We start from the raw sequence: 50,828 nt of genomic DNA, 5'->3' as shown, positions 1-50,828 counted from the left end.
CATAAGTACCTTTAGAAGCATTGTGATGTATTTTTGGTATCTATGGAAATAAATTGGTGAGAGAGAAGTTATCTATAATCTATAACAACAGTAAAATTGATATACACTTTATATATATATTTTTTGTTTTCAAGTTTACGCCTTTAATTTTAATAAGATTATATTGCTTTTACTTTGGATTCTACAATTTTACGTACTTATTTTGTTTTTAATTTTACTCTTTAATTACTACATTTGTAACTAAGTAACTTTTGACTCTCACCTTAAAAAAAAAAAAAGTGGGTTATTTTATATATAATAAATAAAAACTTTATTACAAATTCAATTTCAAAAAATATAAAATATAGACAAATTCGGTTACCTATCTTTTCACCGGTATTTCATAATGGTCACAAACCTCGTTGTATAGGTCAGTGCAAAATAGTCTTTCCTTTTCAAATTACATATTGGGTTATTTTAATAGACACCAATACCAGTCTAAATTTTTTTTCCCCAAACATCCAACTAACATTTACCGGATCAAAACTTCATTTGTTAATTCATCTCTGTTGGAATTCAAGTGTGAAGCGAAGTCCCACATTGGTTAGAGTTAGACATGTTGAGTAATATATAAGCGAGAAAGACCCACCTACCTAATGCCTTAAGGTTTTAGGTTATGTTGTGGTGTCAAGCTCACTTGTGTGACTTACTCACTACCCATTGTGTGGAATGTTCCCCAGTGTTCTAAACTCCCCAACATTGGTATCAGAGCCGATGGTTTGACCAAGTGACTGGTGATGGCTCAGACGAGTATTGGTTGGATCTAAGAGTGGGATCCTAAATGGATTTGGCAAGAGATCCAAGAGTAGGATCATCCCTTATACTGAAAGTCTCCCTAGAGGTGTGGAGGACGTGTGTCGTTGAAGTGCAACGATAGTGCAAGTAAGGCCACCATTGAATACTCGTGGACGAAAGAAAAAAGCTTCCACTTGAGGAGGAGCGTGACCATGTGGAAGGGATTCACACTTGAGGGGGAGTGTTGGAATTCAAGTGTGAAGCGAAGTCCCACATTGGTTAGAGTTGGGCATGTTGAGTAATATATAAGTGAGAAAGACCCACCTACCTAATGCCTTAAGGTTTTAGGTTATGTTGTGGTGTCAAGCTCACTTGTGTGACTTACTCACTACCCATTGTGTGGAATGTTCCCCAGTGTTCTAAACTCCCCAACACAATCTTAAAGAGTAATTTGCTAATTTTTGAACTAAAAATATAGAAACATGGTTATCAAAGTTTATTTGATTCTGACCAACCAATCGAATCATTCTAACCAATAAATAATTATATAAGTAGTTTGAGCTGATTGTTGAATAAGAAATATCATAGAATCAAATAGCATGACCTAAACAATTTTCACAGTAAACTGATAACCTAGCCAAACAAACCAAAAAGTGAACCAATTAATGGGGTTTGAATAGATTGTTGTATTGTGACTTTTTTCAAAAAAATTTAAGATGTGGTATTTTTTTTAATTTGTTGTGTAAAACTTTTAGTCTATGAATTTTGCAATTCAACTAATTACCCTTGACTAACTTAATTAAGTAAATAATGAATTACAATAACATTTAATTCAAGTTTCATTCTAGCAATACATAAATGGTTGGGTAAGTTACTATTTAAAGTTATTAATACAAGTAATTTAATATTTATATACTTCAATTAAGGATTGGACTTCCTTTGAACATAAAATTTTAAATGAAGTATCAATTTATCCCAAAAAAAAAAAAAAGGTTAGTCAACTATAAATATTTACTAATATATATATATATATATATATCAATTCCTAATAATATTCACTAAAAAGTTAATAATAATATTCACTAAAAAGTTAATATCAACCATGAGTAGATTCAACTAATAAGACTACCAATATTCAATAAATAAGTCGAGTATTCAATTTTATCTCGAGGTAATAAAATTAATGTTATAGTAAAAATAAAAGCTTTTGACTTATTAATGGACAGTTTGAGTGATATGCATAAAGTCATAAATTTTAACTCTATTGTTTATATATATATATATATATATAAAATTTCATTTAAAAGATTTTGCACTGATATAAATAATTTTATTTTAAATTATTATTTTTATTATTAAAACAATAATTTATTATTGTGCGTTATATTTTTTACTTTCCCTTTTAAAATATTACCTTTTCTATTATTTTAGATTAGACTATAATAATATTTGACTGCAATAACGTTTTTTTTCTTATGATTCAAGTATTAATTTTCTATTATATTTTAATATTTTAATATTTTATTTGTATTGTTTATATTCGCTATTGGGATTATTTTTATTTAATTTGCATTTGCTTGTAGATTAATGTGTATATATATATATATATATAAATATTCAATTATAGATAATTTGAATTTTAATATTTTTTTAATTTTAATTAATCTCAATTTGAATTTAATTTTTGAAAATTTATTTTTCACAAAGTAAACAATTAATGTATTTTTATTTAAACATTTTTTTTTTATATTTTTCTCATCAATATATTTTTTTTATATATTTCTAAGCAATATTTTAAAATTTTAATTTTATAATATTATTTTATTGTTGAACTATTTTTTATTATTACAATAAAATTATGTGTATTTTTTATTATGTTTATTTTCCTTCATATAATGTTAGTTTTCTACTATTTTTACATTTTAGACACATATAATATCGTCATAGTAACTTTCTTTTCTTCTTATGATTATAGTATTAGTCGACTCTTTTTATGTTTTCTTTTTATATTTTCTTTCTTTATATTCGTTATTAGTATATACTTTACATTCTTTTAAGATTACAATTATTGATAGATATTTTTTAAAATATTAATTATCATTTTATTATTATTTGAAAATAATATTATTATAACATTGTTTATTATTATTATTATTAAGAGATAATTATGTTAAATAGTTATTATAATTTTAGTTATATATATAGTACAATTTTACACTGTAGACCGATTTATAGATACGCTCCAAAAGAGTACCGATTTTAATATACTATAAACTATCGATATGCTAGTTAAAGTAGTACACAAAAGGCAAGCAAATATTCTATAACATTTATAACGATATTTAAAAAGAATACACTTTTTAGTAACTATTTTTTGGTTTTTATTCTTCCAAGACAGTTTTATTTCTAATTTATTTTGCTTTTTTTTTTTGGCATAGATCTATTTTTTTTTCCTTGGTTTACTCTGTAACTGTTAATATATAATAATTACTTTTTTTTTCCTACTAATATTAAATAATGAACAACACATATGCAACATAGCTTCTCTGTATAGCATGAACATACAAGTCGGAGCACTTTTTTTTTCCTAAAATTAAATTTAACAAAGAAGGACCTTCAACTTACATAGATAATTTTGGCAGATTGCGATCGGATTTGGCTATTCCCATCCCCATTCACATTAAGATAGAGTTTGAAAATAGGAAAGAAATTAAATAAATAAAAAAAAGAAGGTAAAAATAGAGTGAAATAAAAGTGAGACTAGTTTAGAAGCAGATACACAAAATTAATATTCAACTCCATCCCCTCCAGGTCCAAAGTTGCTTGTTATTATTTTTAAATGATTATTTACTTGCACACAATTTCAAATAAATCATATATTAACTTATCAATTACATTTTAGTGCATAATTTGGATGAAATTTTTTTTAAAAAAATGAATCATAAGCATAAAAGTTTTAAGAATTAAACTATAATTTTAAAAAATTGTTTGTTTATATTTTAAATTATAACAACGAATAGTTTATTTTTAATAGTTATAGAAAATACCAAAAAAAAAACTCTAATATCTACATATTGTGCTGGGCTAGTTAAAGGGCAGAAAAGCAATTCCCCAAGCCCGCTTCAACTGTATTATGAAAATTGAAAACCCAAATCTAGCCTCATTCCTGCTTACATGATTTTACATGGCGACGTCCAATTCAATCTTAATATTTATCTTCGATTGAAAACAAAATACAAAATAAGGAAAGATTTCTCAGTTCAAGCAATGGCTTAAGTGCATTTTTTACGTAGCATAGACTTAAAAAACTTAGCTTCTCAAATTTCTTTCTAAGGCCTCTTAAATACTTATATTTTAAAATTTTAACAAATTTAACCCTTCCGCTTTCTTACCTAAAATTTATAAATTCTTATTTTTCTATTCACAAATCGTAAATATTAAATCATGTATTACCTCTTAATACTAAGCTCAAATTTTACAATAAATAAAAAATCACATTGATTTCCACCCAATATTCATCGACCAAAACTTCAAATTTATATTACATTCAAACACTCACATTCACATCTTAAAAAACCTTCAAAATTTCGTTAAATTTGGATTTTTTTTTTAATTTTTTTAATTTTTTTTTTCCATATCTCGATTCACTAAACTATATGCATAAGGAATAATAATTTCAATTTGATAGTTTTATGTAAAAAAATTATCATCAAGAGAACCGAATTTGCATGATTTTAAAAATAGACTTAACAATCTAAAAAAAACTTGGTTTGGAAGTCTAAAATCTCACAATCCAAACTTAGCTAAATTAAGCCATTATAATATTTAAAGTCTATCGGGAGATTTAACTACTAACCGCATTGCAACAATAGCAAGAACCAAGGGCGCATTTTACCGAAGGAAATTATTATTCCTTCAGTTACAAGAAAAATCCAATACAAATGGGCAATTAAATTATCACTGAAACAATAAATTGTCGATCAAAATTTGTATTGAAGAATTTTCAGCAATTACAGGTAAATAATCTCCGCCACCTCACTCCCCAAGCCCCAAAGGCAGGCTAAGGGTTCTGAAGGTAATAAGGTAATAAACAATCTGCGACTCTGAAAATAAGATGTACCCAGGCCTCCTATTGACTTGATTTTTTCCTTCTATTAGACCAGATTTTTATATATAACTGTAGTCACTCCCTTTACTATTAGTGACAACAGTATACAACCTAACCTTACAACGTGCACTAAAAAATCAATACAATATTTACACCAGAAATCTTGTAAGAGAAGGAAGTAAGCGCACCCGGAAAGAAAAAAACTTTCTGCCACCCGAAATAACCATGAATATAACCAATCGAATGGCCCGGAGGAAAACAAGTCACAGATACAGAGAATTCGAAAACATAATACCTCGTCGAAGGCTTTCACTTGCTGCTGCAAATTTCTGCTCCAAGGCAGCCTCTCCAACTGCATTAGCAGCAGCACGCAACTGCAAAGAAGTAAGGCAATCAGAACTCTATGAAATTCATCATATAACTGTATTCCTTTAATTTCCAAATATTGAAATCGACCAAAAATGTGTCAGGATAACTTGGAGAATGATCAAGTATACGGAATGCTAATTTTATAAGCCCCTAAAGGCAAAATTTGAATATTTTGCAACATTTAAATAACTGAGTTGAGGCACAAAGCGCAATGACTTTCTTTTGTCCCAATAAGTAGCAGTATAATTTATGACAACACGAGTTATCTACAGTGAAGGAATTTAAAGAATTGCTAATGTTTAAAACGTAATTGGAAAGATTTTCCAACTAAATAAAAAATACAGGTAAACCACTTACTTTTGACTCTAGCAAATTACAGTTTCACTTTTGGCAATTAAACACTTCAAACTTCAAGTATATATCAGATATTCCATCCGTAATTAAGTTATAAAACAACTGACAATGCAAGGGTCCAGATTAGCACACTTTTTGAGTCGTGCTGTCAAACCCCCAACTTCAGATTTACTTGCTCTTTTCCAATTCTTGAATAGAAGGGCCCATTTGCAAGATGCAAGTTTTAAGCTAGATCATAGTCAAAAATGAAACCAAGTGGTTATTTTATAAAGAGTGGACATTTGTATACCTGATTCAAAAACTCGTCAAGCCTTCTAGCACTCCGAATGATACTTCCCTCAAAGATGTCAGTCATTTGTATAACGTCAGCAAAATTTGCTCCCTGGAGAAAATTTTAAAAGGAAAGGCGAGAGAAATTAATATACATACTTAAAAAGAGTATATTTTCCTTCTTTTTTTTTTCTCCCACTCTTATGAGAATGCATACCCATCATTAGTTTCACTGCAGCTAAGATGACTACATACATGTCTTGGGTTGCAACATAAAATGAATTTTTGGGCCACAATGAACGCACGAGTCCATGCTAAAGAAACTATATGTTACTTGGTAATGAATTAAGACTAGTAGACCATGGAGCTTGTCACTAACCCATAAAGTAGGTCATGCTTAGAGAATAAGTTAAAATTTATAAAAACCAACACACTGGTCAGGACACCTAAAATAAAACATTGTTGCTTTGTTCTGGTCCCTATTAAAAAACTCAACAATTAGCATTCAGCACAGACCAATTTCTAGTTATTTTTCAATGTTAAGGTAAATATGAAATGTCATGAAACAAAAAATAGTGTCAAGGGGCAATTTTTATTTGAACCAAATAATAATAAACTTATCCAGTAATACGAACTGTCATGAACCATCAATCCAAAGTCTTAAGCTATCAGTGAAGACACACGAATGGATTTTATATTATATTTCATAGATGCTCCATAATACAAAGAGACATTTGGTATTGAAGCATGGACAATGCACAAGCCCACCAACTTGGTGTTGAAACTAAACTATTTTTTATTAGAGGAATGGGGCAGCAAGGATCAAAAACTCTAGACCACTTGGTCATATAGAGGCTTTGATGCCAAGTAAATGACTTAAAAGTAGACAAGGCTTCAAACCAAAAATATGGCGTAACTAACCTTCGACCATGAGTAGATCACATCCATCAAGTATGGCCTCACTGTTGATTCCACATACTCATTTACATTTATATCCAATTTGCATTCATGTTGTATCTGTGACAAAAGGGTGATGATCCCATTTATATTTAAATACAGAAACTCCCAAAAAAATTCAGGTTAAGTGATAAAACATCTACCTCCGCTATCCTTCTGGCACTATCTTGAAGCTGCTGCAGAGGCCTTGCAAGCTCTGTTCTCAGTTGTATCTGCTCAGTTGATTTATCTCCTGGTATGAAACAACTCGCAAGGGCAGCAACTTGATGATGGTCAAGGTCATTAAAAGTACCTAATGGAGGAGGGAAAATGAAGAAAAAAACAGGTTACAAAATATATTGAACTGCAAACTATACAGAAAGCACAATGAGGAAACAAATATTGATTCACCATTAAACATTAATTCGGTAACAAGGAGTTCATCGCCCGTGTCAATCAAGCAGGCTGCCCGTCCCTTCAACTGAACTACACCATCAGCATCAATATGACCAAGCTTCTTTAAGACTCGTGAGCGATTCTTTAGTTCTTCACGAAATTTTTGTAGCTGAAAAGAGTTTAAGTAATTAAATAGTAATGCATTCAAAATTTGTCATGAATAAAATCACCATATTAACAATCTATCAACTGTTAAGTCGTTAATTTGCATAGTCACATGGAGATTGAAAACATACAATTCAACGCAGACACTATCTAGACTCCCATCAAGTTCCAACCTTATGTGATCTGACTTAATATGTAAATCTAGCAAAGAAAGACAGATTAGCAAAGTCATACCTGGGAATCCCGCATTTTTGTCTTCAGTTGCTGAATTTCATGATTCACTTCTGCCTTCCTCTCAAAGCATTTAATTTGATCCACATCTTGATGCTAAATTGCAACAAAATATTAAGGTAACACTCAGACCAAAGGAAAAGCAACATCACATTTACAAACATAAAAATAGGGGAAATAGTTTCATTTTTAACAAACCTTATGCATAGGATGGGCAAACAATTTTTTCTCAAGTTCTTCTATTTGATTGACTAGTTCAACTATCTCTGCGTCCTGTACATCCATGTCCTGGAAATATTATTTTAGAGAATACAAAACATAATTATTGTTCTGATTCTGTTAAAATCAGTCAAGCTCTATTGTCTTCCAATTTGTTCTCTAAAATAATCAGAAAATAGTGTACCTAGTAAAATCTGTGACTAGAGTTTACCAAAAAAAAAAATATTGTACTTTATTTTAATAGAAATCATGTGATTTAAGAACCTTATCCATTTAAAAGCAGGAGAATGAAACAGAGAAGTTACAAGGTAAATGAAATGAAGGATAAAATATGACACAGAAAGGCAATTCACAGTTTTGGCTATGCAATGTAAATACCGGAACAAACCTTATAATGAGAAGATAGAATGTCAGAAAACAATCAATTAACTAAATCTTTTGTTGTTATGTAGTTTAAGTAATAAAAAGCATGCATCTATTAGCAGGTGAATCACTAAAGGATCTAGTGCAGTCAAGCCCTACTTTTGAGGTCAAATGTTGACAACTTTTATTTATCTAGCTCTATGTTTATAAGATAGAGAACAATAACATACCAGCAACTTGTGACATGTGTGAGGAAAAAAATTACCTTTAAAGGGTTAAGCTTTGGAAGCCCTTGGGGAAAACGATTGCCCAGCTCCTGTACAGCAAGCAGTATACTTTGCCTGGCTTCCAAGGGTCGGAGATCAGAAGGTATAGATACCCTCAGTTTACCAAGGGCAGAGATTAATGGTAATTGAACAGGGACCTAATACAGAAGGAAGCAGACAAGAGAAAGCAACGTAAGTTTTTCTGATATAGTTAGAGTTACAACAAAAAGCCATGAATAAAATCACGTAAAATCTTGAAATGTCAACTCACCACATGCATTTCACCTTTCTCTCCAGGGCGGGGTGGACATGGTTTTGGCCGTGAACTGTTTTCATTTGAACCAGGTGAACAATGAAGTAAAGTATCAACAATATAACCACCACCAGAAGGTTTCTTAACAACATTGACTACAACACCCCAGCCCCAATCAGTTCCACCTTCTCTTACTTTGATCTGAAATGTTAAAAGGTCCATCTAACTCAGTAAAATACATCAAGGAAAAAGAGCAGAAGACACAGTAAACAATAAAAAAAAAGTAAAATATAAAAATTTGTAGGCAGACATTAAAGGGGAAAAAATGAATCAAACAAATGTGTAATTTCTACTAATTTACTAATTAATATATATCAACATGACATTGATGTATGTCATAAACTCATACATACTGTTGGTAAAAAAATAAAAAAAAATTCGAGAGGCAAAACATAATTCAAAATCATTTCCATGCTGATGCATACTGTCACTTACCAACCGACCAGGGACAAGAAAATAAAGAATTATTTCAGGCCTGATTATTTTTGACATCATCTTCTTCTCCAGCTGTGCTATTTCCAGTTTTAGCTTATGATATTCAGATACTTCAGCCTACATAAATTATACGTTATAATAAATCAAATGTAAATATATTAATAGAATATCAAACATATAGTTAGGAAAAGTAAACTGGGTGCTCAGGAACAAACATTACCTCCCCTGAAGCATCAAGCAATGCTACTTCCTGCTCCAGCAGTGACACCTTTTTCCCCATATCTGGTAAGGCCTGAGAAAGAGTAAGGCAATGCAAATAAGATATACATCTTAGTGCAACAAATGCTAACAAGACTTTAAGGAAATAGTTCGGTAGAAACCTTTTCATATTGAAATTGATGAAATGAATTTCGTATTACGTGTTCGGCAGTAAATTGGCCTTCTGCTCGGCTCATCAAATTTAAAATTGAGTAGTAGCTAAGCCTGAATGTACTAACTAAAGGAGCAGGTTTACCCAAAACCATGTCTTTGAGGTTATTCATTTCCATCTGCATAAAAAAATCAGATAAACAGTAAGCCAATGAATGTAAAACTAATTAGTTTTCAAATAGGTGACTGTTATATACTAAACAAATAAGAAGACAAACAGAACACTATACAGAACAAGTTTGACAACTGGAATACCCACCTGTTCATCAATCATTATGATACAAATTCCACGCTCATCTTTGCCACGACGTCCAGCCCTTCCACTCATCTAAAGGTAGCAAATCATTAATAGAAATGAGGGCACTAGAATGAATAAATTAACAACCACCACCTAAAAAACTAAATCAAACCTCACCTGTATATATTCACCAGATCCAATATAACGGTGACTATCACCATCCCACTTCTTTACAGCAGTGAATACAACAGTTTTTGCTGGCATATTTAAACCCATTGCAAACTGAAGAAAAGTGCATCTGAGATTCATTCCAAAAAGTAACAGGGAAAAAATAAAAATAAAACAATGAAATCAGAAGGTGGATAAAATCTTACTGTTTCAGTAGCAAAGAGGGCTTTTACAAGACCTTCCTGGAAAAGAAGCTCAACCAATTCTTTTATAACAGGAAGAAGTCCAGAATGATGAACAGCAATCCCTCGCTGAAGAAGTGGCAACATCAACTCAATAGCAGGTAAGCTCCTGTCTTCTTCATTCAAGCAGAGAACTGCATTTTGGAAAACATGTTCCACTGTTTCCTTTTCCTCTTGGGTGTTGAAGTCAAGCTTGGACATAGACATGGCATGTTGTTCACACTCTCTTCTACTAAAGCTAAAGATGATAACAGGCTGGAATTTCCGTTCCATGATCATCTGAAAACCAAGAAACCCTCTAGCTCAAATAAAGACTAAGAAGTTGTTTTTTATGTAGTGGAGGTTCATTGAGAAATAGGGGGAAAATATTTGAGGGAAATGAGGATAATAAATCCTACTTAAAAAAAGCAAAATTAAAAAGTATACATCTGGGAACAATATACACCATGATAGTAAAGCTACCATCTATCAACATATCTGTAAAGGACACTCCTTTGAAATGGCCATATGCTTTGCACCATACGGAAGGAAGCCAAACACCTAAATTACACCATATGGGTTAGCTTATTTCAAAGTCAAAAATTCTTTTTTTTTTTTTTGTTATAGCATCCTTGGAGAGATTTGAAAAAAGAAATAATTATATCAGCCAAAAAAGACTTTCCCAAAAAATGCAAGTGACCTTGGAAGGAGCTTTAGATTTAAAAAAATAATAATAAAAATAATAAGGTGGAATTATTTTCCAAACAACAAATGAGTTGAGAATAAAAAAAAATTAAATTGTAAGCAAACACCCCAAAGGAATCAAGAGACTCAGAAGGACTGTCAGTTCATTCATGACTAAAGTAAAAACAATTAGATTCCCAACTCAGTATGGTTTTGATGTTTAACGTGTGTAACAACACCTCCTTTGTTAAGAAGGAAAGACCCCCCCCCCCCCAATGTGCTTTTCCCTTCTCATTGTATTTATTTATTTATCAAAAAAGTAATAATTATAAATAAACAACTCCAAATTAACAATATTAGGTCTGTATACTAATAGACATTATTAAAAATATTTAATCCATGGTAGTTGAGTTGGGAATCAAATTGTGAATCAGAAAATCTATTTTTCGAATTGTGCATTGAACCTTATTGTGAATCGTAAGATTCATGATCAATAATAAAACATACAATATACAACAAAGACATAAAGGACAAATTCATGACCAATAATTAAAAAATAAAATTCTAGGAGCATTATAACACAAACATACCAAAAATCAAAACATATATATGAATATGTGTGTGTTTGTGTATAAGCATTTTGGAACTAAAATAGCTAACTAAGTGACACATAAGTTTCAAGACAAAAGAAGTCCAAATCATAACAGCCACAAGGCCAAAAAGACAGTGGCTTCTGCTAAAGAAGCTGCACACAACAAGAATACACATAACAAGGCTGCGAATCACCAACCAGCAGCAGAAAAACACACTCACCCACAGGAAAGGGACCACCAAGCTTGCTCGTGTAATGGCAGAATGAGCAAAGGCAACACAATAAAATACAAAGAAAAGAAGAAGAGGATAGTGGGTCACTTTCTTGAACAAACAAATGAAGAAATGAAAGGTGACAACAATGAGTGAAAACATGAAAAGAGACAGTGGGCCACCCTGGGTCAGATTGGAGGGGTAAAATCAGTCTAAACCCCTCTGAATTACTAAATTTTTTCAAAAAAATAGAAGAGGAATTTTAGGGTTATTTTAGAATTGGAAAGCACATGGCAACAATCTCATGATTCATGTGTGGGATGTGATTCAAGTGACTAATGTGCGATTTGAACGATTCATCTACTCAAGCAATAAAATGATTCAACGCATGAATCGTACTGCCAAAGCCATGTATTATATCACATGTATTACATCTTGAATCGTATCACAACAGTGATTGAATCTACTGCTTATTAACTTGTCCAAGGCAAAACTTTTTTTTACATGACTTGTACATGCAAAGATTTTGTCTTGAAGAAAAAATTTCAAAGAATTGGTGGCAGTTCTTACACATATTTGTCTGCTCCAAACAGAAAAGTGAGAAGTTCTCTGAATTAACCCATTTGAGTGTTATTTTGCATTTTAGGCACCATTTCTGACTTTTAATTTAACATCTTTAGAATCTGCCGATATGTCACAAACAGAAGCCATGTAGCTCTAGCCAACAGAACACCAAGTCAACTCATTTCCAGTGACAATTACGATACAGAATAAGCTCCTTAACAATTTAAGGATGTGTCTAGGTAAACAGCTTAATTAAACACTTATTGATCAAGTGATTATCATTTAAGCTTTTATGTATAAGTTGTTACTATAATCAAAAAAGAAAATGTTGTTTTTATTTATGTTGCAAGTTAATTCATAAGCTATCCTAAAGAGCATATTCTTGAAAACAACTCATGGACATAATAAAATAAGTTATTTTCATAAACTATCTAAGTTCAATTGTCATAAGCCAATAAGTTCTTTCAAATGCATCCCCTTAAGTCAGTAACTGAAAGAAGAAAAAAAATATTGAAGACATAACAGAGGATATCCAGACTTCACATATAGATATAGGCCCTGTTTGGAAAAAGTTTCCAACAAACACTTATTGGATAAAAAATAAGAAAGTAAAATGAATTATACTTCTATATGTTAAAATCAACTTATGCACTTCAACTTCTATAAGAACTCCCATCAGCTGATTTTAACTTATCTATGAGTTAATTTTAACTTAAATAAAAGTTTAATTCATTTTACCTTCTTATTTTCTTTTTCTACAAGTAGTTATTCAAAAGTGTATCTAACAGAATCATAGTCGTTTGTGGTTGGTACTATTGACACGCTGAACAACTTCTCATTTGATTACTAATAATAATAACACAGAAGTGCTGAGCTGACCTTAACAATTTTGTATACGTCATAAAATAAGTAAATTATATGTAAACAAGTTCTTCCGAATTCACCCTAACCCCCATGTTTGTTTGGGTAGAAATAGAGCAAAAGAAAATAGGAAGAAGGGAAAGAAAATAGAAATTATTCACTGTTTAATTGAAAGGAGGAATAGGAAGGAGAAAAGTTATCTCTGAGGAATCCAACAGAACACACTTTTTTCTCAAATTGACATGAAAAAGGATGGAAATGATCTCTCTCTCTCTCTCTCAATTTTGTATTAATTTTTAAAAATAAATATCTCTTAATAATTAAAAAAAAATGTTATAGATAAAAATAATGAAGTAAAAAATTATATTGTGTTAATACGTATATAAATATTTTTGATCTGATTTGTGTATTTATTTCCATTCTTTTTTCCACCCATACAAGCAAGTGGAGAGAAATTTCTCCCTTTCTTTCCTCCCTTCTCTCATCCAAACACATCATTTCTAGCATATTCCATTTCTATCTCTATCCTTCACATTCTCTCTATATATATATTTCACTCCTAATCCAAACACACCCTATACAATTAGGCAGAATATGCTCCTCAACAACACAGTTCAATAACAGAGAAAAAGAAATAAAAAACTATCGAAAACACAACAGAGAATATCCATACTTAACATAAAGAATAGACATAACCATTCACTTATTCGTGCTTTGAGCAATTGACAAGCTAAACAACATCTCATTCGATTACTAACAACAAAAACACACAAAAGCACTGAGCTAACCTTAACAATCTTGTAAATATCAGAACCACCAGAAGCATTGCCACCTTTCCCACCTCTTCCACCGCCTTTACCACCCCTCTTCACATCCCCAACGTTCTGCTTCGCGAAAGTATCCTGCAGCTTCAGAAAGTTATCCTCCCTGAACTGTTCATTCTCGTCCACAACCAAATACAACCCACTCCCTCCCATGGGGAACACGTAGTGCTGCAATGGCGTAGGTCTGAAATCAGTATAAACCACGTGACAAGGCTGCTTGTGAATATTGCAAATCCACTCCGCGAATTCCGTCGCATTGGACATAGTAGCGGAGAGGAAAACCATCTTAATCGCCGGCGGGAGGAAGATTATACTCTCTTCCCAAACAACGCCTCGTTCGCGATCCTTCATGTAGTGAATCTCGTCGAATATAACCCACGCGACTTCTTTTAAGACCTCAGAGCCTCGGTAGAGCATTCCGCGGAGAATCTCGGTGGTCATGACGAGACACGTGGCGTTCGGTGAGAGCGTGACGTCGCCGGTCATGAGGCCGACGTCTTGGAACTCCTGGCTGAGCTCGCGGTACTTCTGGTTGCTGAGCGCCTTGAGCGGGGAGGTGTAGATGACGCGCTGCTTGTCGCGGAAGGACATGGCGATGGCGTACTCGGCCACGGCGGTTTTGCCGGCGGAGGTGTGGGCGGAGACGAGGATGGACTCGTTGCGCTCGAGACAGGCGATGGAGACCTGCTGGAAGGGGTCGAGTGCGAAGGGATAGGACTTGGCCGTGGGACCGGTGTGGAGAGGGTTCGAGAGGGTTCCGTGGAGGGTCTCGTCCTTGCTCGAGACGTAGCCGACAGGCACGGCGACCTCATGCACGCACGTGCGCTCCATGCTGCGCGGTTTCTTCGGCTTTGAACTCGTGTCTGTGGCTTCTGGCTCCCTTCGCTTTCCCAGTGTCGGAGGTTCCTTCTCCTTCTCCATCTTCTCCTGCGAGACTCAGCTGCTGCTGCTGCTGCCACTCGCAGAGTTTGAAACTGAAACTAACGGTGAACGCGCAGAGGGAAAGCGCAATTATGTTGAGTTTGATTTTCAGGCCAAAACCCTAGTTTCTGGGTGGTTTTAGTGTCTGTTTGTTTACCTTCCAGCTAGCTCCGTTCTGGGCCTGGAGAACAGTCACAGGCCCAAGGTAGAGTTTTCGGCTCTTAGACAGAACTTTTAAATATTTTTACAGCAAATGTCATACACCACTCCCCTATTGAATAGATTAGTTTCTCATCTATATTTTCTCAAAAATTTCTTTTCAGGAAAAAAAAAAATGAATAAGAAAAGTGTATTAGTAATGAATAGAGATGTACTTAACAAAAAAGTCTCTTTATAAGGTTCAATTTTTTGGGCCAGTTACAAATCTAATTCTCGGCCCAAAATTTAGACACGCTTAAAATTTCTCGCTCTTCTTCCTAAGTTCAGCTGGAAACACCATAATGGAGAAGAATTCAGCCGCTCATTTTCTTAAGTTTAGCTGGAAACATCGTATATAATAAAATCTATCTTGCTCAATTAGTTAAACAAAGTGTATGAATGCTGAATATTCCTTATATCAAATTCAATTCCCATAAATCTAAAAAAAAAAAAAAAAAAAACAGTATAAACACCATACATTCACTCCAAAGAGAATTGTAATAAAATAATTTAACTGACATTTTTATCGTTGGTTCTCGTTTGTTTTCATTCGCCCTTTATTTGGCATAACGACGGCATTCTAAATCAGGAATTCGAATGAGAACCCTTCACATGATGAATAATCAATTGATGAAGAACATGATTTGTTCGGGTACATATATGATTTTGATATAAATAATAAAATGAAAATGCAAAATTTAGTGAATTATTTTTTACAGCAATATAATGCATCCATTGTTTTTCTGTATTGGATGCTTCAATATCTATTTGGCCATAAATACATGATACAATACATACAACATTACTTTTAAGTTTACAACACTAGTACTTACTACATTAGGATTAGTGGAAATTTGCTCAATAGCTGCCGAGTGTTTCTAAAAGGGTCAACTAAAAAGCCACCTTTCAATTCAAACGCCAATAACTCCTCATAGACCGCACAAAGCCTACTTTCAGACGCTACTGAACTATGCCGTTATATTTGAGCCTTTCTTTCTACAATACGCTGAATTAAATAGATATTTCAAACACTGCCAAGAGAACTCTGGCTCAACTTTACAACATGGCTTAACATATCTGTTAGGGTGTGCCTGTGGACCAAATATTTGATTCATTACCAGGTTAACAACCTTAATGGAAGCGATAGATTGAGTGCAGCACGTTTTTCCACCTTTTCTTCTACTGGCTCTTCAAATTCAGCTGTACAGAGCAGTGACAAAATTTATCCTTTTAACTTGCAACATTACCCTGGCTGCAACACCACGAAAAAATCGTCCACAGAAATGCCCCACTACCTTTTGGACAACGGCAATGAATGTCTCCGAAATACAAATTAAGCTACTAACACAGAAATTCCTGGACGCCATTTAAGTATTCCCACCATCAGAGCTGCTACCTGCTGGATATGGAAGGCCGCCATGGCCAAAATCTCCATCCATGCTCATTTGTTGAACTTCTTGAGGAGAAAGTATTTTAATGCAGCGAACACAGTCAACAAACTCCCTGAAATATCAATAACAAGCAATTAAGATATCAAATTACAATAATAGCAACAACAATAATAGGGTTTAGGAATTAATCTAATTTCATCATCGGATACAACCACATGCATAGGCACATTTTTCAAATTCAGGAATCACAACTTGTACATGATGCACATTATCCAATTATTTTGGGGCTTGATATTTTTCATCATACAAAGTTCCAAACAAATTGTTTTTACTTCTAATTTTCATGATCTTGATACTCGTAAAATACAAGAAAAAGGGAAGTAGGAAAGTGTTCGGTGTGCCAGTAGGTATGCTAGTAAGATATTATTTACTAGATTATCATTTTATCCATGCAATCAACCCAGTGGGAAAAGGTTTCTATTGTGGTTGTTTGTAGGCTAGTAAGGAGAAAAAATGACTTCTGAATTTAGAAAAAGGGAGTAGCATCCATGTGGAAAAAAGCAAATCTGACGAAAAAAGAAACAATAGGACTTACTTCCATGGGTCATCTCCCACAAGCAGAACATCATTCTCATGATCTACATATACAAGTTTCCATCCAATCCTTTGTTGCTCTTCCAGTCGTCCCTCAATACCAAACATAAGTGCCAGATCCTGTTTAAGCTCCTCGTAACCTGAATATCGTGCTATGTCTATGGACCTTCCCACAGCTCCACGTTTGTAGACCTATAAGAACAAAATACTAACTTAGAAGTTAGAGCAACATAATGGCTATAAACAAACATTCTAATCAAGAAACATACATCTACCATCGAGACATGTTTATTAATAAAACAATACTAAACCTTGGTGTATGTTCTCCTCCGCTGAAACTGATGTTGTGGTGGAGGTGGAGGTGGAGGTGGCAGAGCCCATGCATCCTTGTTCAAGAAGCTACTACCATTTATCGTAGAATCAATTGAATTGAAGCTCATATCAGGGACGTCAAATGTCTGTGAAACCATTGAAGATGAAAGTTCTGGCTGAACAACTCTGTTATTTTCATAGTCTCCAAGCAAGCCTCCTGAAGAAAAATTATTTGACAAATCATTCCCCAGCCCCACTGTGCCTAGATTTGGTGGCAACTCCATTTGGCCATTCAGGTTATTGAAATATGGAACATTGCTCCTATCATCAGCCTGAACTTCTGCATTTTGACTATTGTCTCTAAAATACATTGATTGGGGATTGTAAGAAAATTGGTTATTATTCTGATGTATACGAGTATCACTCTGAAAATGGAAAAGTGAAGTTGTAGAAGATGTTGAATCCAAATAGTCTGTCTGGACAACACCATTCAAGTATGTCTCAGGGGCAACATTCCCTTGATTCAGACTTTTGGAAATGTTTAAAGAAGGCTTTACTTCATACTTCGGCTGTACATCTTTTAACTTGTTTGCAGATGACATGGTTTCTAAGGCACTTGGACTCAAGATTGTGACAGAAGATTGAGCCATGTCATCCCCTATTGTTGTACTCTTATGGATCTGGGAACTTATCACTGGAGGAAGTGTACTGGCACAATTATTTGTGGAAGGTGAAGTGGAACAAGATGGGACATCATCAGTAATTATTGATTGCCCTGCTCCAGTCAGTACACTTCCACCAGAAGCAGAAAGTGGATTGGATTTAACTGTAGGGGGAAGTCCAACATGGCCAGACGTTTCAAACAGCAAGGCAGGTTGCTGAGATAGATGAGAGAATTGAATATTTTTCTGGCTACTGGGCATTGTTATCCGATGGGTGATAGTATTAGCCTCAGGGAGAGAGTTTTGAAGTGTAGGAAGATTTTCCGGTACTTGACCAGGAGTTCGGACACTAGAGTTGTGTGCTACATCTAAAATCTGTCTCCACTGATCTTGGCTTTGAATTTGAGCAGGCTGCTGCAATGCAGACTGTTGTGCCAAGAGAGTTTGTTGTTGCCGTTGAAGCTTCTGTAACAACTGAAGCCGAACCTGATTATCAGACATCTGTAATTGTTGATTAAAATGATCCGGCATAGAGGGTTGAAATGAATTTTTCCGTTGATTCTGACCCATAGTAGATTGTTGATGTTGCTGTGGTGGGTTCTGAGACACACTTGTCAGCAGTTGGTGGTTTTGAATGGATGATTGTTGCTGTTGAAGAATATTATCAGTTTGGACAAGACTCTGGGGATTCAGAAGTTGGGTGTGAACTTGATTCTGTGATAAAGTTTGATTTGTCAAGTTCCTTTGTTGTTGGGTAATATCACCCAATTGCTGCGGCGGCTGCGTCACCATTCCTAATGCACTAGGTGTGGACGGTAGCTTTTGAATGTGATCAAGTTGCCAGGAAGTCTGAAGTATATTCTGAGCATTGACGGATACATTGTTTGATTGAGATATTTGTGGAGTAGAAAACCCTTGCTGATTTGCAATATCTGCACCAGCAAGATTTTGCTGAAGGAATCCAGGCATGGAAGGCACATAATTTGGCTGCAATGAGCTAGCCAGAGCAGGATTTTGCTGTATATTCGTCCATTGAATTAAGTTCAAGCCAGGAAGAGCTTGAAGATCCTTCATGCATGTATCATCACCGAGCCAAGGCACTGTTCTCTTCAAACCGTTATTGAAATCAGGCTCATCATCTGCAATAAGTTTAAAAAATAAATTACAAAAATACATCAGTGTAAACAAATTTCCGATGTTCATATTGAATACAAGTTTGTCTTCATTGAGAAATTTGATAGGTTCTTGCTAAGTCAGGGGCACAGGGAGGGGGTTGACCACAGTGGCAGGTCACTCCCAAGTATTTCAGGTGTAATTGGTAAATAAGTGCTAATCATTTTTTCTAATTTTTTGCCACTACTCAATATGTTTATGTCTGGTTGCACACTGCACTCGTTGGTCAGTAGTCCTTCTCTACTCATGTATAAGCAAAAAAGTACCTAAAACTTTTTGACTTAAATATAAACAAATTATAACTAACTTGATCATATTTAATGCTACCATTCCAAAAAATATAACTTTAAATTAAATGTAATTACTATTTCCAGTGAAATTTATTAAGGGTAATTTAGGAAGTAAAGTTTAGTTTTTACATGAAATCAATAAAATTAAATGAAATTAATTAATTTCCTTAATATATGTGAATTTAGGGAATTTTGTTTATATATGAGTTTAGAGAGAGTGGCTATTATACATTTATACTCAATCTAGATATATGTTTTGCCCAGCTGACCATGATTCAAAAGCAAGTATTGCATGATTTTTGTGTGGTGAACACAGCAAATGCTCTCATTTTTTATTAAATACTTCCTTCATCTCTTAATAAGTGTTGCATTAGAACAAAAAATAAGTTTCTAAATAAGTGTCATGATAGTTTTTTAATGTAGTATCAATTACTTTTTTTTCATTTATCTCAATAATATTATATAAAAAGTGGTTTTTGTGTTGCTGTTGCACCATTTATAGTAAAAAAAAAATTAATCAAAAGGTTAATTTTGTAAAATCACTATTTTCTTTCATTTACTATTTATTAGCTTTTTTTTAGTCCATATAAAATAACCTAAAATGACACTTATTATGAGACGAAGGAAGTATTTTCTACTTTTGTTTTCTTAACCAAAGCCCTAATTGCCCTAATGATTACCTCAAGGACAGTGGTTAAAAAGCATTCAATACATTTTATTAAATGCTTCAAATTTCTTAAAAATGCAAGTACTAAATGATTTGTGTTCTCAATATAATAAATGTTTTTATTCTCAATAAACATTTTCTACTTTTATAGTTTTATTTCCTTAACTAGCACCCTAAGGGCACACTCATTAGCATGTTCCAATTTTATAAACAAAAAGTTTTGGTGGAAAAAAGTAAGAAGGTTAAGAATGAAAGAATCTAGCAGAGGTTGTTTGAGAAAAATCCAGCATAAATCATTTTTGCACCTAAAAGGTGTGTGCCGAAAAAATTATTCACCTGGCATTCCTGGTAGTCTAGGTCTCTTGGATCTATACAAAGGAGGGGGGCAGATGAAATATGGAGCCGTCACAGGTTCAATTTCCCATACTGAGACCCTACTTTGCCTTTCCTCAGCAATTGATTCATCCCAGCCAACCTGAACATATATGCATAACTCGTATATGGCTTTTATAAAGCTAAAAACGGGTAGAGGCATTTAAAATAAAAGTACAAGCAATCCAAGGTTCATCTACTTGTGGATGGTAAATTTTATCACATTGAATTGCTAAAAGATGACATAAATTGTACCTGCAAATTCCGCCATAGCGAATTTTTCCATCTCACAGAATCTAGATCACTGACACCTATTATTGTACCCATATGTCTGCAATACAATTGAATGTAATATTCCTTATAAAAATTATTTCCAAGATAACCTCAACTTCCAGAAAATCATCTCAACAATACTATATCAACATGTCCATTCTAAGTAAATTTAATGAAGAAATCAAGTATTGTTTCAGACAGAAACAAACTTGCAAGCTAAACTATTTCCGTCTTCCATTTATAACATTCAACCACCCAGTTTTCTTCATCAATACATTATTTTCAACTTAGCATCTACAGTGCACAAATATGGTACATGGTCTCAAATTGAGTACCTTCTTGTTCCCGAGTCTTCAGTTTCAAACATCATTCGGAAGCGCATACCAGATGATATATGGTGGCTATACACTGCCTTGTAGTACTTGGCTAAAGGAATAACAAATTCTGAGGGACTAGCCCTGTATGCAAAGGAATGGATTTGAGTATAAAAAAAATTAGAACTGAGCATTCAGGTTCATATGCTATTGCAATCTCATTTGACAGACAGGAAAGAAAACTGATAGTCAAATAAATTACTCATAAGTACTGCTATAATAAAGTAATCAAAGATATTGACCTCGGATTATAGAACACGGTGAAGGGACTATGGTTTGCAACAGCATGAGCAGCTGCAGCCAGAACTCCAATGTGCATACTATCACTTGATAGTACTGAAGATGATAAATTGGAGGGTTGCCTGTTAGCTCGTCTGATACCCAAAAGAAGCTGCTGCTTTTCATCTCTGACCAGAAACATCAGAAATCAGGAAATCTAGTAAATGGTGAAGTTTGATTTCAGTACATCAACATAATGTAATATAACTTCGTAAACCATGAACTCCGACACCTATAAAAGGTAAGCATAACAAGTCTTACCTTACAAACAAAACAGAGTCTCCAGCCAAAAGCCTTTTTCGACTGATAAATAGACTCCATCCAGTAGTAAGCAAGTGACGTTTTGGTTGTCCTAGTAGGCAAAAGATTTTGAGAAGAAGGCTTGACAATGGGTCAACAAATTACAGCCAGAATAAGCACATAACAGTACAACAGTTTCAACTAACAAATTGATTTATGTAAACATACCACGAAATATATGGCGAAATCTCCAAGTATTATCATGCAAATCCCTGGCCACGAGGTCTTGAGCAGGAGGTTGTACAGAGTAATCCTATATATAGAAGAAAAAAAAAAAGAAAAAAAAAAGGAACTAGATCAAACTCTCACTCCGTACATGAAGAACTAAAATAGGAAACATCGCCTACAAGAGGGGGAAAAATCTTCTCAGCAGCACGGCGGGGTACAGAGAAACCTCCATGAGTACTCGTATCACTTGCCGTCAGTTGTTTACAGAAAAACTCAGGTTGTGACTTACTGGACCGGAGAGAAATATCTGATCTTAACAACGCATCGGTGTCGAACTACAAACATAACATCAACAAATTAGATGAAATTGGAAACATTGTGTAGGGACATGCAGAAGTATGTTCTCCAAATTTCTAGCAAAAGTTAAAAAGATTTTTTCCAACATCGAATCTTTTCGCAATTAGGATACAATAGAGCTATACTTGTACACCACATTGCAATTCAATGTCTTGCATGTAGTACTGTACAGTTTTAAATAGTGTTATAAAACACTCCACTCCAAAAGTACTTACAGAAGTTACAGGCTGAAGTGTCATCTGAGCATATACTTCATCTGTGTCTTGATCTGCCTGGGAAAAGAAAGACGAAAAAATGCAAAAAATTAGAAAGAAAAATGGTGTGAAGCAAACATTTATAGGCAGAAATTTCCGCATACATGCAATTTGACATTGTGCAGAAGACACGGTATCTTGGAGGGGAGATTGGTGTAGTTCGGGACTTGAGCATCCACGTTTTTCTTCAAAGACGCTGCCACCTGAAACAAGGAGTCAAAATGAATGGTTATAGTTCGCAACGACAACAAAAAAAAACTTAAAATAGAAGGTGAATGAGAAGTAAACGACGTGAATTGAGGTGAAGTAAAGGACCTGTTCACTGTGGCCTTGAGGGAAGTAAACGACGTGAGTTCCAGGCGAAGGCAGGCTGAGAAGCGGTCCGGCACAAGCATGCCATAGCTCCGAGTTTATGCTTCTCTCTCCTCCTAAACAAACTCATAATTCATTTTAAGAAGAGAACAAAAACAAAGTTATAAACGAAAAGATAGAGAGAGAGAAAGGTAACCTTCGCCAACGCTGGATGCGGCGGCGACGGCGGCACCGTCTGGAGGCGTATTCATTGCTGCGGTCAGCACGGAATTAGTTGGCGCGGTTGTTTATCTTACCGGCGGGGACGATTGTCATCGGAATTTGCGAGAATAAGGAATGAATAAAAAGTGAAAAAGCAAAGGAAGTAAAATATTAGAAAGGGTAGGGAATCGGAATGGATAGTGAAGTCAAATCAAGGAATTGAGGGTTCGGACATTTTGGTTACTCTGCTACGAGTCAAGGGTGATGCTGTTTCAACTTTCAACTCTTTCTTCTTGTTGTTCGAGAGAGGAAGACGGTTGACAACTGTTCTTTTTTTTTTTTTTTTTAAAGTATGGTTTCGAGGACTATCCCTGTCGTTAATTATTAATAATATTCCCTACATCATCTCCCAACCAACTCCATCTCAGAATGAATTAAGGTTTTCAACCATGGGGATGAGGTCCAATTTATGGTAACGTGCACATTACGGGAAAGGATCCTCTCCGTGAACTTTAGATTGAATTGTAATAAATGACTTCAAGGCCCGGATTTAAGTCACCACATGTAAACACTGCCACGGTTTTTTTGTATACTTAGTTAATTTACACTTACACTGCAGGGTGATTTTTTTTTTTTTTAATTAGAAAAATTATAAAGATGATTATAATGAAGATTGAACTTAAGTCTTCATGTTTCTAGCTATCCTAACCCTTCCCCGTCTAAGGCTAATCGTAGTAGTCAGTGTATGAATAATTAACTCAATTTACACATTTCATTATTTTTTTATTTCTTTCTCTTTTTATTACATCATGTTATTTATACCGCATTTACATTTTTCTTTCTTCTATCTATTTGTCTCTCTAAGGCTTTGTTTGGATTTGAAGATGGAAAAGGGAGAGTGGAAAATTAAAGATTTGAAGGGAAAGTGAATGGAAAGTGAGGTTGTTTGGATTAAGGGAAAGTGAGTGGAAAGTGTAGAGAAAGTTTGTGAGTGAATTGATTGATGTGATAGATAAAAATAAATTTTTTAATTGATAATTGTGTAAGATTACTATTTTACCCTTAAGTTAAAAAAATTTATAATTATTATAATTAAAAAATAAATATATAAATTTTAATTAAAAAATTAAAAAATATTAAAAATAATTTAATTTAAATATTTACTTTAAATTTAATGATAGATCAAAATTAAAATTTAATAAATATATATATGATATATACTTTTACCCTTAAATTAAAAATGAGTATAATATTATTTATTATAAATAATAATAATTACAATAAAATTATATTAATAAGTATAATTTTTAAAAAAATAATAAATAATGATAAGAATAAAAATAAATATTAAAAAAATAATAAGAATCATAATAAATAATAATGATACTAATTATAATAAATAATATTAATATTAATAAAAATAAAAAATATTATTATTTTAATTTTATAAACAGGTATTATTTTTTTATATTTTCACTTTTTGATATTAATATTTAAATAATAGGATTTTTTTAATATAAAAAAATTGTATAATATAAATAAACAAACTTTAATATATATAAAAGTGAAAAAATAAAAATATTAATATTTAATTTATATATATAAATTAAATATTAAATATTAAATATATATATATATATTAAATATTTAAAATATATATATAAATTAAATATTAAATATTAAATATATATATATATATATATATAATAAATATTTAAAATATATATATAAATTAAATATTAATATTAAATAATTATATTAATTTAAAATATTATATATTAAATATTAATATTTTATATATATATATATATATATATATATATATATATATATATATATATATATATATACACGATTATGTTATATGTATAACATATAACATAATCAATTATGTTGATTATGCTGTATATATATACACAGCATAATCGATTATGCTGTGTATATATATACAGCATAATCGATTATGCTGTATATATATACAAAGCATAATCGATTATGCTTTGTATATATATACAACATAATCGATTATGCTGTATATATATACAGCATAATCGATTATGCTTCGTTCTTCTGCTGCATGGCACATGCATGGGAGGGGTATTTTTAGATTTTCAAATCTTACGTGTCTTTCACCTCCTTTCTTCCCTTTTGTGCGAGGAGAGCAACAGTGCTTTCCCTCTCCTTTCTTCACCTTTCTTTCGTTCCAAATCAGGAAAAACAAACGATACTTTCCACGCCTTTCTTTGCTCGTATACAGTACTCTCCCGGAAACAAACACTACCTAAATCTACACTTCTATGTTACTCTCGCCAATTAAATTACTTTTAGACTTTTAGTTCATTATATCAAATATCATCCAATTCCACAATGTTATCTATTATTAATATAAATCCATACTTCTATATTACTCTTCTATTTACCCGTGAAAAAAAAAAAATACATTGTGTGTCTTTGTTAAAAAAAGAGAGAAAATAACATATTTATCCTAATAAATTGTATAATTATTAAAAGTAAAATAAAGAAGATAAGAGCAAATACCAAAAAAGATAATCTATTTATTACTAATAAGATTATATATTTTCTATTATCAGTCACATTATATATTTCAAAAAATAAATTTTAACATGTTTTTAAATTTGGTTTGAATCATTAAGATATGTTGTCTTAAGAGTTGAGGTTCATACAATATGTTTAGATACACGTTATAAGAGTTTTATAGAACTTTTTCTATTGAAAACTAGAAGAGTCGTGCCTCAAATAATTATACATAGACAAGTATTATAAGTTATAAAATATATAAGGAAAAAATATTACATTAAGGATATAAAGATCCACTAAAAAGTAGAAAGCAAAATGGTGATTACTAAAATGTATATCCTTTATTATAGGTATAGATAAAGAGCTTTTTTAATAGAAAAGTTTTTAAAATGTTTCTAAACTTATATTCAAACTGACTAATACTATATAAAGTCTTAAACTCAAATTTTATTATTATTATTGATAAAAAAAATATTTTCAAATGACTTGAAATTAATGTTGATATGTCCCTTTAATTTTATAATTCTCATTAATTAAAAAAATATTTTAATCAGATTGGAATTAATCTTACTATATCTTTTATCTTTTTCCATTTTAACAATACAAAAAATTCACCTGTGTTTGAATGAAAATTCAAAAAATTTGAAATTATTAAAATTTTAAATTACTTTGATTTCAAATTTTATAATTTTTTTAATTGTTTTTGTTGATAAATCAATGCAAACTTTTTAAATTTAAATTTTGATAACATAATTTTATTTTTATTATAAATAAAATTGATTTTAAACAAATATATATTAATTTTGTTAGATTTAATCTTACAAAACTAAATATTAGCCATTTTAAAATGTTAAATAATTTTTAAAAATAATATTGAGTAATATTTAGTAATTATAAAATAATTTAAATATTCAATGATTAAAAAAATATTGATATTTTTTATATCAATTTTGAAAGAGAAAATGAAGGTGAGAAAAAATAAATAAATTTTTTATAAATTTTTCATCCAAACAAAATATTTTATATTAAAATGTTTAAAAATTTTCAAAAAAAATATAATAATTACTCCATTAAAATACTCATAATATATATTTTTTTGGATTTAATTTGGGAGCAAGAAGCATAACACATGCTTGTTAAGTGATATGCATGCGATGATGCTAGTATTTTACCATGCATAATAAACATGTGGCTCGAAGCCTCCACTCCACAACTCCATCAAAACTCAAGGTACTTGTCTGGAGGACAATTGAACCAGTGGTCCAACATCATATTGTCTGGCCATAATATCGTCAGAGTTAATTTTATCATGCTGTAATTCTTCCCATATAAACGTCTAAATAAAGGTAATTTCTTTAAGAAATTGGGTAATATTATACAAGATTTGGGATAAAAAATCCTAAATTAGTCAGTACAATGCACAAAACATTGTTGCTAAATGATGCGTCAGATAATCTCCATTCATTAATACTCTCCTCGATTCGATTCTAAATATAAGTAAAAAAATAATAATCTTATATTTATTAGTCAAATATTTGAATAATTTTATCTATTTTTTATATTTAAATCTGGAGGAAGTATCATATAACGTGTTTTTATTATCTTTATTTGACTATAATCTATACCTAATATAAAAGGAATACATTTTGATAATCATCATTTGGTCTTCACTTTTTAGTGAACTATTATACTTCTTAAAATGTAAAAATAAAAATAAAAATAAATTTTTTCATATATCTCTTAATATTTGTTTATGTATAATTATTAAAGGCACGAATTATCTTGATTCTAGTTATTAATTAAAACTTTTTATTGAATAGCATTTAATTTAGTGTGCTAATCGGACAAGTTCCTTAGGTTTGTCATTATTGTAGGCTTTCTCCAAATTGAAGAGCATCATAAACAAAGAGAATTAGAGTTTTATGTGGTAATAAAGGCAAGTTGAGAAGACATGGTGCATGAGTTCATTAGTGTGCTTTCTTGACTCGTCAAAACCCAGTTGTTGACAATGGCTTTTTAGGTATAATACCATACCATATTTTTTCTTTTATACATGATAACTACGGTTGAAATATCTTATCCTCGAAAAGTTATCGCAGTGCCACAATGTAGTCCTCCTTGCCATGATGTGATTATGTGAAATGATATATTATGAAAATATAAGCCCGTTATTTGGTCTGAAATAGTGGATATGAATAAAATAAAAAAAAATGAATAGCTCATTAATCATTATCGATCATAGCTTAAATTTTATTTCTGATAAAACTTCGTCAACTGAATTTGTGCAATTTTGTAATTATCATTAGGGAATTATTATGATACTTTTAAAAATTAATTATTTTGATACCTTTTCCGAGATGAATCAATAAAATAAATATGTTGATTAATGATGTTGCATCTAAAATAAAAAAAAATTATTTTATTTTATTTAAGTTTTTATTATTTATTTTTAACTCCTTATCAGTTACTTTATTTATTTTTTTATTATAAGTAAAAATAATTAAAAATAATTATTATTTGTATTATATTTTATTATTTTTATAATATTTTTCTAAATTATCCTTAATATAGATGTAAAAAAATACAACTAAAAAACTATATATTGAATAAAATAAAAGTAGTTAAATTTATTTATATTTAAAAAATTTGTTTTATTTTTTATAGTAAAAAATAAAGAGAGTATTTTTTTAAAAACAGAAAACTAATTATCAATTACGTATTTTATAACCTTAGGTGAAAGAAGACAGGAAGGTGCGGAACAACTGGAAGGAGCCTAGCCCTTCTGGATACAACATTGATGGTCCCAACATATGCAGTAATATTCAGCAATTCCGATGGCAGAATGTAGGTTATTTCGAGTAAAAGAACCTTTGACACAAGACCACCAAGAGTGGGTCGCACAACGCCATAACCCATTGAAAGAGAGAGAATAAGAAGTTGCGAATATTGATTTTCTTATAGCCCCAACAGTGACAACTCATGTTGTGAGCCTTATTCCACTGTTATTGAAATTGACATACTCAAAATACCAAACAACCATCTCAAACTATCCAACCAAGAGCAATGACAACTGTGATACTGTGCTGAAGTTGCACTACATCATCTCAAAACCTCGGGTACTAAAAAAAATCAAACAATGCCAAGGCAAAGTGTCACTTCTTTAATGCCACCATCCTGGTAAATACTCATTAGGGTTTTCCAAATTATCCTCCCACTAGTTAATTACCATATCCTTAAAATGTAAAATGATGACATAGTTTAAAATTAATGATATGACATAAATTTAACCCAAGAACTAATCTCTCAAATGATTGATTGAGTAAAGTAAAAATTCTCCTATTATTATGTCCAAGGCAAATCAATTATGGAATACCAGTAAACCATGTGTTCCTTCAAATGTCCCCCTGTATGCACTATCCATGATTCATCTCCCTTTTTGAACAAACAATGCAATCATCCAATTTACAAGGGGAGGTAAAAATTAATACGGTAGATTATTTTGTTGAGATATACAAGTAAGGTCTCACATCATTCAAATAAAATTATGAATATGAATTTATATACACACAATTATCTCTATTAGTTGAGAGACTTTTTGAGTGATATTTCCTAGTACTCAACAAGTGAGTTTTCAAGATATGTTTGACTTCTAATTTATACATATAAATGATTGACTTATCTTAAAAACTTGTTCAAGAAATCTATTTTGTAATAAGTAAATAAATGATCAAGAAAATTACTTTAACAAGTTAAAGGGTCTAAACTCTGTAAAAAAAAAAAAAAGTCTAAACTTAAGTATTATGTTTAACTAGAATGCCAAAAACAAATAACAAAGAAAATACAAAGTAAAAAAGTGAAAACAAGAAGAAAGAATTGAAATAGTCACCATAATTGCACACATGCCAAAATTTAAAAAATATGACTAGAATGCAAAAAGATTTCGGAGTACAATTATAAAACAAACTCACGACTAACGTTTAATCAATTATCCCACTCTATATTTATATCATATATTTTTATTAACTTCATTTTCATATATTTATATTATTAAATTACTATTTTATCTATCAATATATTAATGATACTATCAATATTATTAGTATCAATTTGCTAGTGACATTATCAATATTAATATTATTTTCCATGTCAATACTAGTAAATATATATAATAAAGATCATGAATTAGAAGCTCACCTAGTTGTAGTTTTAGTTAGGAAGTTAATAGTTACCTATAGAATTAAACCTACGATAAACTCTATATAAATAAGAGTCAAATATATCTTTTAATTTCTTAACAAAAATAATATATCTTTTAATATTTTTTATTCAATCAATTACAAAACATATTTATATGGTACTCTGATTTTTATAATGTATGGCTACAATATATTGGTATTACTTACGTTTTCTCTCAAATCTCCTCATCTTAGATTTATGAATATATATATATATATATGCATAATTTTGATACTAATTAAACTATATATATTTATACTATTTATTTATATATTAAAATAATTATTAGCTCAATGATTAATTATTATAATTAACCGTATATATATAATACCATCTTTAAATATTTCACATGTTATATTAATGTTACGTTGTTGTCACATTAATAAAGTGAGAGATCTAATATATTTTTTAAATATTTCGCATATTGCATTATCACGTTATGTTATTGTCAAATCGAGATTAGCACCATCGAATGAAAATCTAATATATTTTTAAATATTTTATATATTACAATATTAAGTTATGTTAGTGCCACATTATATATGTATCACAGACTATATCAACATCATGTCTTTACGTCCATATCATTTGGAGAACCTATTTGCTAAACTAAAACTTATTCGCTTTTAACTCTTTTATTAAATAATAGCATTAGAATTAAGTTTTGTGTTAATTAAAAAGAGCTCGCGGGACAAAAAATCCATAAGAATAAAAGCTAGCACTCTTAATTCATATATAAAATATAATCTCTATTTACTTTTTCAATCTTTAGGAAAGGCAATGTGAATCTTATGCCCACCAAATGAAAGATAGAGAGAAAATAGTAAGTTTTCTTTTAAGCAGCATAATTGTATGTTGATATTGAATATTCGTTAGTCTAATCAATAGCAAAGTTGAATGGAAGAACACAATTAAAATGAGAGACGATTAAAATTGTCAAACAGAATGCACTAACAAGAAGCAAGGATGATAAAAGAAAGTCAAAACCGTGTTTCATGCCATGCATGCTCTGAATGTGGATGATCAGTTTGGCAGGTCTAAAGTGTTGTTAATAAGGCACTTGTTAATATTTTTTTTTTCTAGCATACATTTATTATTATAAAAGGAAATTAACTAAATAAACGACGAAATTTAAACAATTTTATTGTTTTTAATAATTTATAGTTAATAATGAAATAGTCCATTAGAGAATATGTTCCTAGTTATTGTGGGAATCCATCCAATTTTAAGAAGTGCAATAGTGGTGAGTTCTATTTTATATATATAAAAACTACGAGTATCTTTAATATAAAAAAAAAAAATCTTATTTCAACTGATAGGACTACTATAAGTAATAAAATTCCTTCCTCAAATATTTAATAAAATTGTAAAATTTGAACTCAAAACTCTAATTAAACTAAAATATTTATTACTAGTTGTTTTACACACTTGTCAAATTTATACTTGAGTGGTATATTTGAATAAGTTATATCGATATTATTTATAGTTTTGTCAAAATTCTTTTAACATTTTTCTATTAATTCTTTATTAATTTAATAAATATTATACAGAAACTTGTTATATATATATATATATATATATATATATATATATATATTAATTTTATGTTATTTTAAAATTTGTATCATCCTAAAATATAAGGTTATCGTAAACATTAATTAATATATATATATATATATATATATATATATAATCATTTGGATAAATCTTATGTGTACATATTTATGTTTTTTTAGGTTAAATACCTCTTTTGGTCCCTTACAATGTTATTTTGTTTTAATTTAGTCTCACTTTAATTTTTTGTCTCAATTTGGTCTTCAATAACTTAAATTAGTGCAATTTGGGACTTCCGTCCAAATGATTTAGACGGAGTTAACTGTTGGCCACGTGGCATCTACGTGGATGTCATGTGGATGCGCACGTGGACGCCAAAATTCTTAAAAAAAACCTGAAACCAGAACCACCCGTTCTGATTTTAGAGTTTAGGGTTTAGGGGCCGTTCTGGTTTTAGAACGCCCCGTTCTGAATTCAAAACGACCCATTCCAGAACGCCATGCTTTTTATTATATTTTTTTATTATATCTATATTAATAGATATATAATAAATAAAAAATACAACAAATTAATATTCATTTATGAATAAAACTAAAAAAAAGAAAATCAAATAAGATAAGACCTTCCAAAATATTTCTTTGATTTGAATTTATCCAGTTCAAAATCTTGATTAAAATGCCGCAATGTATTTCAAAAATTGAAAATAAAATTCAGGGTTTAGGGGTACCTCCTCAAGAACAGGTTGTTATTGTTGGGGTACATCGTCAATGACTTTAAGGAAAAACATTGTTTCATTTTATACTTGACTGTATAGTGTCAATTTGGTAGTAAGTGGTTCACTCCAGTTTGACTAACAATGAAATAAAACTTGTTACCATTGTCCTTAGTGATACACTGCATCATCCTTAATGATATACTGTATAGCCCAAATGTTTAGCGATTGAAGTTATTAATCCTCATTAACAATATTACTAAATCTAGTGTTTGAAATGCTTTGTATTTTCCCTATAAAAAATGCTTTGTATTTTGATTTTTTTGTGCAGGAAATTCTGGATCAGAACGGCCCGTTCTGGTTACACTGTTGATGTGTTAATTTTGGACCTGGAACGGCCCGTTCCAGGTGTAAATTTTACACACAAATAATGTAACCAGAACGGGCCGTTCTGGTTCCAGGTGTATTCAAGTATTTTTGGATCCACCTACGTGACATCTACGTGGCATCCACCTGGTATCCACGTGGCCACTAGTTAACTCCGTTTAATTCATTTAGACGGAAGTCCCAAATTGGAACGATTTAAATTATTGGGGACCAAATTGAAACTAAAAATTAAAGTGAGACTAAATTGAAACAAAGAATATTGTAAGAGACCAAAAGAGGTATTTAATATATTTTTTAATATGCTTAGCTATTAATTGCCTAGACAATAAAGAAATTGTTTTATGGTGTGATGATATATATATATATATATATATATATATATATTACCGTTTTAATGATATATTCTCCCTTTAATAGATCTTTTAAGTTTCTGGAATATAATGTAGAAATTTCTAACTTAGATAATTTCTATTTATTTAACTATGCTACTATTTAAGGAATTCTCAACTCATGATGAATAATATGATTTTGTAGATTTTTTTTTCTTTCTAATTCTAATTCTTTTAAGTGTTCTTTTTCCTTATTGACTATGATTTTAATTAACCTATACATTATTATGGTTAGGTTTTAGTTTAAAGTAACACATTTTTGTGGAGTTTCATGGTGTATTACAAATTTGCAATTAAAATTGTTCTACCTTTCACCGTCTATATCCTACAATCATAGACAGCCTAGCTAGGCCAGCTTTTTGACTCTTCCAAGGTTCCAATAATAATTGGTGCACAAACAGAAAGTGACCCCAAAGTCACCGATAAATATATTAAGATTATCGAGTATTTCTAATTCCAAATATTACATATATATATATATATATATATATATTAACTTTTAAAACTCAATTATAATTTACAAAGAAAAAAAATGCTTTCATTTTTTCTCCCTGTTTTTTCTTCTTTGGTTCGTGCAAAAATTGAATGTACGAGAAATCAACTTATCGAGAGAGAATTTAAGTTTCATATTAAAACTTATATTTATATTTAATAAACTAAATTATACTTTTGATATTTTATTTTATTTTTTTAATTTATTTTTAGTTTCATTTTAATTCTTTATTTTTTTATTTGAATCAATTTTATCCTTCTCAAACAATGATCTTTTAATTTTGTAACTAGATTGTGAACCAATTTTTTTTATTGATGAAACTTGGAACTTATAATATTAGATTCATTTAAATAAAAATCATGAAATGTAATTATATTGAATCCAAAAGGAACATAAACTTAGTGAAAATTATATAAAAAATATATCTCATGAACAATTAAAAAATAACATGAAATTAAATTTTTTTAATATTATTTTTTATATCATATTTATAACACATTTAGTTTGAATTTCAATTGCATCGCATAGTTTTTATATAACCGAATCTTATAAGAAAAGTTTCAAGTCTTAAATCAATCGAAAAAAGATCCAAAAGGACTAAATTTATCTAAATTTAGAAGATAAAAAATCAAAATAAACATTTTAAAAAACTAAGGATCATGATAAATATTAAAAAAAAGATAAATTACAAAAATATAATTTACTACAGATAAATTGAATATCTGAAATAATTGTAGTCAAGCTCACAAGGTTTCCATGACTGCATCTAATTTGCAATTATTAACAAATAACTCTCTGAATTACTATAGGGTCTAATTTTCATTGAAAATTTGCAAAACTTCAGCTTATGCTTATAGTGTGATTAAATTAAATTTCACTTCTATCAAAATTAATTACAAAACCACTTTGAAAATCAAAATATCAAATAATTTACACTAATTTTTTTCACCATAATTTTGGGGATAAAAAACGATTCTTGGAGTTATACAAACACCAGCAATTATTAATTATTTCAGAAGATCACGACGAGTGACTCGCTTAATTACCAAACACGTCCTTAAACAATTAAGCACCCCCATGCATGATTGAGTTACCAGAAAAGACAGTTAATTTGAGATCTTGAGAAGGTGAACGCATACTAAAAGAGTGTCTTGTATTTGACTTGTTATGGATCGACAAATTTTGCACAAAACTTCCCATAACAAAAATGTTAAAAACACACTCTAGACACTTTTTTTAATTGAAAATTATTAAAATTCATAAACGTGACGGATCACGCATTTTACTCAATAATTTTTTATCATAATTTTATAATCTTCAATAAAATTTAATCAATAAAAAGCCTTTACTAAGAATTGTATGTTGTAAGCCCTTTCCAAATAATAAAATCAAATGAGCGCCAATCAAAAATATCAATTGATAATCTCATGTATAAAAAAAGTAAAAACAGAACCCAATTTATTAACAGATAATATACTGTATAAACAGAACCGATTATAGCCAGACTTGCACAGCAAGGATATTGATAAATTTGCTTGCACGTCAGTTGAAGCTTATATATAAACTACGAGATGAAAAGTAATAAGCTATCTAATTGAATTAAAAATTAAAAATGTTTGATAATATTGACTAATAAACTAGTTGATAAATATAAAATGATATAAAAGATTAAAAGTTAACGAGTAAAAAGAGATTTCATTACAAATTAATGAAGATAAAAACGTGATTAGTCTATAAACTAGATTATCTTTATAAGCAAGTTCAAGTAGCTTATTTTCATTAGCTTATTTTAAAGAAATACTTGTTAATTTTAAGAAAATAAGTGATTAAATTGGTCGTTCCCATACAAGCACTAATTTGGTGCATTCCTCAATTCAAATGACTTGAACCTGCAATATCCAACTCCTGGCTTGTTTATATTGGTTTACTCAATAGAAAGGTAAACCAATACGCTATCAAAAGATAATTGAAAACTGAGTTTCATGGAATTTCTCAATCCTCAATCTTGACAAAATTGATGGCAGTTTCGTCGTGCTCAAAACTTGCCAAATCAATTTGGAATGCTCAGCAGCCATATCAGTCACGAAGGAGGAAAGCTCTGCTGGTTTACCATTTCTATTTGTCCCCCTCTTAAAATCATTACTCAAACCAAAAATATCCATCTTCGTTCTTTTGAGGTACAACCCACACAGAAGAAAATCATTTGCAACTTACAAGACAAAGAGCTTCTTTGGATGATCATTAATGTATCCAACAAAAAATGAAATGAATTTCCCTATAAACTAAAACTAGCTTTTAATTTTTAGGAAAAACCAATATGAAAAAATTCCTACAAATTAATTTATGCAGGAGCTAAAAAAAAAAAAAAACTTATTTCATTTTTTTTATTTCTTTCTCTTAAAAATACCTAAGGAGAAATGTATCCAGCACTAATCAATTTTTCATCTTTCTTTTCTAATCACAGGAAAAAAGAATCATCAATCCCCCGCCCCCAATTTGGTCTCGAAAAATTCTCACATGACATCCATTGATCCTGAGCTAAATTGTAATATATGTAGAAAAAAAAAAACCAAATTGATGCAGTAAATCTTACGAAATCGAAACCCTAAAGTAACACAGAAATTTTCCAGTATTCATCAACAGTATACCATCCATCAAAATCATAATCCAGCGAGAATATCAAATGAAAACGCAAAGATTGCAATTATAAAAAGCGAATTATTTACTACTACGTCTTCGAAAATTATCCGAAAGCAAACAAGCTAAGGCACTTGGAACACACCATGTCGAAGCGAAAGTTGATCCAGAACTAAGCATACAAATGTAAAAGGGGGAAAACAAAAGAAAGAAAGAAAAAAAACGACGTCGCGGCGATGATGGATCAGACGGGGCTGAGAAGCTGGGAAAGTGGGGGCTTAGGGTCAGAGTTCATACCAATGATGATGACCAAAGGGATGAATCCGTAGTGTGTGATAACCTTCGCTTTTCTCATCGTCCATGTCGTCCACTCCTTCAGGTACTCGCTCGCTGATCGCTCTTCCGTTGCCTTCGATCCCTTTGAGCTTTTTCCTTTCGCCTTCAGAGAAACCCTTGACGCCATTGGATTCAACTTCCCTTTTTTTCTTTTTTCTCTCTTCCTCTCCCTCCAAATTGATCTATTTCATGGATGCCATAAACCCTAATTATAGCGGCCGTGTCGTCTAGGTCGCACGACGTGTCGCTTTACGCTTTACTGGCCACTGCTTTAAACCAAATTTATCCGCTTCATTCATACGACAACAGACATTGCGTCGTTTAACTTTAAAAATATTAGGAAAAAATACAATTTGAATCCTCTCCTGCAATATTCTCTCTCCAGCCTCTCTCCTGCAATATTAATAGAAAAAAATATTAGGGTTTAGGATTTAGGATCTAAATTCGAAAAAATAAAACGCACTTATAACTCGTGAGTTTTAACTTTTAACTCTCCCTGTCCAAAATTAACATCAATGTCAAATTTTCAAATTTTATAAATAATTAACGAAAAAAGCACACAACATCTCTTTATTAAAGAGAGAAAATAATAAAACTATCGTGATTCATGGTATATTTATTAAGAATAAAATGAAAAAGATAAAAGTGAAATGAGAATTTTTTATTTATCAGTATAAAAAACTTTCGTGCAGTTATATATATATATATATATAATTGGAAGATATATTCTCAATATTCAAATATTGAGAATTATTTTATACTTTAAGTATTTAAAAAAAGTTACCAGTGGTTCTAATGATAATTTTTTATTCATGTGATTTTTTCAACAATAAGAAAATTACAACAAATAAAAATTAAACTCTAAAAAGTAAAACATTTAAAGCATTTTTTTTTATCAGTAAAGTACTAATAATATATAGTTATATGATTATAAGAAGAATAATCGATCGCTAACTAATCAACACACTTATTAATTTGCCTATAAAAATGGTGAGAAGTGATGTGTCACAGCTTCTCTAATTTGACGAAATCAATACCTATCAGGCAATTTAACTCACAAATAACATTCTTATAGCATGCATTTCACACCAAAATGGTGTCATGAAAAATAATTATGAACTGGACTATAATTATGATTAAAGATAATGATAGTTTAAAATGTGAATATAGAATAATAATTTTTTAAATAATTACTATTAACTGCTTTTGTAAACATCACATTTGGACTTTTTTTTATACTATTATATAATTAGAAATTACATTAACCACGACTTTTAAAGTAACTAATAAAATGATTAACAACTTTACTATAAATGACAAATAATCGTTAAATGACGATGTTAATATATTTCAATTATATTCTACTACTAATATTATAGATATTTTCTACCCATAATTAAATAATGGGCATAAAAAATAAATCGTATACAATGTTAGAGTTTAATTTTTACTTATTGTTAGTTTGAATTTTTTTACACCACCAACTAATTAGTTAATTATAAAAATAAAAATATTATTTGTATTAAAAAAATATAATTCATAGAGAAAAGAGAAAAAAAAAGGAGAAAAAGCAGAGTAATTAAAACTAACAAATAATGTAAAAGGCAGTTGAAAAAATGATGTTAAGGAGAAAAATAAAGACAAGAAAGTTGTACACATTTTTATAAAAATTAATAATTTTATCATATTTCATACATCATAATATTTTTTTCTCTTCAATTTATTTAGAATTTTAAAAAATCATTATAAAAAGATATCTTTTAAAAGGAAATTTTTAAAGACAAATTTCATTTTAAAAAATTATCTCCAAAGAAACATGAATTGCTTCTAAAAAAAATTGTCTTTTTTCTTCTTAAAAAGTAATTTGGACAAGCATGTAAAATATTTTTAAAAAAACTATTCATTTTTTTATTTTTTTTAATAAATTTAAACAAATAATTCTATCGAAAATATACATCAATTTGTCAATAATTAATCTCATGAAGAAACTTTAGATTTTTAATAACGTCTTCCTTCACAATCATTTTTTTCATATCGTATATGTATTAGTAATGTAAACAATTTTAAAGTATTATTTAATTATAAGTTTGTTAAATTTTTATGATAAATATATTAAAAATCATTAATGACGATTTATAATTGATTTGTGGTGGATTATTAAATATTATACGTGGATATTAAAGTCTGAATTATCAGAATAATTTTTTTTTATTATCATTAATTTAATAAAATTTTTTTTATTTTGTCTCCTTTTTTTTTTTTTATAAGTACACCTTCAATCTCTCTTTTTTAAAATAAAATTTTTAAAATATCCTTCTAACTAAATTTTTATTTTAAATTCTATTTTTAAATTTGTTTTTTATTTACCTTTTTTTCATCATTTTTCTTTTTCTTTCTTCTTCTTTTTCTCATTCTCCTTTTTCATCTCTCTAGTCATTTTTTGATGATTTTATTCTTTTTCGTTTTTCATTCTTGATTTTTCTTCTTTTATAATCAACATAATCATATTTTATCTTTCTATCTTTTAAATTCTATTTTTCACTTTCTACTCTATTATTTCTTAAACCCTAATTTTTCATTCAATCTTCATTATTCTCTACATTCAATACAAGGTACAAATTAATATATTAAATTACATTTTATATTTATAATTTTTTTTAACTTATTTAACATTACTTATGGACAATAGAATCGTAAACGACGGTAGTGGATGAGGAGATAAAGAAACACGTAAGTTTAATTTGTCATACCGAAAAATAAGATTCCAAATTTAATTTTAGCATTTCGGAGAGTACTTTCCGGAATTATGTAACAAAACTTTTCCTGAATAAGAATTTACTATTATGGAAAGTATTTTTTGGAATAAAAACTTTATTATTTTGGAAAGTAATTTTCAGAACAAAAACTTTACTATTTCAGAAAGAGGGGTGCGGGAAAAAGAAAGAAGAAGAGGGGTGCGAGAAAAACAAAGAAAAAGAGGGGTGTAAGAAAGAGAATGAACAGAGGTGCGGGATGCGGGAAAAAGAAAGAAGAAGAGGGATGCAGGGAAGAGAAAAAAAGAAAGAAGAAGAGTGAAAGGTACAAATTTAGAAATTATATATATATATATTTAAAAAAAAAAAGTAATTTAGAAATTTTATATATTTATAAAAAAAAGGGGTATGTTTATATGAAAACGGAGGTGTATTTATCATCATCCAAATTTTTTATTTACGTTGAGTGGGCTGAACTGAAACAGAGCCCAATAAGAAGAATTATTTAGTTTTGATATTTTTTTTCCGCTGCAATGGGTTTTGGTAAAACAAGAGAGATATTTATCGTCTTCCATAAAACCCAAAACCCTACTTCTGCTGGCATTATCCTCCTCTGCTTCCTTTCACATCTTCAACTCACTTCCCCTGCGTCATTTCATTTCATTTCCACACTCTCCAATCACTAATCGCTGTAAATTTCTCACATCTCTATCCAATCACTCTTCTCTTTCCCTTTCATTTTTCTCACTTCACACTCAACCGTCCTAATCCAATTCAACCAATTTTAGTGTTTCATCGGATTGCATATTCTCCGCATAATTCATTTCGCCTCGCGTTTCTGCGTCATTTCCGAACTCTAATTTCGAGTCTCTTTGATTTTTTTTTTTGACGCAGATGAGAAGCACTGAACACTGAGGGTAATGGAAGGCTATGAGAAGCGCACGGCGCAGAGGCATAACGGTGGAAATGGAGTGATAGTCCCGTCGTATAGTTCTTCGCGCCAGGAATTTGGCGCGCATGCTGCTGCGAGAAACGCTTATTCAACTTCAAGATACGATATGGCTGTGACGAGGAATGTTAAGAAAAAGCAAAAGCGTAAATGTCTTCAGGAGCTGCTTACAACTGATTATATTGTGAACAACGTGTTGCGGAAGGGTGGTCCTCCACTTGGTCAGGAATTTGATTTCCCTCCTGGTGCGTTTGAAGAGATTTATGGTTATTCTACCGAATAAATGAATAATACTTTGGGCTTATTTCGATAAACTTCTCTGAGTGTTTCATGCAACAAAAAATAAGAAGAAAAATATGGAATAAGTAGTTTTATAAAGTAAAATTAGCTTATGTTTTGAAAAAATTAATATGGATGAGCTTCTATAAATTAGTTTATACGTAATCCAGAAACTTATTTCATTTTTCTTTCTTATTTTCTTCTCTTAAAAGTGTTTTTTTGAGAAGTTTATCCAAACTGAAATTATCTGCAGTTTCTTTTATTGTATTTGATAGGGACAGGTTAGTCCTGTTTGATATTGAATGATTATCGGCAGTGGATTCAGTGACTTTTTTTTGTATTTTATTTGTTGATTAATTACTGTACATTGCAAGTTGCAACATATACAGTATTAGGCTTTTGAATTGAAAAACAAATCTAGATAAATGGAATAGCTTGCGTCTGTTTGGTAATTTTAGAAGCTGGATTATTCAGTTTAAAGAAATTAAATTTTAAAAATAGTTATCTACGACCTTCTTACCCGCTTTATAAACTTTCAGTTGAAAAATATCCGTCCTAGTTATTTTTGTTTCATTATTATTGCTATTATTTACCAATTACATATACTATATGAAAATTCAGCTATGTATTCTATAATAAAGCAAGAGGGAGCTTAGGTTTCATAAAACATGGGGTATAATCTTAATGTGTTTTCTTAATCACATGTATAATTTTCCTCATGTTTGAATAAAATTGAATGATCATAACTTTGGAAGAACAATAGGGCATGAATGGAATATGACTCTTTCAAGGAAGAACTTTGTATTAGAGTTGGTGCAATATTGTCCTTTTCTTTGATTGTAGTGTAGATGGAGGGGAGTAGAATTATTTCAATACTCGTTAGTTGAGCTTCATATTTATACTCAATATGAAATTAAACTACGTTTTATAATGTTTTGTTTATTAATCATTACAAATGTTCTCTTACTCTTTCTGGTGCAAGAAAATAAATTGTTTGGGATCAATTGAAAATTGAGTGGTAAAAATGGACACTTATTTTTTAATTTCTTCCACTGAGCACTTGTACCTCACAAATATATGCATAATTTGCTTTTCACTTCTCAGCCATATCTGCTATTTCAAGTATAACATTATTTCTTTTGCATTCCACTGTTATAATTTTTTTAACTAGCCTTATTTTTGCCATTTCCTCTTTGATTGGTTAGGACCCAAATATTTCACTTCTGCTTGTCAAGAGGACCAAGGTTCCACCAAAAAGAGGAAGGTAACATTTAGTATCCCAAGGAAGACTTTTGATGTATCTTTTAGCATGCCTTTACATTTTCATAAGTCCTCTTTCCTCAGGTTTCCAAGAGTGCAATTCAAAGTCCTGTGGATTGTAACACAAAAGCACCTGTGAGGAAACACGGTATTGGCAAAGGTCTGATGACAGTTTGGAGGGCAACAAATCCTGATTCCAGAGACCTTCCCATTGGTTTTGGCATTGCTGGCCAAGAAGTTCCTCTAATATCTAATTCTACAAGACAGAAACCAGTCCATGGGAACAACAGGTCATGCAATACAGTAAACATGAACGTAAGTTATCTAAACCCATAATGCTATGCTCACACTGTTTTCTTTCTATAATACATGAATCAACATGCAACTTTTGGTTAATAATAATAAATTTCATATTTTTTTATTTTGTGAACAGGGAATGCCAAAAAATAAAATGCAGAGCAAGAGAAATAAATCGCAGGATAAGAGGAAACTTTCCATGCAAAGAAGAGTGGTAATTAGAAAAGTTGAATGTACATTTTTGTGCTTACTGTTGAATGGTTTGGCAAGTTTTTTGAGTTTCTCTTATCTGGCAGGGGGAATTGAACCTATATGTGACTCTGAATCAGCCACCAAAGGAAAAATGTGAACTAGCTTTGGATAATGCCTTATCCGAGGATGGAGTTGATCGAGTTTCAATGTTAATTGATGATGAAGAGTTAGAGCTGAGGGAGTTGCAAGAAGGAACCGATCTGTTTATGTGTTCTGATCATCTTGCTTCCAGTGGAATGCTTGGCCGTTCACTTTGTACAGGTGATTCTGTAATGAATAAAAATTGACCTGTATTCTGTGATCTATTCAAATGAGTAATGGTGTTATAAAGCTGGAATGTTCTGTTTAATTCCAGTCACTGACATGCGGCTTCTTGCAGATGTGCTAGTGAAGTTTCCCCCAGACACTGTCAAGATGAAGAAACCTATCCGTTTGCAACCTTGGGACTCGTCTCCAGAAATTGTGAAGAAATTATTTAAGGTGCATATGATCAATCAGTTGTGACTTGGAAGATATGATTATGTTAATGTACATGTATTTGTTAATTGTTACATATTGTTACATGTCGTATGTCCAGATGTGTTTCTACACTCATCCACTAAAGTTTCTCTTTTATAACATACATTTTTACTACAGAAATAGCTTAACTTTTTATCTTTGTTGTCCTTTGTCAGTGGCATGTGATGGCAGACCCAAAATTCAGCATAGTTTCTTATGGATTGCTTGCTGGTCTTATTTTTCTTGTTTTAGCATAGTTTTTGTTCTAAAGTTTACTATAGTCATTATTAATTTTGGTGAAGGCTTAATTGTTATTGTTATATTATATGACTCATTATCTAATATCTCAGAAAATTAGAAAAGTTTTAAGGGCTTTAGACTTTGTGATTCTCCTAGTCATATCTTTACCTTCCCATCACCATATTATTCTCTCACTTTCGAATGTTCCACTTCAGTCATGAATAAAAAAGTGAAATCATAATCACATGAAAACCAACAAGCCAGGTTCTGTTAATAATTTGGATGGCATGAAGACATAAGGGAATTTTGGAGACATACACAAGTGTTTTAAGTGAGGGTGAAGTCATTGAAGTTGTGAACCTGACACGTCTGTTACAACCTGTCTGTGAAAGATGTGGCAAGTGTTTTAGGTGGAATTAAACTGGTTTCAGACACTGACATGATCAAAACACATAGAACACCTAAAAAATTACAAGGTTATTGATCAGAAATGAAGAGAAATGTGGAATTTCACTTCTAGGATCACATGCTATGTTTTCCACCTGCCACTGAAAACTAGCCATGCCTGGAATTTCTTATGCTGGGGAGCATTGAACCAGCCATGGGAGGAGGTTTTGCTTGCCTCCTGTTACTGTACTCACTTCTGTGCTATATGAGACCATGACTCCTCTTTTTTATCCCTCCCTACCATTATTGTTATAACAGAATACTTAAGGCTAGGAGGTCAACATTCTTTCTTCTCTTTGTATTTTGTTTACGCTTCTGGATTTTAAACATAGGATGAATATAATATAATAGGTTATATAATGTAAAAGTGAAGGAATTTCTTGAACCTTGCTATTTGTCAGAAAGATCGTGATGGTTTTTTGTTTTAACTTGGATGAATTATTTTTGATGTTTGGATTTTATCAGTTACACTGCTGGATTAATTTTTTTATGTGACACAGTTCTTTCTTAAATTAGCAAACATCATCATTGTCAAGCTGTACTGAAGTTACTGTCTTGCCTTATTTCCTATTCTATTGAACCTCTTTTTTAATGGCAAAGAACATTAAATTGATGAAGAACTAACTTTATTTTGGCAGGTTTTCCATTTCATTTATACATATGCGATGATTGTTGATATTTGTCCCTTCACTCTTGATGAGTTTGTTCAAGCATTTCATGATAAGGTAATATGTCATCTTTGACTCATGCTTATATCTTGGAATCATTTCTGTTTTTTTTTTTTTTTTTTTTTCTGTTTAATTTTAATCTTATCAGAGTCGTGTCAAATTGTAAGTAGCATCCAACATGTCTCTCACTTTACTGCATGTGTTTTCCAGGACTCGATGTTACTTGGCAAGATTCATGTTGCCCTTCTCACACTTCTTCTATCTGACATTGAAGTGGAGCTTACCGATGGGTTTTCACCTCATTTAAATAAATCATGTAACTTTCTTGCATTGCTTCACTCGGTGAGTTACTGAGTTTCCTTACCCCCTTTTTTGAGGTTGTGAATTATTACATACTGCTTGTTTTCTATATTTAATATAGGAATGACTAGCGATTTAACATATATCTATTTTAGCTGAAGTACTAATTCTGTGTTAATTTTAATAATGATTTGGCAGGTTGAAAATCAAGAATATTCCCTGGACTTCTGGAGAAGATCTCTAAATTCTCTTACTTGGATTGAAATACTCCGTCAGGTGCTGGTTGCTTCTGGATTTGGTTCAAAACAAGGTTCCTTACGTAGAGAGGTCCTTAGCAAGGTATTTCAAAGTCCAAACATGCCTATTCTAGATCTGGTCTGATTTATCTTTAGCATGTTTATATTAAGTATGCATGTATTTACATAAGATCAAATATTCTAGAGCCCTTTGATTATTAATATAATTTTTTTGCATAAGCTGCCTATCCTAAACGACACACATCTTTTTTTCTTGTTTTTCATCTACTTTGGCAGATCGAGGGAGGTAAATAATATTTGAATCATGTATGTCATGTAACTGAAGGCAATACATGGAGGATATTTACTTAGGCATGGTAAAAGTAAGTTATAACAATATCAATAATGTTTATTGGGAAAAACCCAAGTCCCACATCGACTATTAGGCAATTGAATAGTATATAAGTGGAAAGCAACCCTCACCTTACAAGCCGGTTTTGTAGGGTTGAGTTAGGCTTAATCCACTATTCTAAGATGGTATCAAAGCCATTTAGATCCACTTTAAAAATGGGCCACCCACCATTGATGCATGTCTCATAGGCATGAGGGGGTGTATTGGGAAAAACCCAAGTCCCGCCAATCCTAGATCATTGAAAAGGGCCACCCACCATTTATCTACGTACCAAGCCCAATAGTGCTGGACGTGAGGGGGTGTATTGGGAAAAACCCAAGTCCCACATCGACTATTAGGCAATTGAATAGTATATAAGTGGAAAGCAACCCTCACCTTACAAGCCGGTTTTGTAGGGTTGAGTTAGGCTTAATCCACTATTCTAACATGGTATCAGAGCCATTTAGATCCACTTTAAAAATGGGCCACCCACCATTGATGCATGTCTCATAGGCATGAGGGGGTGTATTGGGAAAAACCCAAGTCCCTCCAATCCTAGATCATTAAAAAGGGCCACCCACCATTTATCCACGTACCAAGCCCAATAGTGCTGGACGTGAGGGGGTGTATTGGGAAAAACTCAAGTCCCACATCGACTATTAGGCAATTGAATAGTATATAAGTGGAAAGCAACCCTCACCTTACAAGCCAGTTTTGTAGGGTTGAGTTAGGCTTAATCCACTATTCTAACAATGTTAAAAATGTCTTTCTTTTGGCCATCCATACCTTCCAATTTCCAAGAGAGGAAAGATGTCTCTTTGGATTTAAAATGCAAAAGAAATAAAATAAAAAAGTCATCATCTTCTTTGATTTACTAATTACCATTGTACTATCCACTCCATGATAGTATTGGCAATAACATTTGCCAAAAAACATCAATTTCATCAGACTCTTCTACTACCAAACTGTTATGAAGCTTTTAGCACCTAATTTTCAAATTCCAATAAATCCAGCTCAATTGCCAAAACCACTCTGTTTGGCATCTCATATATGCTCCTTTGTATATTTTCAATTGATATAGCTAGGGTTATGGTAGGTCTGTTTGAAGAAATAAATAACGCATGCTGCTTATAAATAGGAAGAGGGATCGAGAGGAGTTAGTTGAGTTATCATTGTGGCTAGTAGAAGTTCTGAATCTCTTGAATATCCAGGGAATTTGTGTATGCCTTTTGTTTATCAATAACACTATGTTCTTTGTGTAAAATTTAATCTTTAATGGCAGGTGTTGCTTGAAGGAGATTTTGTTAATTTTTGTTCTGTTAATTTCAATAGGCTTTTCTTGGCTGCTGCTCAAAGTTTTCAGTTAGTGCATGTTTTGGTTTTAAGGCGTAGCCTTGTGCTTTGTTTTTTAGGAATTGAATCTTCTTGTAAACTATGGTCTATGCCCTGGCACTTTGAAGTGTGAGCTGTTTAACATCTTGTCTGAGAGAGGGAACATTGGATGCAAAGTATCTGAACTGGCAAAGTCAACGCAGGTAACTAACTGTTGTTATCTGATTCATTTTATTATAATATTTCCCTTTATTACTGATGAATTTCAACTGTATTTTGATATTATGTAGATTGCTGGATTAAACCTTGCCGGCACAAATGAGGAACTTGAGTCTTTGATATATTCCACGCTTTCAAGTGATATTTCTTTATTTGAAAAGATTTCATCAACTGCATACCGATTGCGTATGAGCAATGTTATGAAGGACAGTGATGAATCTCATTCAGATACGGAGGACTCTGGTAGTGTTGATGATGAACTTAATAACATTGATACGTGTAGCAGTGGTGATGATTTTGAAAGTGATTCCATAAACTCCAGTATAAGAAAATTGAAGCGTGCAAGCAGTCATAAAATTAAAAATAATATGCTGCAAGTGTACACTGAAATTGATGAGAGCCATCCTGGAGAAACATGGTTATTAGGACTGATGGAGAGTGAATATTCAGACTTGAACATTGAAGAAAAATTGAATGCGTTGGCATCTTTAACCGATCTTCTTTCATCTGGATCCAGCATCAAGATGAAGGTAAAATACTAAACATGGCAAAGGTTGGCCTTGAATCATCCCCCCCCTCCCCTCTCTCTCAAGTGAAATCTTAAATTGATATAACTAAAGCTATAGGCCCTGGATTTTCTCAGCTACTCTTGCTTCCCCTTCCAAACATTCCCTAAAATGTTGTGAAGTGAACTTTTGTTTTAAGTTCTAACTTAGTTATTTTTGTATAGGATTCAACAAAAGTAACAGCTGATTGCAATTCTAGCATCCCATTACGTGGTTCTGGAGCTAAAATAAAGAGATCAGTAGTAAAGAAACCTGGGCCATTTTGGAACCAGAAAGTACACATAAATTCTGATCCCTGTCCAGTAGATTCCTCATCATTAATCTCAAGATTCACTTCCTTTGAAAAGGCACAAAGTTCATCTATTTTGCACCCTATTCAATCAGTGTTTCTGGGATCTGATCGTCGGTTCAATAGATACTGGCTTTTCTTGGGCCCTTGTAATATAGATGACCCAGGCCACAGGAGGATTTACTTTGAATCATCTGAAGATGGTCACTGGGAGGTTATTGATACTGAGGAGGTAAATTTCTTTGGTTTTCTTATCATGTGTGACTCTTCAAGTATTGAAGTTTATTTTCTGATTCATTAGATATTTTAGTTACTTATATTGTAAGCATTTAAGAACACGTGTTTATTGGTCTAGTGTGTCTATTGTATGTATTACTATTTTAGTGTTGTTTATGGTTAACCTGTACGCATGCAGGCCTTGTGTACCTTGTTGTCAGTTCTGGATGATAGAGGAAAACGGGAGGCCCTTCTTATTGAATCTTTGGAAAGAAGACAAACTTCTCTATGCAGATCTATGTCCAGGATTAATGTTAATAGTTCTGGAATGGGTTCCATGTCACATTCTGATCAATCTGAACTGGATATGGTCACAGATGACAGTTATTCTCCTGCATCTGATGTAGACAATCTGAACCTGACTGAGATTGGTAAAGACTCTTTGCCATCAGTTGGAGCTGTGGTAATTGAAGCTGGAAAGAGAAGAGAGGAACAAATTCAAAAATGGATCCGTGTTCAAGAATATGATTCTTGGATCTGGGATTCCTTTTACTTGCAACTCAATGTTGTAAAATATGGTAAAAGGTCTTATCTGGACTCTCTTGCCAGATGTAAGAGTTGTCATGATCTATACTGGAGAGATGAGAGGCACTGTAAAATTTGTCATATGACATTTGAGCTTGATTTTGACCTAGAAGAAAGATATGCAATCCACATAGCCACATGCAGGGAGAAAGAAGACAGCAATACATTTCCTAATCATAAAGTGCTAGCATCACATATTCAATCACTGAAAGCTGCAGTTTATGCTATTGAGGTGAGTTGTCATCATTCATTGCATACTGGCATTGACGTCTTATTTTGTTACTTAAGATCTTTAAGGCACAAATGCAATTGGTCAGGATTTGTGTGGGAAAATTGATACTTCATTCTTTGTGCCACTTGGTTTTGTTTGAACAGGGCAGCTCTGTTCTAGAAAATGCCATGTTACTTCTAATCCAAGATAAGCATGATATTAAATTGATACTTAAATATGTTTCCCTAAGTTTTAACCAGCTTCTCCAACTTTCTAATATTTTACATCAAAAACTTGGCATGGTTTTCATGTTTATTTTTATGCATGTGGGCATTTTGATGATTAGTTATCTTTTTTCATTTCTCCCGTCACTGTTTGTGCAGTCTGTTATGCCTGAAGATGCCCTAGTTGGTGCTTGGAGGAAGTCTGCTCATAAACTATGGGTGAAACGGCTCAGACGCACCTCAACTTTAGTGGAGCTTTTGCAGGTTTTTGTTTTATCTTTCTGTTAGATAGAATTTCCCGGAGTGTCTGAAGTTCTATTTGTCTTGTCTTAATCTACTTGTGAATTTATAATTTTATAGGTTCTTGCCGATTTTGTTGGTGCCATCAATAAGGACTGGCTGTTTCAATGCAAATTTCCGGATGGTGTGGTTGAAGAAATCATTTCATCTTTTGCATCTATGCCCCATACATCATCTGCCCTTGCTCTGTGGTTAGTAAAGTTAGATGCCATAATTGCTCCCTACCTGGACAGAGTCCATCCTCAGAAGAAGCAGGGAATCAGTAAGAGCTAAAGAATTTCAATTTATTAGAAATAATCAAATAAATCACATAGCATGAGATACTTATTCAGACTGTTATAGTTTGTGTTGGTTGCAGTTTCACTTAGTTTAGATTTTTGTCATCTGCTTGAAAATTGAGGATATATGTCCAACAATGTTCTTGTTTTATTACTCTGCTCACTACCCGTGTTTTGTTTTCACCTTTCTTAACAATTAGCATCTGATGTTTAGAAGACGAGAAACTATAACAGGTTGAAACCTTTAAAACTGTCAACTTCCGAGTGTGTTATTCCCTTTCAGTGTGTGTTAGGACCCAGCCCAACAATTGCTCTTACCATGTCTTGCTGATGGATAGTGGAATTGAAATTTGCATATTCTTTGAGCAAATTGGTGTTATGTTGATAGGTCCAAGTGCTCTCTTTCTCCTGAGTTCATGATTTATTCAAAAGAAATCTATGAAATACCTAGACAAACATGCAAGTCTAGATCAAAACAAAAACTGAGTAGTGTCATGTGAGAAAACTTCAAAAGACTGGAATGTGATTAATTTTATATTTTATATTTATATTTTGTGATTTCCCCCCCTTTCATTTGGGGTTGTTGCAGATGTTTTCAATGTACTGTGGCCATAAGATATGTATGGTTCTCTCTTTCAGGTCAACACGATCCTTGGCGATAGGTATACATGCGTATATTGGAACTGAAATGAAGGAACTACCTGTTCTACTCCCTGACGCCCGGAAGGATTTATCCGAGATTCTTGTGCTGGCTTCACTTGGTTCTGAATTTTTAGAATGACTACAATTTGGCCAAGGCAAAACTTCGGATGTCAAAATCGTATATACGCAGGCAATCCTGTTGGTGGTCAGATGTATAGGTTTAGATTTTTTTTTCTACATAAAAAAATACTGGGTAGCTCGAGTTTTTTGGTGCGTAATCCCACTTTGTTTCTACAAGGTCACCCATTTTTTATGCTTCATGTTTGTGGTCTTCTCATTCGAGAAATCAATTTTGTCTTTGTATCTTACAGAATAATAATGTCGTACTGATTCAAAATAATTTGTATCATGAGAGGATTACAGAGTTTAAGGCCATTTATAAAGTAAAAATCGATTTACTTTGCTTTAAAGACTGTAAAAGTAGAGCAAATCTATTGATTTGCATCTTATGAGCTTATAAATGATCATAAAGCAAGAAAAAATTATGTGAATGAGAAAAAAATATTCAAATGTATGAGAAAACAATAAAAAGAGTGAAAGTTATGCACTCAGTAAAAGTAAAGGTATATAGAAGTCTTATTTAAATGTTTGGGGAAATTATGTACTCGAGTGAGAATGAAAATTCATTCAAATAAACAAAAAGGAAAAAAAAAACAGAATAGTGAATAAAAAATTAAATGGGTGAAAATTGGGTAAAAGGTAATTTAGATAGATATAAAAAAAAATTAGCATTTTAATTTGTGCATGCAGACATAATACAATAAAATATATATGTATTTGAATATATAAATCATTTAAAATTTGAATAAATAGATATCTTTAGACATAAAAATTATATTATAGTATAACATTATTTTTATTTATTCATAACTAGTATTTTTAACTTATGAAACGTACAGATTAAATGTTAATTATAAGCTACTAAAATATATAATTATATACAAATAAATAATGATTAAATATA

The 50,828-nt window shown here is 31.4% G+C and overlaps 4 protein-coding genes across 7 annotated transcripts; 1 reads left to right on the top strand and 3 right to left on the bottom strand.

The window, feature by feature from the left end:
* Window positions 1–4,735: 4,735 nt before the first annotated feature.
* HEN2 (RNA helicase, ATP-dependent, SK12/DOB1 protein) lies at window positions 4,736–15,124 on the bottom strand. Of its 2 annotated transcripts, none has more exons than XM_083069067.1 (16): window positions 13,957–15,124; window positions 10,241–10,555; window positions 10,044–10,148; window positions 9,888–9,956; window positions 9,580–9,747; window positions 9,420–9,491; window positions 9,200–9,316; window positions 8,723–8,905; window positions 8,451–8,609; window positions 7,802–7,876; window positions 7,607–7,699; window positions 7,223–7,376; window positions 6,976–7,124; window positions 6,797–6,892; window positions 5,895–5,987; window positions 4,736–5,256 (listed from the first exon to the last, which is right to left on the bottom strand). In XM_083069067.1, exons 1-16 carry the CDS (start codon window positions 14,911–14,913, stop codon window positions 5,146–5,148), a joined length of 2,916 nt encoding a protein of 971 aa, XP_082925193.1. In that variant the 5' UTR covers window positions 14,914–15,124; the 3' UTR covers window positions 4,736–5,145. The 2 variants fall into 2 exon arrangements, with proteins under 2 accessions (XP_082925193.1, XP_020215595.2); XM_020360006.3 differs by having other exon boundaries at window positions 7,802–7,891; window positions 13,957–15,122.
* Window positions 15,125–15,790: 666 nt separating this feature from the next.
* On the bottom strand, window positions 15,791–23,602 carry LOC109799397 (auxin response factor 5). Of its 3 annotated transcripts, none has more exons than XM_083069065.1 (14): window positions 23,086–23,598; window positions 22,893–23,005; window positions 22,682–22,780; window positions 22,539–22,595; window positions 22,146–22,301; window positions 21,967–22,051; window positions 21,760–21,850; window positions 21,462–21,626; window positions 21,181–21,303; window positions 20,828–20,903; window positions 20,537–20,675; window positions 17,408–19,209; window positions 17,098–17,288; window positions 15,791–16,614 (listed from the first exon to the last, which is right to left on the bottom strand). In XM_083069065.1, the coding sequence occupies exons 1-14, from the start codon at window positions 23,138–23,140 to the stop codon at window positions 16,479–16,481; spliced, it is 3,288 nt and encodes a 1,095-aa protein (XP_082925191.1). In that variant the 5' UTR covers window positions 23,141–23,598; the 3' UTR covers window positions 15,791–16,478. The 3 variants fall into 3 exon arrangements, 2 of the variants coding, with proteins under 2 accessions (XP_082925191.1, XP_082925192.1); XR_014431799.1 differs by having other exon boundaries at window positions 16,471–16,614; window positions 17,098–17,304; window positions 23,086–23,602; XM_083069066.1 differs by lacking the exons at window positions 22,146–22,301; window positions 22,539–22,595; window positions 22,682–22,780; window positions 22,893–23,005; window positions 23,086–23,598 and having other exon boundaries at window positions 21,462–21,655; window positions 21,967–22,108.
* A 12,495-nt stretch (window positions 23,603–36,097) lies between these two features.
* Window positions 36,098–36,614, bottom strand: LOC109799667 (mitochondrial import receptor subunit TOM7-1). Its single transcript, XM_020360271.3, has one exon. The coding sequence runs from the start codon at window positions 36,497–36,499 to the stop codon at window positions 36,281–36,283; it is 219 nt and encodes a 72-aa protein (XP_020215860.1). The 5' UTR covers window positions 36,500–36,614; the 3' UTR covers window positions 36,098–36,280.
* Window positions 36,615–39,656: 3,042 nt separating this feature from the next.
* LOC109799485 (Homeodomain-like transcriptional regulator) lies at window positions 39,657–50,274 on the top strand. The gene is made up of 17 exons (XM_083069064.1): window positions 39,657–39,816; window positions 40,020–40,319; window positions 41,559–41,617; window positions 41,698–41,928; window positions 42,047–42,124; window positions 42,207–42,423; window positions 42,542–42,642; window positions 43,986–44,072; window positions 44,226–44,357; window positions 44,514–44,654; window positions 46,355–46,477; window positions 46,565–47,023; window positions 47,224–47,580; window positions 47,764–48,381; window positions 48,744–48,848; window positions 48,945–49,146; window positions 49,802–50,274. Exons 2-17 carry the CDS (start codon window positions 40,046–40,048, stop codon window positions 49,822–49,824), a joined length of 3,207 nt encoding a protein of 1,068 aa, XP_082925190.1. The 5' UTR covers window positions 39,657–39,816; window positions 40,020–40,045; the 3' UTR covers window positions 49,825–50,274.
* Window positions 50,275–50,828: the final 554 nt, after the last annotated feature.

The sequence above is a fragment of the Cajanus cajan genome, chromosome 2 (genome assembly GCF_000230855.2).
Source record: "Cajanus cajan strain Asha chromosome 2, NIPB_CcT2T_4, whole genome shotgun sequence".
Lineage (NCBI taxonomy): Eukaryota > Viridiplantae > Streptophyta > Magnoliopsida > Fabales > Fabaceae > Cajanus > Cajanus cajan.
The sequence above is the reverse complement of the archived record's forward strand: the minus strand, read 5'-3'. Positions and strand labels throughout refer to the sequence as shown.

Excerpts from the sequence above, each read along its gene's own strand:
- LOC109799397 (XM_083069065.1), bottom strand. The coding sequence starts at position 23,140 with ATGAATACGCCTCCAGACGGTGCCGCCGTCGCCGCCGCATCCAGCGTT. Across the intron at positions 22,052-22,145 it reads AGAAGATTTTTCCCCCTCTT|GATTACTCTGTACAACCTCC; the intron begins GTAGGCGATGTT and ends TTCTATATATAG. Across the intron at positions 17,289-17,407 it reads GGAGGAGAACATACACCAAG|GTCTACAAACGTGGAGCTGT; the intron begins GTTTAGTATTGT and ends TTGTTCTTATAG.
- LOC109799667 (XM_020360271.3), bottom strand. The coding sequence starts at position 36,499 with ATGGCGTCAAGGGTTTCTCTGAAGGCGAAAGGAAAAAGCTCAAAGGGA.
- HEN2 (XM_020360006.3), bottom strand. The coding sequence starts at position 14,913 with ATGGAGAAGGAGAAGGAACCTCCGACACTGGGAAAGCGAAGGGAGCCA. Across the intron at positions 10,556-13,956 it reads ATATTTACAAGATTGTTAAG|ATGATCATGGAACGGAAATT; the intron begins GTTAGCTCAGTG and ends CTTGGTTTTCAG. Across the intron at positions 5,988-6,796 it reads TGATCTACTCATGGTCGAAG|GGAGCAAATTTTGCTGACGT; the intron begins GTTAGTTACGCC and ends AATTTTCTCCAG.
- LOC109799485 (XM_083069064.1), top strand. The coding sequence starts at position 40,046 with ATGGAAGGCTATGAGAAGCGCACGGCGCAGAGGCATAACGGTGGAAAT. Across the intron at positions 41,929-42,046 it reads GCAATACAGTAAACATGAAC|GGAATGCCAAAAAATAAAAT; the intron begins GTAAGTTATCTA and ends TTTTGTGAACAG. Across the intron at positions 46,478-46,564 it reads AACTGGCAAAGTCAACGCAG|ATTGCTGGATTAAACCTTGC; the intron begins GTAACTAACTGT and ends GATATTATGTAG.